Consider the following 60,948-nt stretch of genomic DNA (forward strand, 5'->3'; position numbering starts at 1 on the left):
CTCCAAAGAGCAGGGGTTAATCGTTTGGTTTTTACTACACACTGAAGATATTTGAGGTTAGCTTTAAAGGATGGAAGTTCTTAGTCTGATATCAGCTTTTTACACATTGATGTGTCACTCAGTGCAGGAAATGGTACCAGTTGTATCAGATTAACCAAATTTCAAATGTAAGCACAGAGTTTTAAAGTGAATAAACATAATGTCCGGTTACAAATCCTTTGTTTTGCTACAACTGCATCAAGCCTGTGACTCACTGACATAATTAAGGTGTTTGTTTTGATGTGTGGTTTCAGGTTTTTACTGCAGCCTCCTTTAAGTGTTCGTTTCTCCCTGAAATGCGTGTTGCTGTCTGCTCTTAAAACACCTGGATCATAACACACACGTTAAAGCTCAACCATTAAACCAGCTCAGTGTGTCAGCTCGCAAGGATTTTATACATGCTTTGAGTGAGAACCATTTTTGACAACCCACAGATATTTAATCAATAAACCATTTGAAATGTGAAGAGATTTGAGAAAGATTTGTGAGGCAGAACGAACACACACCCACCCACCCACACACACACACCCACACACACAAACAGCCAACCCATTCATTGCAGCCAAAACCCAGCTCTGGATGGCGGAAGATAAACATCCACCTGGATTCTCTGCTGTCCTACATTCAGCTCCTACTTCCAATTCTACAATCTGAGAGCATAAATAATGCAGAACTCTACATGAATGGAGGAAATCGTGTGAAATCCTGTGAAAAGTGTAGTGAAGGACACTTGTGCCATTGATAGCAGTTTGTTTCTTAGCAGGGAGAGGCACTTCGTTTTCGAGGACTTCTGACTGGCAGCTGAAAACTACCCGGTGATGGGTGTGTTTGAGTTAAACAGATGATTCTGTTTTTGAAAAATGTCAAAAATAATTGGATGGTAATGAGCCTGTGGAGGACCTCTCACCATCTCTGCAGTGGTGCAGCCCTTTAGAGGGGGCCTCACTCAGACTGCCCACACAGACAGTGTGCTCGCATCCAGAGTGTGTTTTTCACCACTGTGGTTTTTGTTTGTCCAAGTGGGAACAATGTGATTTGAACTGTGGCACCAAATAACAGGTCTGAGACACCTGAAAATTGAACCGGGGGACGCCGTTGTCTGGCCATACTTCAAACACGCGAGAATGGACTAACAGCTCAACATGGTCTGTCTTATAAAAGCCTGAGGGTAACTGAGAGATGCTGTTTTCTTTTCCCTGAATTTTGAGGATAAAAATTCCACCCCCTGTGTCCCATAACTCACTGAGTGCCACTTAGATTGGGAAATAATGAATCTGTTCGCTTATTCCAATTCCAGTATCACACCTGGTCTCAGGTACAATACAGTGCTTAATTTCCTGCAGTGATGTTTATCAGATTCCATTTTCAGGCCTGACCACAGCTGGAGCACTGTCTCAATATGACCCTAGAAGCTGTCGAGCTGGACATATTCTGCTGTAGGATCAGAAAGGAACTGTAGATGCAGGACATTCTGAGATTGTTCATGGTTTGATCCCTGGTTCCTCTTGTCTATATTTTAGTGTCATTTGACAAGATGCATGTAATCTCCACCAAAATTGAATTAAAATGATATGCCGGTTTCAGCTCTGGGCCTGGACTGAATAGAGTCTGGGTCTGTGTCTGGACCACAGTCCACCGATTAGTGACCGCTGTCCTATTATATTCCACATTTGGATAAATGACAGACATAGAAGGGCTGGTTTGTTATTGTGCACAACTCCCCCCCGAATAGTCTATTAAAGATTTCAGCCTTTTCTCTCTCCATGCACCAAATACAGTTCTTATTCAACAAAGCGCATATTGTATTCTAAATGTAAAATGGTACACCTATTAAATCAGCAGGAAATTGTGCATGCACTATGATACAAAGATGGCTAACATAAGAGTTTGACTGGGCAGGACAAGAGGAGAGGAGGACCTGGGGACCTGAAAACCATGAATGAGTCAGTCTGCCGAATGTATTCAGAGATCTTACAATAGAAAATCCAACAGTGGCAATCATCACACTGCAGCTAATTATCCTGTATTCTCACACTCTGTTGTGGTGTGGGTTGGATGTGATGTCTTTCATGGATTTTCTGTCTTTTTTAGCCACGGTGGTTTTCACTGCTCACGATTATTACCCACTTCTTCTTTGCATCGTTATTGACAGACAAACCTGAAAAACATCTCAGGCTCAGAATGTCAAATGTTTAGTGAAGGAAATGAGAAAATGAGCAAAATTTTTATTTACGATGTCAAAATCTTTTTCTAGCCAAGTAAGTGTTTTCAATCCGGGCGCTTTTCTTTATATATCTATATATCTCCATCATGAGCAGTCATAATAGTTTACTCACCAGCTTGATTTAGATAAATGTGCAAGCCTCCTCCAGCTTTTCTAAAAACTCAAAATTGAACAAAAAGCTGTGACAAAAAACTCCTGCAAACCTCTGGAGTTGTTTTTTCACACGTCACAGGAAATGGTTTGGATCAGATGCATTAATCTGCAGAAAACAGAGCATGACGCAAACAAAGTAAGCTGCAGAAATTGTGCTTTGTTTATGGCACATGGAAGCAGCGTCAGTCACAATAGGTGTCCTCACCTGGACCACAGCACATTTCAGGTTTTCTGGGGTTAGGCTCAAGAGTAACATGGTTAGGGCTAGTTAAAAAGTAGTTTGGCTTAAAATTACAGTTTCTGTACATAACATCCTTATAATTAGAGTTTCTTTCCTCAAGTCTCCTGTGGGAAAGCCCTTTGCTTTAGATATCAAACTCGCCACCCATGACCTCCCCATAGGTGGGTCAGTGAGTAAATTGGGCAGGGATTCCACTGGGCCTGTCAATGAGTGAGTCCAAAGTCTTTAACCAGGAATTTTCAAATATGGCTACAAAATGCTGGGCCAGGCACAGATGCCCATTCACTGTTAATAGAAAGCCAGCTGTGCTGCTGAGTACCACCTACTGTGTGCATCAGATGCAACAGGAGCCCAACTACATGAAGAGAGCTGAACTTTATGCACATATGCGCTGACACAACTAGACTAGAGCCAATCAGAAGCATTTGGATCCCAACAAAAACTAAAAGAGTTATAATCTACAAAGAGGAAAAGGTGATGTGTGCTTAAAACGTTAAGTAAGCCAAGTTGCTGATGTTATGAAGAGTAAAATGTTATTAAGATGGAACAGTCAGCAAACAGATGTGAGAAGAAAACTTGACTGGACTTCAGAAGGAAGAGGAATAAACTTAACATCTCTGAATAAAATGTTTGCTGGACTCTGCTCACACATTCATGGTCTTGTGTGTGGATAGGAACAGGAAGACCAAGCTGTTCAAACGGCACAAAGGGCCCAGCTGAGAGGGAAGTGTTTGCTAAAAGTGCATCACTGCAGCCTCTCCTTCATTCACAGAACACATGACGGCTCTTCCTTTCTCCCCCTTCTCTGAGACACTTCCTCAGCTGAACGAAGAGGTGCCCTTGCAGATGGATGTGACCTGATTTGAATTGTCACCTTCGTCACCATCGTCACTCAGTCTCATCCTCTTGTCTCATTTATTTTTCGTTCTGTAACTTCTCGGTCATCCGGCTCGTCCGAATAAAATTTTTTCCGCCCCATTCACTCTCTGTGGCTGTCACCCCCCTTCCTCTATTCTACGCTGATTATGATGCTTCCTCCTAATGATGTCTTTGGATTAAAGTCTTTCTGGTGCACATAAGGCGATGTCGTCTGCACTCTGCTGCAAGGAGGATTTCTGGCAGCACAGACGTGACAAAGAAGCAGAAAAGTGTAGAGACCCCCCCCCAGCAGTTTCCATGTTCAGGCCTCTGCTTGATGTCTCAGTCCTAGTTTGATCCTAAACTTTTTCATGACTCTAGTGTTAACAGCTCCAGTTGCAGTGGGACATTGTTCTCCCTCTCCAACCATGGCACGTTTCAACACGTCACTCCCCTTGTTGGTGCCGTCTGAACTCAAACATTTAACATCAAATCTGATGAGACAGGTAGTGATTGTATAGTTTTGCTTCTAATTATGTAATTCCTGAGATCTGGGAACTCATGTTTAGTGTCTCAGTCTGCAGCCTGAATTAGCCTGCTTCTCTGTGCTGTAGACGTCTTGTGACCAATCCCCCAACTTTAACGCCCCTCTAGGTCTTTTGTCAACACTTCTCAAAAGACCCAATAAACCATTGAAATAGTGCCACCATGAGGGAGGCAGCCAAAAATGGCAGCCAGTTTTACAATGTTTTTTTTTTTGCTCTAAACACTTAAACTTATGAGGTTTAAACTGGGCACACACAGCCAACAAAAGTGGTTTCACAATGGCGTTGGAATCCTGTGTTTTGTGACCCACACCCACAACCTACATACAACATGAGATCCAACGTTCATCAGAGGTGCTAGATGCTGCCAAGTGCTAATACGCATCTGTTGGATGTTTTTGCCGGTACAAATGACGACTGTCAAAGTGATAATGAAAACTCAAATCTCAGCCTGTGAACTGTTGAGATTGACAGGCCGAGAAATAAGTGGCGAAAGAATCCAACAGGCTGCACTGAGGAAACTAATGATGCAGAGGATGTGAAAAACAAACACACAAAAGTGAGGAAAGAAGATTGCAGGGCTGAGAAAGGAGAGGAAGAAAAGGAAATTGTGCTCAATTTTGGACACTTGTTTGACCATGAAAGCCTGCTGCTTTTTGGTCTGAATGAAAGCCTGTGTCTGCAGAGCCTTTTCAAAAACACCCACACATAATCTGCCCCCCGTCACCTCCCCGCTGGGTGGAGCAGCGTGAGCTAGTAACACTGTCAGTGTTTGGACAAATGGCCTGAACGTCTCTGACGTCAGAACCGATAAGAACAGGACACCAGCACAATTTTGATGGATGTGAGCTTCTACACTAATTTCTGCAACATTTAACGCTGAATAAATGTCCAGTTTATATACAGGGGTTGTTCTCCAAATAGAACAAATCCTGATTTAACCTGCATCAGTGTGTGTTCTGAGGGAAAAGACAGCATGTCCAGACCATGTAACAGCTCGACTTGTCTTTCCATGAACAGGGAAACAGTTCAGTAATGAAGCTAATTTACTTACTGTGAGGCAGCGCTGATTGTTTGATCTAATTGTCTGAAAATTACAGCCCACACGGAATGAGCCAGTAAAAAAAGGCAGCTTCTGATTCAGAGGACACAAGTTGACCGTTGCTTTGCTTTGCTTCGCTTCAAAAACCTAAAACCATGATGAGCTTTTTATGATATATCTAGTTTGGAGGCATTGAAACCAGACTAAGGTGGGAGACAGATTCAGATCCACAGTGTGGTGCCTCTGGACGGCTGACAATGTGCTGCCATCTATCATTTTCCAGATTGTGTTTTTTCTCTTTTTTTCTTTAGCACAGCATGTGCAAGTCCACAATCATCAGTCCACACCCACGTTTGTGGTCTGCAGAGAATGGGACACATTTTCTTCTAATTTAACCATTGGGTAGCAAAAGTGAACACGCACTTTAAAATTAGATCGTTTATGTACCTTGAAAAGTTTTGCAGCAGGAGCCACATTTTAAAAAATGGACATCGGCCTTTTCCTATACTATTAACCGGTCTTAGCACAATGTGCACATGCCAAGCACACAGTTGTCTACAGGCAGCGTGAATTAAACGATCAGGGAATTAAATATAAGGTGAGACCTGGAATTTTATATTAGGTCAGATGAGGTTAATTTGTCAGTGCTTATTGTTGCCAATGGAATCAAAAGCACAGGTCGAATCTAAATAAACTGAGTAATAGGCCTGTATATATGTAACATTCACACGACCACCTGACTGCATAAAGGCAGTCCGCTCTTCACACTGACAGGTCTAATGAGCAGTGGAGTGGGCTCAATTATCCATATGCTAAATTATGTTAAATCCAATCTGTCAGCTCCATAAGCTGTGTTGTGACCTGTGAAGTTAAAATTCAAATGAATTTCCACTCATAAGCAGACAAAGTGAACGGGGCAATGGCAGCATCACATGTGGGTACTTTTCACGATCTGTCAGTTATTTCTGATATTGTTGAGTGTGGCACAGTACGTCTATACTTCTATATATTAGAAGAATAATGAGGTCTAGCACATAATACCTGTTCTAAAATTTAGTACAGTCATGATAAAAATATTGGCATAACATTTTTTTTATTGTTCTCCATTTTTTAAAAGATGTAAAAAGAAGGACATTGTAATAACGATCTTCAAGTTATTGTTCTCTTTAGAATAAGACCCTTTATGTTTGTGCTGTTTAAGAATGAGGTAATCAGTATTACATTATCTGGACAATTCCATTCCACAATGCATCAATGTTTTTTGTTTTTATTACCAAATGTGGTAATAAAAGATTCTGCTGGCGGTCCTGTACCACTGATGCTTTTAAGAGGAAAATTGGTGTCTGCACAGGCAACTCTTCACATGCCCAAGCGCAGTATAGATTCAAACTGCTTTGATAGCATTGATGGGTTCATGTTTTAGTGAGCATTGTTTTTGACATAACCCAGATTCAGATTTTAAATGAATCACTAGTGGTTTGGCCCCTTTCCCTAACCCCACATCGTGTTTAGAACCAGCCCATAGGGTTTAAGATGCTTTTGAGTTCAGTTGGCATATTTTCAAATGTGATGTGAAACTAACTGCTCTGTGCATTTTCACGTATGTGGTGCAAGACACAAACATGTTTGCAATGCCTTGTGGGAATTTCTTCAAATGCAGGACTCAAGAATGAACTGATTTGATTTTTGAGGTCAAAGGTCACTGACCTCAAATCGGTCCATTCTTATGAACACTTTGAGGGAATTTCTTTCCATTCGAAACAAGCATCCACTTGGTCTAAATGATAAACTACTTGGGCTGCAACTACAGCAATGTTTTGGAGGAATTTCTTCAAATTTGGACTCGTAGACTAGCATTTTAGGGCACTACATGTCAGAAATGCCTTGAGAAATTTGATTGGCTTTGACACAAACATACATTTGAACCTATGGCTAAACTGCTTAGAATTTGATTCTGGATCAATGTAAACTGCAACTTAACTGCTTCTCAAAGCCATACTTTGAGAAGCAGTTCTTCTGCTGTAAATGGCCACTTATATAGCGCTTTTATCCAAAGCGCTTTACAATGTTGATTCCCATTCATACACACACTCACACACCGATGGTGGTGGCTGGCATACAAGGTGCTCACCTGACCCAACTTGGGGTTCAGTGTCTTGCCCAAGGGCACTTCGACACGTAGCCGGGACCAGGGATCGAACCACTGACCGTGGAGGACTGCCTTACCAACGGAGCTACAGCCGCCCTTCTAGTTACATCACTGCTCTTTCACTTTGACACAGAATCAGGTTTTTAAAACGAGGATTTAAAAAAGATTTAGATGTTCAGCAGCTAGAAGGTAATTACTAGTCTCTAAGAACCTAAAAAGGACTTTACACACGATGATGGAACAAGCTTGCAGAACCCAGTCCAGGCTCCTACACATTATGTTTTCTGATGAACCAGACACCAGCCGCCTCTCTGGTAGAGTAGCTTCTCCACACAGTGTTGGCTCTGAAGGACTCTGTTCCACTGGAAGAAAAACATGTAAATGTTGAACAAATTTCCCTGTAGTGTGAGATGGAGACACCTCTGATCAGCTGCCACTTCTTAAGATAATCAACGCTGTGTCACTCACATTTTCCTCCACCAATTTGAAGGAGAGCTAAATTACTTCTTTACTAAAAGAATTTTTCTTTTTGTGCCCACACAACACAGCAACAGTCCACCTCCCACATCAGCCACCCAGGGGGCTCGCTGTCAGCAGCGGCTTTCGTCCTTGTTTCTCCCACCTTTACACAGCGAGTGTCATTACTTGCAAATATCAAAACTGCTTCTCCAAGCTTAAGTGCTTGAAAACAGAGCAATATTCTCATATATAATTCTGTAGGTGATTGATATGTTAATTTTTATACATGAGGTGAAGGATGAGTATTGACTTCAGGCTTTCACAGCTGAGTTACAAATACTTTAAACATACAATTGTGGGTCTTTCACATGTAAATCCACCTGTGTGTAGAATTTTTACTAGCAGTTCCACACTAAATACACACATTAAAAGGTAAATGTTCATCATTTTCAGGCACAATTACTCCAATGTTTAGCATATAAACAAGTCACAATAGTAAGTAGACACAAAGAAAATGTAAATGTTTTAATAAGTAAACAACCGCTATGATCAATAGAACGTGATGGCTTGACAGAAAAGTGCACAATTTCAGAAAATCGTGAAACAATAAACTTTTTAAACTAAGAGCCCTTGACAACATCATGTACAGTAAAAAAAGAACAGTTACATTTCTCTCACCTTTACAGAATACAGTGACGCAGAGTGCACTCTACAAACAATCCTTGGTCAGTCAACCTGTGTGTTTTGTTCTTAAATTTGTTCTTGGAAAGAGATAAAGTGCAGCAGGAGTTTAGTGAGGCTGTTGTGAGAGGCTGAACACAAAGTAACTACAGAGTACTGGACATCCAGAGAAACTGATAATGTTACTAACTGAGAAATGAACAAGAAAGTTAGAGTTTTATTGTAAGATAACAAAAATAACTAAATATTTATTGGTAGTTTAGTTGCAAGAACATATAAAACCAGTAACAAAAACTACCAACCAGACTCCAGCACAACCCAGACTTTTCAATAAAAAAATTGCACATCAATGTATAAAATTTTTGACTGAAATTTAGTGTGTTGAATTGGAGCAGATGATAAATAATGTAACAAAAGAAAAATGCAGGGGATATACTGTCCAAAGCTAAAAATTGGTTAAATTTTTCTAGCAAGTTAGATGAAAAGATTGACACTACTTATGTTTGTGCATTAAGTATAGGTGGGGAGAGAAGGGGAATGAGGAGGCTATTAGCTTATAGTGCCTTTGCTTTACTATAACAGTAAAGCAATTTTAATTATAAAATATTGAATTTGATTAAATAAAATTACTTTACCTTTCTAACCCCTGTCACATAAAATAATGTGCTGTAATCGTGAGCAGCTAAAGGTTCTCTTCATTTGTAAGATAGTGTTAGGCAATAAGACTTGTGTGAAGGTTAATTATTTAGCCATCCTAGAGCGAAGGCGCCTCTTAATGATCTGATGGTCACTCTCTTTTTCCTCCGGCTCTCTGTTGATGATCTGAAAAAAAAAAAAAAACCCAGAATGTTTCTGAATGTGTGTAACTCCAGGGCTCTAATTAGAGGTACACAGGCACACTCTTATTAACCCATCATCAAGGGCCACCTTGGTGCCGGTCCAGAGCCCAGGGGAGGGGTTTGCAGCAGGAAGGACATCCAGCATAAAAACTTATGCCAAATCAATGTGCAGAACACGTTCTGCTGTGGCAAAGTGAAAAGCCAAAAGTTGCGGATTTTAACAATTCAACAATGTCATTTTTAAGTAGTTTTGTGAGCCCCCATTTGCTAGAATGTTGCTAAACACAATTATGTTGAGGGTACTAAATCAATGATGCCTCACTGTGGGGATGCTGTGTGAATGTATAAAGAGCTTTTCTATACTAAATGTGTATGTGTTTGTGTCTAAGACTTACTGGGTGTGATGGCATGTCCATGGGGGAGGAGATTTCAGGCCTGTAGAGTTTCTTTTTGTTCTTCTTGGCTCTTAGACTCAGGGATGAGGAGGACAAAGAAAAAGCTGCTGAATCTGCATCACCTCGACCACTCATCAGACTCATCATCTTCTTGGCTGCAGAGATGGAGACAAAGAGAAACACACTGATTAGATGCTTCAGATTGATCTTTGGCTACATAATTTCATGTTGGGGAACCACCTGATGTTTCTTTGTATATCCTTCGTATTTCACAAAGAATAAATATTTTCATCAATACATCTAAACCATCTTATCAGTGTAAGTATTGTAAATAAAGACCATCACTGGGTAAGCAGTCAGCCTCTACTCTGCATTGTCAATTCACACCCACATTGCTGGTTTTGGTCTTGTTAGGGAACATTGCATGACATTTACCTTTGCATTTGTAAATTTAATGCTAGTGGCTGGAATTTACTATGAAAAAATAAACTGAACAATAAAAAGGGGGCTGCAAGGTATGAAAGAAAGGGAATTAGGATGGGAGGAATATATGCTTGGAGCAGAAGAAAGGGTATGAGTTGGTATCTTGTGACATGGAGGATGGAAAGGATGGAGAAAGAGCAGTGGAGATTGAAAAGAAATTAGTGATGAAGAGAAAACAGATAAAGAAAGGAAGAGGACAAGGTAAAATGATGAAAGTGAAGGTGAAGGTAAAGATAAGAGATAAAGGATTGGAACTGGAGGGAGCAACAGCAAGCAAAAAGAATAAAAATGAGATGGGGGGAGGGATCAGATGGCGGCAGATGACAGACCCTTGTGTTGGAACCTGGGGGTGACAATTAATGTATCGAGTAAACCGCTGGCCCCTGAGGATAAAACACAGATGAGTCCAGCTCGCTCCAATATGTTTCCCATCTTAACTTTCTCCTCTAAGTCATCAGCAGTGGCTCCACTGGATGCCCTTGCTCTATTAGTTTGTCAAACCTAAGTTATCCTTTGCCAAATGACTCCAGAAGGAACTGATGGGTTTGTCCTTGCTTGTCCTCTGTTGGGTTATACACACGGATTTATTTGCTGCAATGCTCACTTTTATTTTTATTTTTGCCAGATGCCTCTAGAAAAACATGCAGCCACTCCCAAATATCAGTAGAATGGCAAGCATCACAGCTGATTTAATGCCACCTCACTTCATCACCATTTGCTTTTCAATCTCCACTGCTTTCAATATCCTTTCATGGTTTATCTTGTTAAAATTTAAAAATTAAAATTAAAATTGTGTTAAAATTAACAGTGACACAATAAAGATTAATTAGGTGATGTCAATAGTCATTTTGCTGTTTCTACCACATCTACTCCCTAATCTCATGCTTTTCTACAACAAACCAGTTTAAATCTCTCCAACTGTAAATAGTCACACACTGACACACTAACCTTTGGAGCCGAGCAGCGTGGGGGAGCTCTGCAGGAAGTCTCCGATCTTCTGCAGGGTTCCTTCCTTTTTGCTGCGGATGCTGCTCTGGGAATCTTGGCGACCCGCTGGGCAAGAGACCTGATCACAGATGACAGTTATCTGCAGTTAGTAACATTTCTAAACACTGGACTTGATGACAGACTAATAGTACAAGCATACAAAAAAACATGACTTAGAGCAGGGTGCAGAAGTTTTCATACCTTTCAAGAAGTAAAGTTTGACATCAACATAATATTTAATGCAAACTAAGACTGTACAATGTTGCCTTGTCACAAATTGAAGTAACTGTTTATTCTATCTGTTTATTCTAATACATTTAAAATTAACATTTATTTCAAATGAAAGGACAACAGTACTAGGTCAATGTGCATATATGTTAAATATAACTGCCCAACTTTAACTGAACAGAATTTAAAAATAAAAACTAAGTGGAAGCTCTTACCCAGTTTTCAGTGGGTGCATTATTAGTTTTGAAAAAATGCAAAGACAATATTCAATATGTCGTGTTCAACCGAGTAGAGCGACTTCTCTCATAAATTAAGAGATGAAATATTAACATGTCAATGGTAACTATAATCATTTCTGAAATCTGAAAACATAATGCATAACATGAACACAATGTGCATTCTTCTCCAATATTAACTTCTGTATTTATTTTTTTAAGGAATGTAGGTGTTTGTTTAATGTCCAAGGTAACCACAACGTACATTCAAATGACAAAACTAAAATCTGCCCCCTCTCAAAAGAAACTAACAATGTTTTGTTCAGATAACAAAATCTCTTATTTCATTAGATGTCTTCATGCATTAAAGTAGGGATTAATATATATGTGTAGAAAATGTCTTTCCCAGTTTTGCTTTAAATGTATTGTTGTGACCCGGAAATTTAAACCTCAGATGTATTTTACATATACATGGAAATCATTTTTTGGACATGCATTTGATTTCGCAATAGTGCAGACCTGTCATGTCTGTGGACAAGACCTGCAGGATTCCTCACTAGAGGAGAAAATTAAGCATATTAATTCCAGATTTCTTTGTATATTTATTAAAATATATACAGTATATAAATATAATGTGTAGTATTTTTTTGTTTTCCCTAATTTAAACGTCTACCCTTTTACCCTCCTGATGCTGGTTTGTCAATTCAGAACATAAATCTCTCAGTCACAAAATACATAAGTTATACATGTCTGGTTGTTACCTCCTCTTGGTTGGGGGTCAGCTTTGGGGTCAACTTTGGGGTCAGCTTGGTTCTTGTGTTTCTTTTCTTCTCTGCATCCACTTCTTCCTATCACCACATACACAGTGTTTGGTAAGAGGCTGCTGAGCAAAGGTTACAAAAAGGCAAGGAGCTAAAAGTGTCCACAAATGTCTCATGATGACAGAATGGTTTGGATGAGATAGAGCTGGTCACTTACTCCAGGTAGACACCGGGAGAAAAGCATTCGCACTTTATGCCACGGCCTCAGCTATCAATCAATTCCACTTTTACCAGCTACAAAAATTGAGAAAACAAGCTCCAATTTAGGGTTATTTACCTGCCAGGGGGGCTTCAAAAAGTGGACAAGCTTAGCTGTGGCCAGTCTAAATAGTTTGCCTTCGTTTCTCACAAACACCCAATTAATTTCACTTTCAAACAAGATTCTGATGTCAGCGATGAGCACTGCTGTCAGCCATGTTTAGAGAACCTTTCATTAAGGCTCAAGAAAGAAAGCAAGTCGGAGTTTCTCTGCTATTTTAATAAGTTCCTGGTCAATAAGGGCCTTTGGCTAAGTAATTAAAATGTTTTTAATATTTAAAACTCTTTTTTAAATAGATTAATACATTTTATTTAATCTCAGACATGCCAAACACCAACATTTTGGCTGCATGTATTTTATTAATTAAAAACGGCTTTTCTCTGGTGTGCAGACTGACACGTAATGAGCTTAATGACATAATGATGATGGCATGAGTAAATGGAAATGGTTCTTTAAAAAAGTACATGTAAATTTTAGTTAGTTTAGTTTAGTTACTTTTAATTTGTCTACTTTTATTCTGATTTCTGGGTTTAATGGCTTTACTTGCTAGATTCAATCCATGATAAATGTATACTATCTATTCTAAACCTTGTGTCTTAAGCTGATTTTAACATAACCTGGCTTCTGCTTGGTTAGAGTGAGGCATGTAATATTAGCAGCTGCTGTACACAGTCTTCTTTGTTTTGCCCCTCAAGCGCTTGCATGGCACAGTGTGACTGAGAATCCACTGCCATCACTTAAATACAGAAAACCATGTTGAGGGCTTTGACACGCTGATATCAAGGTGAGCAAAGCTAAAATGTTTCAGCTAGAAAGCACGGCATTGGACCCAGTACTAGATCATACGCCTGATAAACCACACAGGGAACAGGGTTTTTAGCAGACAAGTTGAAAGCAACAAATGCAGAACCAGGTATTTGTTTAAAAAGGAAAAACACTGTAAAAAGTTGATTTTTTTCCTCCTAAAGGAACATCTTTAAGTCATTTTGTCCATTTTAATTTTTTTATTTTGTATTGTGGATATTTTCATTGTAGCAATATTGGATCATTTTCTAGTTACTGCACGTTTGTTTTCTTTGACCTTTATATTTATGCCTGGGGGTGCAGAGATAACACAGTCCCTCAATAAACATTTTGGCAGTGTCATTTTTAAAAAGGTTTTTAAGCCAATGAGGCTTCATGTTCATGTTGTTACATTAATAATTTGCCTACAATTTGTTTGAGGTATCCGCATGGGGCTTCTTCTATGTCTTACCTAAGCCAACAGTGGGAGTCAGCATTGACAAAGACAAGGGCAAAACTACCCATTTGAAAATGGGAGAGAATCTATCAAAAATATAAAAAACATATAATTTGCCAGTATGTTGCTTCATGGTTGTCAGTACAATAAATTCCTGGAGGAAATATTAGTATTCTAGAAATGAAGCGATTCTGACTCAGAAAGAGCTGCTAGGGATGAGGCTGACCTGAGAGGGCGGCTCACCAGCCAGGCATGGGAGTGGGCGTGGTGGAGTCCATAAACATGCCCCACTTTGAGAAGCAGGAATAAAAAGAAGTCAAAACATGTGGAGTCATCACTGACTCACAGAGCGTCTTTAAAAATAATCTTTGGAAGGAAGGAAGAGGGAATTGGACATGTAAAAGTACAAAAGTAGATATGGCCACAGATTAAAAAAAAAAAAAAACTGAACAAAATATGTAGTTGAGCTGTGCGCGAGTGAGGAAAAAGTGTGAGAAATAAATGGAAAGATGCATATGAGTAGGGATATGAGATAGCAATTAACTGTAACTGAATTGTGTAGAGAAAGTAAACATTATGATATCAAGTGTGTGTCTGCATGAGACGATATTATAGAGAGAACATGTGGAGAAAGTAAATGAGACCAGAGAGGTGCATTGAGGTGAATTGAGAGTGTTGACAAAAAAGGTGCAGAAAACATAAAGAGAGCTGCTTGGGTAGTGTCTTCTTAGGCAAGACAACAATTTCCAATTGTCCAGTGTTACATGTAACTAAATCTTAAGCAAAATACTGTATAAATAAGGGACTGGCCTGGTTTTAGCACTAGCCAAAAGAACACTGGATTTTTGGAACGGAAATGTTTGGCATGCCTGTACTGCAAAATCTGATAACCTATTGGGCAATACCAGATATACCAGATACATCCATATTTATATGCAAGGAGCTAACACTGGATTAGAACAAAGAGCATTAGACTACAGATTGTATCGAGGTAAAGTAACAATTATGCAGTACAGAACAGTACGTCAGTATGTGTGGCAGATTGTTACCACAGTGCACAGTGCTTCTGGTGTCAGGGACACAAAACTAAACATAAACACTAAAACTAACAAAGCTCAAAATCCAGATAAAGATTTTCTTGGGTGGTTGCAATCTCTCTTCTAAAGAAAAGCTGCACCATCATCAATAAGTCATTAGAAACTCATTTACTGGATAGACAGACATAGCTGGCTGGGACAGACAAGGGATCATGAGAGTGGGGGATAGAGAGCTGGAGAAATGAATAAAAGAGGGGAAAGGCCAGAAAGCTAAAAGGTGAGAGAGAGAAATGAGAGAGCAACATGAAGGGAACCAGAAGAGAAAGCTATTATAGGCAGAGAGTAAAAGGTGAAGCAGTTTCGTTTCTGCTGTGGGTTCATGTTGTGCCAGTTTACATGTTCCTGCCTGCCAACACTCCATTATCTGAGGAAAACCGAATGCTGCAGGAGTCCTGATGGCTGATGAAATCGGCCGCTGTATCACTGCTGGGTCACTGCCTACAGATGTCAAACTCATCAGATAAGAGGCCACTTTCCCATGCAACTCACTGCCTTGGTGTCACATGGATGAAATACGAGCACTCTATTTAAGAGGTAGTAATTACATTTAAATTATTCCATTGATTCTGACGACAGAAAAAAAAAAAAGACAACTTTCGAAAAGTTAAAAAGCCTCTACTGTTGTTTTAGAAGCAAAAAAAGAGATGAAATTCTAACTCATGTATCAAGCATTTGAAAATAATTTTGTGAAAGGATAATTAACAATAAATACATTATATAAAGCTTAACTAAAAATGTAGAATACCTTTTTACTAACATCTGCCATGAACTAAAAGTGGCAGTTTGTTCTATGCCAGTGCATCAGGCTCAAAGTGATTTCCAGGAAACAGGTTGCAAAACTTTAGAAAACATAAGCATTTTAAAGACTAAGGCTCATCTCCCCCACTTGAATGTAATTATGCAATATCATAAAGCAGAAGCACAGAATGTTCTTTAAATAATGAGAGCATGAATGCTGCCAGTCTGAACATTTTCAAGATAAGAGCCTTTTTAGATAAACCTGTAATAAGCCAGAGGAGGAACATAATCATCAATCATCATCTTTTGGAATCTTTCTTTTTCAGTACAAAGTAGGATTTGAATATTTAATAGTTTTAAGAGGTTTTTAATTCAGTGTTTCTTCTGAATTCAACTTGGACTTCACAGGGTCATCATTGATCAAAGTGTAATTGGTAAGAACAGTTTTTCTAAGTGCAGTTATACAAGAAAACTCAGTGGGGACCAGAGTGGGGTTGTGGTCATACAAGCGACCCCGTAATAATAACTTCACACCTCAACCCGAGTTACGCGCTCAAGTGTCCTTCGGCAAGGAAGTGAATCTCAGCAATTTTCGGGAGACTTGCTCTGTGGCTCTACTCTGACCTATCTCTAGTACAGAGGTTCAGGCTACAGCTTGATTTTATTCTCCCAAAGCCAACAGACGTCATCTCCAACAAAGCAAACCAAAACTTATATGCTTTTCAAATACTCTCGTCAATAGAAGGTATGTTGGCATTTACAGAAGAAATGCATGTAAGACATAGGACAACATCAGTCCTCTCAGTAACTACTGGATAAAAAAATATATATTTTACTGTGGCAAAAAAACAAGCAACAGAGAGACACTACTTACAGTTGAATAACATAATAATAATAAAAATAATAATGAATAAATGGGCCTCGACTATTGCCTTTACTATCCGCCTGTGAAGAAACTAGGTGTGACAAATACTATTTGGGGGACAAAAATCAGTGTTTTGTGGAAGAAAGTTTTTCCCCATTTCTTTGTGGAAAATTTAGAGCCTCGGGTCAAGAGTGTTGTGGTCAGAAGGACTGCTTAAATGTGTTCACAATGAGTAAACAGCTAGATGCACAGCATTGTTTTTTCTACAAGAGACAACCATGTGATGAATGATGAAAAATTATGACTAATGAGGAATGTCTGATGTTTGGAATGATGATAATCATGCAGATGGAAGGAAAATCAAGGATACCTCGTGTGTTGTTCGACGTTTCCTCCTGAAAATGTGAGACTTTAGGAAAGAAATAACTTTATTAAACACATGCCAATCATGCATACCACCAGTATAAACAGAGAATAGCTTAATTTTAACATTATATACAGTTATATAAATATATATACAAAGCAAACTGAAAAGGTTTGACAAGTACAGGCTTTGTGTTATTTAGCTTTAGCTGACACTTTGGGCAGACATTTAAAAACTCCTTGCATTGATCACTCTTTTTAATTCAGCCTGTCTCACCAAAATGCTGGCCTGTCTGCAGCATTTTGCACATGCAATATTGTAGAAAGCTGATTAGAACTCTGATTGCGTATGAAAATTGAGAAATCTACCTGGGGAAGTAGGGTTTCTCTTATCCTCTACGGCCCTGGAAACATGGTTTCTTATTGACAGTTGACAGAAAAGAAGTCAGGTTTCTCAAGAAACTGCAAAACTTGGTCACTCAAATGCTGCCATTTAAGACTTGTCTTAGTCATATTAACAGTTGTATTTTGTGGACATTTCAATTTGTTATATTTGATCAGCTTCTAAGACAGAGCAGCCAGAAGAGTTAATAATGTTTGGTACCCAGAGGATTTTTGATTTGGCAGAATATTCAGATCATCACACCACTCTGCACTATCCCAAATCACTACTCCACCTGGCAGAAAAATAGAGCATTGTAATAGGCTTTCACTAAGGTTGCTTAAGCTGCATGACTTTACTTCATCACAGGGATCACAGAACAGTCAGGGAAATGTCATGGACGGTCAGGGTCCCCCTCATGGACCTTCTAGCAGTTTTAGGCTGCTGTGTCTTTACATTTGTTTTGTGGTTCCCTCACAAAAGAAACCAAACGATTTCGGTGTCATGAAGAACAAAAAAGAACACACAACACTGTAGATCTAGGACATTATCAGTAACCTGTGTATAACTGAAGGAGGACTTCTACAGTTTTTTCCTTCCTAAATGAGAAGATGGTGATTAAATTGCATGTAAACGTAGATATACAGAACCTGCAGTAGCAGTTCTTTTCACTTTACCTTGCATACATGCAAATGTCAGAATAAAGCATTTAATGAATACTTATTTTTGGACTGTCTTCTAATTGGTATTGCTTCACATATAGATGTTCACCACATATAGCCCCAAATTCGAAGACCCACTCTAATAGTCTATTCTGAATAACTTACACCAGCAATAAAAAAAAACAGAAATCTCAAGGGTAAATGTTTAGTCAAAGGAAGTAAGGAAATACACTTGAGCTACATAACACATTAATTAATGCAGTATATTTTCCTCATTCTTATTCCTCACTTACTTCCACATTGTCGAAGCATCACAACATCATACAGACAAAGAGAAAGTCATGTGCCATTCTTGACCACTATATCCAATTAATGAAGAGCAAAAAAGTATACCTGAGCAAGACTTATGGGTTGTTTTGTCAGTTGACTAATGTGAAAAACTTAACGTTTGCATTTCTGGCTGAATACTCTGAGGACCTCACAGTCGGTATGCCCGTTCTCTGACTCCACCTCTCCCTGACCTCTGCCAGGCTCTATTAAGTGTTGTCCCATTAATCAGTAGTGAACCTGCTCTCTGCCTGTTGTCCGACAGGCTCTCAGTTGGATCAAGGACAGGCCAAGATCCTATTGGCAGACAGACCCGCAGAGAGACAGACTGATGGATGTGATGAAGGATTTGCTCTACAGGTCAATTCCAAAAAATATATATTGTCCCCCTGCTGAACCTATAGTAAGGATCTTACGCTAAACTCATCGATTGTGAGCAGCTTAATGCAATAAACATACAATACCTCAAACACTGCCAGTGGGAATTGGCTAGATTGACACTGGGAATCATTTCTTGTGGTTTCAGTCCATGCCACTTTGGCCACTGAGACAAGGTGGGGGGAATTCTGACTTCTTAGTGATATCATGATTTTCAAATCTTACAGCTGCATGAAAACATTTTTATTGATTAGTGGTCAGAAAGACCTAAAATAGTGGGTAAAAAGTGGGTCAATGGGTGGACCTGCTCTTAACGAGATTTGGGAGAGTATACATTTGGTCACTTTGCATAATGAGATGAATATAGAAGAAATTCAAACATAATAAGTAGCTGTAAACTGCTTTATTTCGATTAAGCATGTTTAGAGGAGATGTTTTCAGGAGTAGGTGTGATGTTCTTGTAACCAGCAGCCCTAAATAACCCCAGAGTAACGGCGAGGCAGAGCATGCCATTCAAACAGTTACAAAACTGATACGGCAAGAGACCCTTATTGTGCCCTATTAGCATACTGAGCAACACCTCTGAATACCGGCTAAAGCCCTACCCAGCTACTGAGGGGATGTTGCCTTTGCACCCCATTGCCTGTTCTTCATGTGGTGTTGCAGCCAGCACTCCCAGACATGCAGTCACTTCAGCATAAACAGAGGGAGAGAAGAAAGACAACTTCAAAATGTTTCAATACCAGGCACAGAGCAAAAGATCTGGATAAACTGGAGACCATGAATGGATCTTTGATGCAAGAGCACAAGGCACAGTAACATTCATGCAACGCACAGTGTTATCTAATCAAGACAGAGGGTACAGTGAGGAGAAACCTGCAACCAAAACCAACCTGAACTTCTTCTAGAAGAGGCACGCCAGTGACAGCAGATTCAGGGACTGTATCACAGTACACATGTCAATATGAGAACAAGTTCCAGTAGAGAAATAGAACCACCACAGATACTTGTGAGACTAAAATGTTATTGTTATGTAAGAAATATGGTTTGGATTATCTGAAGAAAACAACAACAACACTAGAGTCCAAAAGATGTTCAGGTTTGCAAACACCATGCTTTCCACTGGTTTATGAAAGAAGCTTCTAATATACTTCACTTTGAGCTTTCAGTAAGGGGGTGTGGTATTGGGTAAAATGATGTTCAACCTGGCAGTAATGTCATAGGTCAGATTAAATGAGTTCTGGGTTACTGAGTGACCTGAACGTGTGAATGTGTAGGTGCTAAAGATCTTCACGTTAACAGCCTGTAAGTTAATTTAAAGTGGTCTTCATCATCTCAACAAAGAACCCAACACAACAGTTCTGTTGTCTATCAGGTTATGTTCTGTGTTCTGGGTCCCAATCAGAGTTCAACTTAGTTCGAACACTAGGCTATATCAGACTTTTGGACATAAATATATTAACCGGTTTTATATCCTGGGGCTACATGCAGTTTTCATAAACACTATTTTACAAATTCAGAAACATTTAAATGATGATTTTGTTACTAATAATTACTGTTTGTTTTCTCAATGAACATAACTTCCTAGAGAAAACTACTGATGCAAGTAAAGTTTCTTAAATTCAATACCTCTTTGGGTAAAATGTATCACCACTTGTTTCTTGTTTCGCCTGTTCCAGTGCACATTTAATTGTTAATTTCACTAACCTATTTCTCAAATGGGCAGCTGTAGGAGTTTTGTGACGGAACTGAAAAGCCTTTATTAGAGGCTGTATAACTGGTGTGGGAGGAAGGCAGTCCATGCTAGCTGTCTGAATAGGGACAGTATGCTTCAGTAAGTATAGACTGTGTCACCTTATACCATGCAGTTTTGTGTATACGTGTAGTGATGCAAACAGCCATTTCTGCAGACTTTTGCACTTGTAACCTTTCAATGGTGTGTTAACTAAAGGCTATGTCACTTTGTGGAGTAAAAAAGGTAGCATATTAGTTGGGTTTCCACTGGACTGGACAGACATATGTTTTTCCTTTTACTAAATGTTAAGTCACCTAAGACATTTCTCCATGAGTTGATAACTTTATTTGGTTTATTGACAGTAAAATAAGGCAGTGAGTTTGAGGCGGTATGGTACACATCTCTATTTCAAAACATAAAGCGATACTTTGTTAATGAATGTTTACATCTCGTACAGGCTGCACTATTAAATTCTCCTCCGCTCTAAACTCTCTCAGCAGCAACTGTCAGCTCTGTGTCAGCTTCTTTGGTTCTCTTTTTACCCTCCTCCATTGCTTTCTATACTCTCTGCTCCCATACAACCACCCAACACACAATCCCTCTGCTTTCATCTTGGCATCAAACTTCCCTCTACAACACCCCCAACTCTTGCCTCGCTTCCCAATTTTATCCCGTCTGTCCTTGCTGCTTTTCTCCTTATCCCCTCCTCTTCACTTCACAGTTTCAATGTCTTTTTCTCTATACTTCTTACTTTCTTCCTCCCCATTTGGCCTTTCCCTCCTGCAACCCTGAACCAATTTCTCAATTTATTATTTCTGTGCTGCCTCTACCTCCTGCATAATTGTGCGGCCCATTTCTATCTTTTCTTAAATATCATTCTACCCTTTTGTCTCCTCTACACCCCAATCCGGGTTTTTGTTTTTCGTTCCTGCTAAAAAACATCACTTTCCCTTCCGGGCCTGCTGCTCTATGGAAGCTGAAAGGGTCACTAATGTGTTGACACTCCCATGAACTTCAGGCTCTTGATACTTCAAACCACTTCAAACCCAGCAGTGGTTAGAGAACACAGTATACACCAAGGAAACCCATTTAACACTGACAACCTCTATGACCCAGAACAGATTTGGTTTCCTTTAAATTCCACTTTTTGGAGTTTCACTTGAAGCTTTTACATGCAAAGGATTTTTATGGAATCATCCTGTCATTATATGAACAAAAATACCTTTTCACTACACTATGAAAAACGTGTAGCTGTTCATAAATGTTGACTGAATTGTTCTATATCCCCAAAATAAAACCTTATCTAAGGTCTTATCAATTTGGGTGTGCTGGAGAACCCCTCCCTAACACAAACTCCTACACCTTTTTGTGGGCTTTTCTTTACACTTTCCTCCCCGATGTTTCTGTTTTACTTTTCTCTTGATCTCAGTCAACAGAATGGCAGTCATTAGTGGAATTACATTGAGTTAGGGCAGGGCAGAGCCAGAGCTTTCACCCTTGTATAAATACTCCCAGTGTTGGTATCATAAGAAAATGAGAAAAAGAAAATGTCATCATACCAGCAGAGTACAAGAAGACTTAGTCAAAAGAGCCCAGTTACATCAGCAGAGGACTTGTTTGATGAACATGGCCTAACATGTTCCAGTGACATTGCTAACATCCACAGAGTTATTACAAAAGTGGAATAATATTCCTGGAGAGGAAGATTTTACAACATTGGTGTTCTTCTGTGCTTTTAGAAAGCTGGCACAATTCTGAAAGACAATAAAACCAACTACGGAGTGCACTTTTTGCCCTTTTCCTGTTCGGTGTGCAAGTGCAGATCCTTGAACGAAAAATCTAGCTTTATTTCATAGAAATCATAGTTTTGCCAATCTCAGACAAAGTTCTCGAATAACAGGTTTGGTTTAGACAGCATTTAAGATTTCAGATCTTTCGTGTATTTTTTTATGATATTCTTTTTACAGAAGCATACTCCTTCAATAAGGCTATCATATAAAAATATCATATTTGTATTGGAAACTTGTATTGTTATAAGTGGTATTGCAAAATTTCAGTTGATAACCTGCTGCAGTTATTTAAAGACTTATTTCCCCTAATTTTCAAACAAGAACATCTGCATGAGCAGCAACTTTAAAATCGCTGTATCACAAAGTTGATTCATTTTCTAAATAGCTTTCCCTCTTCAGCCACCTCAAAACCATCTTCATCTTTTATTCAGCGAGTTTTGCTTTCTGTAGAATGAAGAAGACAGCAGAGTTAAGATGCATCTGGGAAAACTGGGGCTCAAGAACATTTGCATAAAGGCAGTAATTACACTTTTGGTTATTTTCAGTTACGAAAATACCAAGGCAACATTAGCTGACTGCTGCAATCAAGATCTATTCATACGCTTTAATGTGCAAGTCAGTGTTGTTAATTTATTTTAATGAATGGCTTGTGTAACTACATTTGCTTTTAGGCATTAAATCCATCAGACTTGATGTTGATAGTGACACCAACTATATTTTATAGCAACAACAGTTTAATTGTTGAACAAAGTTGGTAGTTGACGTGAAATGGCATGACTCCTGACATATTTTACCATAGGTAAAAACGAAATGATCATAAACAAAATCTGTGTTTTATGGAAAATGACATTTGTATATGATGTATATGATCAAGTTTCTTCTTCCAGTTTAAAATGAGCTATGCTATGTTTTGTCGGACTATATAAGAAACGAGCTGCTACTGTAGCCATTTAATACGTTGTGATGATGAAACATTAATGTAGTAGGGCTGCTGTGCTATAGGAGCATCTTATGATGCTACAATCATAGAATAAAACAAAACAACCACTAAAACTATTTAGCAAATCACAATGAATGCATTTACATAGACTTAAGGAACCAGGTTACAGTCGGCTTTCTAAATTATGCTGATTTCTTTAGTGTCTTTTAAACAGGGAAGCTGGTTTCCATAATCGGGGTAGGGATCAGGGAAACCTGGTTACCGCAGGGAGCTATGTTTTGTAATGAGGTGATGCAGCCTCACTTTTAAAATGTCTGCCTAAAAGCAACAGTTAGTCAGAGGTGGAGAAAAAATGTGGTTATTCTTGGTTATTCTGTGGTTATGAATGTATATGCAGATTTATAGTAACAAGGTTTCTTGTTACTTTCCATTTGTAGACACCTTTCCCATATTACCCAAGGAAACGAATTTCTCAGAGTAGCCCGATTACTTAACTGCATGTAAATGTAGCCATTGTCCTGATTGTCTTAGTGACATCTTTATATCACTTCTTTATTTTGGTTTATCATGCACAAACCTGGCTACTTTAGTCATGGTTCAAATTGCCAAGATTTTTTTCTGTAATAATCTTAAAACACAGTGTGTGCAAGTTCACATTTTTAGCATCAAGTATTTTTATACCTCACACGCTGCCACAACAAGAGAACTCCTATGTTGACAAGCAGAGCAACAAGCAGCCAACACTGCAAAATTACACTAATGATAGCCTAGATACATAATTATCCACATTGAACTATGGAGTTGAAAATTTACTGATGCTTTACAAGACCTACAATGTAGTGACTGAAAGAGGCAACAGGAAAAGAATGGCTGCTTTAAACAGTATCCTGTACCTCATCTGCTAGTTACCCAAAAGATAATTAGTTCTTCATATTGAAAATGTAAAAAGGCAGTAAGTGGAAGAACTGAGTAGAAATATTTCGAAACATTACTGTGTGATCTTATATACTTTATATGTGACAACATATATTGAAACATGAGTTCTGCAAAAAGAGTTTTAAAAATTTATAACAGACATCGCAAGAAAAAACTACAACCAGCATCACCCTTTGCAGAACAGTGAAAGAGGAATGGTGATGTGACACGTGAAATGTGTCTGACTGTTTCTGTTTGTGGGATGGTCCTTTAACCTCTCATGGAATTGTTTGTGTACTAAAGAGAGAGTATGTGCAGTTCTCCTTGTAAGTGGCATCTATAATTGATGAGGTTGTTCTCTCTAACCCTCCCTAGTCCCTGCTATGTATACACAATGAACACAAAGTTTAAATCTTAAATTAGTGTACAAAAAAAATAAATAAACAAACAAACATATATACACACAAACACACACACACACACACACACACACACACACACACACACACACACACACACTACCTTGACCCCTAATACACACACCCTCCTGCTATCCCTTCAGAACTTTACTAATGTTTACAGATTTGGTTCCTTAAAAAAACTTTTTAGCTTTTTAGTAACTTGAAGAGTGTTCCAATGTTACAGGATGCCGTCACTGTTTTTGAACTTGATTCTTATGATTCTAGTTTGGGTAGTACACATACTACATGTACCCATTCACTTCCCTAAATGAAAATGTATCACTTGGAGGAACCTTCAGTTCAGATTAAGTTATCTTATTGCTCACACTAGGGTGTCAACCTGCCTTTCCAGAGCTCCCCCAGATGATAGCATCTGAATTTTATGTTATCTGGAGGAGTTTCACAGCTAGAATTGGAGAATTATTTTTGATGGGAATGGGCTGCTAAGGGTTCAGTGTCTCTGGGCAAGACACTGACTGAACTACTAACAGCCCATTCCCATCCCCAGCTGTGCAGTGTTGGTCCCAGCCGGTAGAAATTGGGAAGGGTTGCATCAGGTAGGGCATGCGGCGTAAAAACTGTGCCAAAACAACATGCGGACAATGATCCGCTGTGGCGACCGTGAACTTATGGGATAAGCCGAAAGGACAAAAAAAAATTCAAACAAACAAAAATAATAATCATTTTTTTTTTACAAAGGTCAGACATTTGTTTTATGCTACACATGGAGCTCTAACAGTTGTGTATGTACATACACGGGCTTGTGTGTCACATGCCTTTAGGAGAAAAATGTAACAGTAGGCTAATGCCTACTTCACTTACATTGGTTCATGCAAACAAATGAACATATGTACAGCTCTTCTGTTGTATTTAATTAAATGCTAACTAGACTGTGTCCTGATAACAACCTTTACCCAGTTGACCCTCCAGTGCACATTCACTTTTTTTTTTTTTTTTTTTTTAAGTCTGCTCATGTTTCCAGGAGCCTATTTGTTGAGTTGCTTTTCACATCAATGTGCGCAACTGGTTTCATTGAACCAGTTCATGAGATGACAACTACAGAATCCATTTTCACATGGCACAGAGTGGTTGCTTAGTACTGTACATGTTTGCCCTCCTATGGATACATGTTTTATTTATTTATGTAGAAGTGCACAATGAAAGGGAGTATGATTTTAATTCTGGTCTCTACAGTGTTTGCTATCTATCTATCCATCTATCTGAATATTTGCAGTGCCCCTGCAAGGTCGCATCAAAAAACACAATGCCAAGACAACCCGTAACAAAAATTAAAAAAATATCACACACTTTGAACAGCATTAACCCTGGTCAGACTTGAGCATCTGTTAACATTCACAGAATTCACAGAGATCACTAAATGCAATACAACCAATACAACCTCTTACACATGATATTCCCAATGCTTTTCCAAAGCGCTCTGAGCAAAAATTAACAAAGCCATTGGATAAAGGCAGGGCCAAGCTGTTTTAATTTGATATTTCCAGAAGGAAGGAAGGAAAGAATGAAAGAGATCTATGTAGAATTGGTAGGAAAATAACTGTAAAAGGACACAGTTAGAACAGAATAGTTAAATAATTGCCTAGGCATATGTTTTCAACTGTGTGTGAATATTTTATATGATATTCTTTACAAGACTGGTTAACATTTCAAGCTTGTTTGGACTGAATAATTGCAATTGCAATTAAAATATTTAAATATATTTCTTATAGCTGGATTTAAAAAAAAATTAAAAACTGAAACAATTTCCTCATTGTCTTTAATTATTTGCCCCTGTGCTTTGAGCTGTAGATTTCCTAAAACATTAATCCCTCCATGTAAGTTTCTATTATACCAAATAAATCTTCTATTAACTCTCACCTCTTTTATTATGCAAAGATAAAAACAAGATTAAGCTAATCTTATTTCATTCATAACTTTGCCCCTCAGACTTTTATAAAATAGCAAGTCTGTCTTCTGGATTGAAATGCCTTCCTTAATGCAATTTTATTGCGTCTTCCTGAATCCTGACCATAATTTTGTCCTGTATCAAATGTATCCTACCAGTAAAAGTGGTACAGCATCTCATGAGCAGCCTGTTTATCTTTAAATATCCTTTTGCTTTTTTTTTTTTTAATTTTTTAAATAAAAAAAAAAAAGTTTCTTTTCTTGCAACCTAAGTCCAATTTTGGTCAGATAACCCAGTAATCAGATTATACATTTTTATCACTCTTTTTGGTTTATTTGAAAAGATCAGATACAGTAACTGTTTACCTGAGAACTCAAGACTTGTACCTAACTAAAATGTGTCTTTGCCTGTTATTAAACTTTTTTCTTTGACATATCCTCCCACTTCAAATTGAAATCACCCATAAGGATTACATTTTTTCTAAGCTTGCACTGTTTGAGACAACTTGTCATGTTTGTAATGGTGAAGAAACTGTAATTCGCCTGGGAGCTGCATAAACAAGTGTATACTTCTCCACATGACACAATGTGCATAGGCAGTGGGAGGTGTGGCACCAGCGACACTCCAAATTGCCTTAGCTATTGTCTAACAAAAGTGCAGTAGTACAACCATCTGAAACATTAGAAAAAGCTATGATCCTCTAGCTCTGCTGGATTTTTTAAACATTCAGTGATGGATCAGGTCATAACAACAAAACAGAGGATTAATGAGATAGTATTCAGCGTCTTTGATTTTCAGGGTGTCAAAAGGTATAAATAGCTGTTCTTTGTTTGAGAGCAGTTAAGTAAGAAATAGTAGAAAAGCCCCTTTTTTACCAGTATGACTGCCATGAGGATGTTACAGTATATGTTACAAAATAATAAGAAAACCTGATGTTAGCTCTGATGGGGAAAAAAAAAGATCATGACTGCGACTTTGAATCATGCAGCCCTACTTCTACCTCAGTAAATTTCACTAGTAAAGCTGTACATATCAAATATACAAAAACAGGAGGCAAGGAAGACCACGGTAAAAGCAAAGATTTTGTTATTCACATGGTTTGCACATGATGCCAACTCAAATTTTTATAGCAGTTTTTTCAGTTGACCTTCTTAGACTGCTTTTTACCCATAGATCTGGCTGAGCTAAGTTCAACTATTACCTTATCAGAACTCACAACCTGTCCGCTAGACCCTATTGCAAATAGACTGCTCAAGGAAGCTTTACCCTTAATAGCCACGTTTGTATTAGACATAATTTATCTATCCATATATAAAACAGGCTATGTACCACAGGCCTATAAGTTAGCTGTAAAAAAAAAAAAAAAAAAAAAAAAAAAACGCTACTTAAAAAACCCTGTCTTGATCCAGATGATTTAGCCAATTACAGACCAATATCCAATCTCTCCTTTTTTTCTAAAATCTTTGAAAAAGTAGTTGCAAAACAATTATGAGGCCACCTGTACAGGAATAATTTGTATGAAGTCTTTCAGTCAGGATTTAGAGTTCATCATAGTTCAAAAACAACAGCACTGGTAAGAGTCACCAATGATCTTCTCTTGGCCTCAGATAACAGGCTATTCTCTATACTTGTTCTGTTAGATCTTAGTGCTGCATTCAATACAGAACAGAATTTAAAATCTTCTTCTTACATATAAAGCTCTTAACAGTCAAGCATTTAGAACCATATCATCCCAGTAGACCACTTTGATTTCAGAACTTGTGGTTTCCAGATTTTCCAAAGGTAGAAATTTGCGATAGAGCCTTTAGCTATCAAGCTCCTCTCCTGTGTAACCAGCTCCCAAGTTCAGATTCAGGAAGCAGACACCCTCTCTACTTTTAAGTCTAGGCTTAAAACCTTCCTCTGTGAAAAAAGCTTATAATTAGTTATAGCCATGCTGCTATAGGCTTAGACTGCTGGGGGACCCAGAATATGAAGAATATCCAGGAGAAAATTATATAAATCAAATCCCAACCTACTTCTAATTGAATGAATTCAGTTATGCAAATTTTCAATTATGTCTTACTTTGAAAAAAAGCTGGTTTATATGTGTTTTTACCTTTTCCATCTCCCCGCTCTTTCTCTTTCGTGCTGAGCGAGTGATTTTGACGGTGACTGTGTTCTCTTCTCCCTGGCGACGCAGAGCCATGCGGTTTGGCTGCAGAGGGCTGAAGGAGATCTCCAGCTCTGGCTGGGGGAAGCGACTCGTCTTGCCATTTTCTGTGGAAATCTCAGAGGAGTCCAGCACGGATGGAAAGCCAGATGAGCCCTGTGGTAACACACATACTTTAATTTGAAGTTAAGGGGTCACTTCATGGTCACTCAAGACAGAAATGCATCTAGGTCTGAGGATACACGCTGTTCTGTCAGTCACTACAAGGAGTCAGAGTCAGTCAACATAACAGGCAAATCCTCAGCTTTTTAACTGTTAATTCCAAATTCCCCTTATATCTAAAACAAACCTTGCAAAAGTAGCAAAAAAATAAATAAAAAAGCAAGACACAGAACTTATCACATGCTTTGACAAACGATGCCTGCAGGACAACAATGTCAAACAAGTTTATTTAGTTGGTAATAAAAAGGCGTTGGCTATGAAAAAATTTTGGTAGAGGTTTGCCTTCAATGCCCTATTAAGGCAGTATAGTTAAACTGAAGTCAATAAAATGCATATTTCTTGGTAATGACTATTGTCAAAATGGGGGCGTGTGTTTCTGTGTAAAGAACAGAAAGAGGTAAACAAAATCTGAAAAAAAATCTGACCCACAGATGAACAATGAACTACTCTGATGTATTCAGCCCTCAGAAATGACAATCATCACAGGAATCACATTTTATAAATTTGACGTTTTCACCTATAAAGCAGATAATGTGTTGCGAGCCAAGTGCAAGCTCAATGTAAAAAAGTAGAGTGATATCATTCACATGATCATCCACCACTTCTGTAAAGTGACCTAAACACTCACTAACCCTATCAGGGCTTTTGTGATGTTCAACGACAATGTTAAATATATATTAGTTAAAAGGAAAAATTAAAAGTGTAAAGTGGGTTTACTTAAGATTAGTTGTGCATTGAACACGTGTTAACAAACTCAATGTTTTGAGCTGACTGTGCAGTGTAACACAGACCCATCTTTAGCATCTTCACATCATCTCTCAGCTTACCTGACTGCTGACCGAAGCTCTGGTAATCCTCTTTCCTCCTGATTTCCTGTTATTGGTTTCAGTCTGGGATTTCCCAGCCAGTGTTGGGTCCTCAGTGTTCTTAGTCTATTGCATGCAGAATTTAAAAAACAATTTAAATTTCCAAATTATGACAAGTTTAATATCCATAAAATACTAAATTATTTAGTGCTCTATATTTTCCAGTCAGGTGAAAACAAAGTCAAGGCTTTACACATGAACAGTCCTATAAATAAAAATATTAAGTTCCACTACTGTTGGTGGTAGTGATCCAATCATCTCTGACTTTACAAATAAAAGCATGTACAAATGTGTGTAATCTTAGACTTTAGTCAAAGTTACAATATAAAAACATTTCCACATAAAAAGTTGTGAGAGTGGTTTAAGACACTTCCTCTAGTTTGATAAAAATACAGAATTTAAGCTTAGCAATGAAATACATATTTAGAGACAGATATTTAAGATGCCCATTAGTGATAGGTTAGGGCTGAAACCATAATCCTTTTAATAGTTATTTGACACAAAATCTTATTTTGGGTGGAATATACCTTTAAAACTCACCTGTGTTTTGGCTGTCAAGGCCTTGAGCTCTTCCTTCAGTTGCAGGATTTCTGCTTCCTTCTCAGACAAAGCAGACCTGAGCACTGCCACACCAATTTCACCATCACCACCCTGCAGCAGCATTTATGGACAATGAGAATTTTCAATTACATTTACTCCCAACCCCCTTAGATTTTCATGCCTTTCACCAAAACATATTATCCAGTGTTTCAAACCACTAACGCCATATAAAAATAGAGTAAAGCAGCTGTAATTCAGACATTACAAGCAAACAACGGTGAGTAATCCTCAAGGATTATCCAAATATTAGTAGCATTATTAACTATTCAGCAAATCATACTAAGAAAAAAAAGATTACAACACAGTATTTTTAGAAAGGATAGAAACATATTTATACACAGGGAAATATAAAGAAAACATAATAGGGAGAAAGAACAATTCTTTGGGAAAACACAGAAGAAGAAATGTAATATCAAAATGGCAACTCTCCAAAATGGCACTTTTGAAGGGTTTCTAGAAGGTGTCTGAGCACCAAAGATTTCTAAGAAGCACATCAAAAACAATTTGGTCAATTCATAGCAAAGTGCAGAAAATTGCATTTTATGAAGTTCACAATTTTCAGATTTGTCACAGAGCTGTTGGTTAGAGTCAATATCAAGTCAAAACAGAATGTTTTTATCAAAAACTTACTTTGCTAAACATGAATATTTTTAACTCCCCAACAACAGTAGTTGTGTGAAAATGTGGTCTGAAGCAAAAAAACACTAATGATGGTACTTGATGTCATGTTATTATGGACAAAACACATTTGGCTTCTCCAGAAGCATGAAAGGGCAATACCAGAATCTAATGAGTACTGGTGTTTTTGCACTTGTATTTTATTTAAAATGCAATTCTAATATACTGCTCTCCTACAGTGAGAATAAATGTATAGTGTATATGTGAGCTCACTCACACTGTATAGAGAGAACACCTCTCTTTACAATGTTAGTGAGATCACATATTTGAAGTTGGCAATATTTCTAAACAAATTGATTGTTTGATGTCATGGAGTGTGATAAAATACTGTTCTGAACCTTCTTCTTTTCCTTTCAGTTGTTCCCTTTCAGGGGTTGCCACAGCAAATCATGCTTCTTTATCTAACCCTATCCTCTGTATCCTCTTCTCTCACACCAACTAACTTCATGTCCCCTCTCAAAATGCTCTTCTGAACCTGTGGTTGCAAAAAATAATTTTGCATAGGTTTGGTTCAAAATCCCCTAAATTAGGGGTGAGACTATGGCAGCATCCTCTCTGAAATTGTAAAAGTGAATGATTAGCACCACAGCTTGTATGTTTCCCTGCTGTCACTTACCACGTATCCTTCCTTCATTTTTTGCTTTTCCAATACAGAGAAACAAGCCTGCATACATTTTTGCCTGATAGACGCTTTTAAATCAGTACAGTCATATCAGACATTGAGCCCAGCATCAATTTGATTTGATGAGTTATTACAGCCTGCCCTTCACACTTTCTGTTCTGTAGTTATTCTGGGGAAGCTGTCTGGACACAATGAAACAAATTATGTTATTTTGAAAGCTACACAAAGCTCAGCGAGGACAAAATGTGAGAGAGCAAAATGTAAAATACTGAAATGAAAAATATTGGGCACTTAGATATGGCTGCACATTACCAATGCTGATTCACCTGGTATGCCTCTTGGGTTTTTTAAATAGTGCAAGTAAAACCCGAGACAGAACAAGTCAAAGCAGTGAAAGTTCAGAAGGGTATGGAAAAAGTTTTACATAACTTAAAATAATCTTTCCCCCTAAGTACCTCTGCTGCTGTGTACAATTACAAAAACTAAGGGGTAGAGACACCAACTGTAAGGAATTATTTTTCTGTTTTGTTTGTTACAGCTTCGGTTGCAGCTTTCATATTGGTTGCAGCCCTCATATTGTGCAGTGTCCTGCTCTATTCTTTAGGAACCTGATGCAAAGAAAAATTTATCCAAAAGATTTGAGACACTACAAACCAGAAGGTATGGTCCCTGACATTCATTTTTTGAAATCGTTAAAAGCACCTTCTTTCAACATTACCTCAATCTCTTTGGAATGACTGAGGAGATTGGACATTTTAAGATGCTTCACATTGTCATCATCGGTCTTTAATGTAAAAAGCAGCCAGTTCTGGCTGTTCATATTTTCAGTGTGGCCCGGTTTCCGTTATTATCTTTATGTCATACTGACCTCTTGTGGCAGCAGTGATTTATTTTGCCGTAGCTCCTGGATGAGTTTGTCTTTCTCTGCTTGGCTGGAGAGAAGCTTCTTTAACTGGATCTCCAAAGCTGCTACTAGAGTGTCTCTCTCCTGCCTCCACTTCTCCATGGTCTGCCCCTTCTCGGCCAGCTGGGACGACAAGGATTCCTGACAAGAGAGTGATGAACATTCAACATAACTAGAGTTTTAAATCTATAAATATTTTCTCTAACATGAATGAGTGAGAGAAGGCGAAACTATAAAAAAAAAAAATTAAAATTAGACTCCAAAGATTATCTGTCAGGATGGAATCAATAAAACAAGGAGGGAATTAATATCTGGTGAGAAAAAAAAAAAAAGGAAAATTAGTCATTCTTAAACAGTTACTAAAAACTATTCCTTTAGATAATACTGTATAGTAAAGTTTATTTTCCATAGAGTGGCTATTTAGAAATATCAGCTCTATTTCTGACTATTTCTGGCTGAGGTTAACATGGTGACATATCAAACCACTTCTTACCAGCTGGCTCTGCTGTCGATTGTAGCGTTCTCGGTCTTCAGCAAACTTCCTCATTTCCTGATTCCTCTTGTCTTCCGCTTCTTTAGCTTGGCTTATGAGGGACAGCTTCTCCTCCAGCCACTTCTTGCGTTCTGTCTGGTGTTTCTCTGTACACAGCTGTAAAAAGGAATTTCAGTTAAAGTATACATTTTGGTTAAATTGTCTAATGACTAGGGTTGGGTATTGTTTTCTATTTCAATTTTGTCAAATGTGGTTCTTATTGGGGAAAAAGAAACATTCCAAGATCAAAATTTGTTTCTTATTTCACATGCTTTGATGACATACTACATAACAACTGAACTTGCATTAGATCAGTGTAGCAGGTGTTGGCAGATGCATCAGGAATTAATGCATATATTATCGAATCAACGGCCTACATAAATTTGGAACCGGTCTTGTTAACAAACCCAGGATGCCTATATTAACAAAAGCTGTACGAACCTAGATTTGCCTACATCACACAGAAAGACAAAGCAAGCTACCCTGACAAGACTTTAAAAAAAATAACTTAGGCAAGAACAGAAGTACATGGATGTCTTATTCTGTCCTTTTCTGTTGTAGGATCTGTCAAAAATACTGTAAGGGAGGAGTGCAAAGTGAAATACATTTGCACCAACTCTGTTGTTGATAATAAAACTCTAATTACATATTGTCAGTTAAATATTTTTTTTAAATCTATAACATAACCATCAACATTTCAATTAAAATATAATCTTTAAATTGGTTCTCACTCTCAGTTGGATTTGAAAACATTTGATCCACCATCTAAAACAACACTGGGAAAAAATTTCATAATAATTACTCTCAAGCTTTCCTGAGACTGGGAAGCTGCCTCCTTGGCTAGTTTGAGTTCATCTGGTGGGCTGACGACTTGATGGTGCAGGTTGTTTCCCCGATCCTGCAGCAGCAATATGCTTTTCAATTTCTCCACCTCTAAAATATTAATCAAAAATAAAATCACAGAACAGATTATACGATTGATTATATATTTGCACTCAACCTATAAAACTTAGAAATTTCTCTTTACTTATTCAGTCTACAATAAAGTGGGTATAAACTGATGGCAGAACCAAATATAGATTTAATTTCTTTGTTCAAGTATTTTTGTTTGGGGATTGTTTTAACCATGAAAAGCATTACCTGACCAATTAAAAATTTCTAAATAGGTCGTACTCCAATACGACCTGTTTCTCTACAGAAGTAGAGGATTAGACAAAGCAGTCCATGGGCCAAACACCTATTTTATTTAAACAATGAAAACTCTTCTTATAATCCTGTTCACATCCTGTGTCTTACCGCTGGAGAGCTCCTGAATAAGATTGAGTTTCTCCTCCAGGACATGCTCCATCTGCTCCTGGGTCTCTTCCTGCTCCGTCAGAGCCAAACGCATATCCTCCATGGCACGTTCCTTGGCTTCAAGGTCTATAAATAAATTAAAGTGCACCAAGCAACCCACGCACAAAGTTACAGGATTACACACACACACACCACCATCCTAACAGCAATAAATGTACCATCAAATGTTGGTCCTTTTAACTATCCTTCCTCAAAACAAGGTCAGCTGTGAAGAAGGGTCTCTCTTTAATTTAAGCATTTTTCAGCAGAAAGACACTTGGAAGAATCAGTCTAGATACCAAACAGGCTTTATTACAATAAAGCCCCCCTGGTTACACCCAACACTTGTAAAGTAAATAAATTCAAAGACATAGTTGAAAACTTAACTTATAAGGCCTGTGACAATAAAAAGTTAACTAGGCTGTAAAATTTTAGCTGATAAATAATAATTCAATGTCTGTTTTACAGGACTGTAAACGTATATTAAAAGCAGCTCTCTGCAAACACAACAGCTCACATACGGTCGGGTACAAAGGTTTGCATCCTCTTATTTTTAAATGTCAAAAAGACATAATATTTCATGTACATTCATCTAGCTCAAAGGGGGACCCAAACTTACGCAGTAATGTAATTTCCATACGATAACCTTTTGTTATACGTGTCATGACCATTTACTTTTGATGAGGAAAGCATATTTGTACTAGCTAAATGTGCATTATGATGATTTTGGGTATAGGGTTTGCATCCCCTTCAATGCAATTTTAAAAAATAATTTAAAGAAAGTAAGATAATACAAAAACACATTGGTGCAAAAGTTGGCATTACCTTTCAAAAAAACAATAAGAACTTACCTGAATGTCTAAGTAATGAAAATTTGTACTAGCTGAGTGTGCACTACATACTACATGCATTACATATTAGATTTATAAAAAATAAATCTTTCTTCTTCATTTTTAGACATTTCAAATTACGGGGATGTAAACTTTTGCACCAAAATGTAAAAACAAACTGTTTACCTTTACAGGTCTTCTGGTAGAGCTGAAGTGTCTGGTCAGGCACAGTGTCAGGTGTTTGTTCCTACAGGAGGAGATGAGGAGTTGAGAAGAGCACGGGAAAAGGCTTATACACAATAATACAATATACCCGTATTGAGGTAATTGAAGGGAATCAGTTGGATTGCTTGTTGCAGTTTCGGAGTCTGTAAAACTAGAGGGAAGGAAAGACAGATCATTTACCATTTTAAGTTGCTGGACGGTCCTATCCTTGTTGGCGAGGTCTAACTGAAGCTGCTTCTTAGCTTTCTCTATGTCTGCCAGCTTCTGCCTCAAAGTCTTTTCCTCTTCTCTCATGGCCGAGATCTTCAGTAAAAAAAGACAATGTTTGTTTACAACAATGTTGTAATCCTATGTTTACACATGATAAATAGACATTATCAACCACTTTGCTGTTTGAGTGGTAAATAAAGATAATCTTTTTCTTGTTTTGAAGGTTCTGTTTAGATTTTCAATTAAAAAATAAAGCTACCTCTTTCTGGACCTGCTGAATCTGCTTCTTGTAGTCAGCCATTTTCTCTCTGAGGTCTGAACACTCCTCCTCTTTCCTCTGAAGATCGAGGCTAAGGCTCTTGACTTTCTCAGCATCCTGATTGACATTTTCTTTCAGTCTAGGAGAGTGACACAAAATAAAACTGCTGTCTGTGTTTTAATGGAATGCATTGTTGTGAGGATGGCACCATTGCCATTCTTTAATAGAATGGATAAATTGATAATTACAACTCTCTCTGGGTACTGTGGTACTAATAAAATGAATATACTTCACAATGTCAAAATAAACAGTCTGCACAGTCTATTTATTTATAAAAACATAACATACCTGAATTTAATAAGACGGCTTTAAAACTGTTGCAATGATGGCAGCTATTATAACAGTATTGGACTTTAGGATCTTAAGATCTAGCAGTCAGACATATCTTATTAATGTATATGCCATGACAAACTGATGTTTTTTTTAATTTTAGTCAGTTTTGGGACCAGTTGTTAAACATTTCATTTTTTCAGTTGTGAGGAACAATGTCTCATAGCACTTCTCCATCTTCAGTACATTATTATTGTCTCATATTGAAATGGCAGTCAAGGGGATGCAAACTTAACCCTAATGCTAACATGATAACAATGCAAATCCAATTAGTACCAATGGACTGAGTACAAGTAAACAAAAATGAGAAATGGTAAAAATTGTCAAGAAATGTATACTAAAACGTTTATAGAAAAATGGGAGTGGGGTGACACATTGACCTAATCGATTAAGAAACCGTCAATTTACTTATTCTGTGTCGATGCATTGTTTCTTCTTCTTCTTTGGGCTGTTCCCTTTCAGGAGTCGCCACAGTGAATCATGTGCCTCCATCTAACCCTGTCCTCTGCATCCTCTTCTCTCACACCAACTAACTTCATGTCCTCTCACTACATCCATAAATCTCGTCTTTGCTCTTCCTCTAGACCTCCTGCCTGGCAGTTCCAACCTCAGCATCCTTCTACCGGCACCCTGTGGGTCAACAGCATGGTTGCGGTCATTGTTAACCCGGGCCCCGACCGATCTGGTATGGAAGTCAGATTTGGTGTGGAAGTCGGGATTGGCATGTTTAATTTGGCGTTCATTTTAATTTTAATTTTTACGTTGGATGCTCTTCCTGATGCAACTCTTTGCATTTATCCAGACTTGGGACTGGCACAAAAAGACACTGGCTTGTACTCCCCTTTGGTTGCATTGCATCAAGGCATTGCAAGGGCTCCAAGATCATGAAAATTACAATAGTGCAAAAGTTTGCATTACACTTAATAAATTAAAATGTTCTTTAAATAATTTCTGATTACTGAACAAATGTATTATTTGCTATTGGTATTAACTGTGTCACTTGTTTCCTAATGGAACTTGGAGAGAGAGAGAGAGAGAACAGGTAATAATAAAGCTATTGAATATTTAGGTATATCAGACTGCACTTTGCATTGCTTTATAAACTATTAAAATCCTAAAACTGAGATGGGAATAAAACCTAAAAATATAAAATATTTAATATTGATTTAATATATCTAATTGTGCAGAATAAGATCAGGACAGTAAGAAACACAAACCGGGGGGGGAGGGGGCTTAAGTATCATTCAAGACAATCTAGAATTAAACTGTTACCATTGACTGTTATTAGTGTTCAAAATAAATTTAATTCACAAAGCTGCATTAAAAACAGATGCCATTCCTAAAAAGCAATTGGTGAGAGCTAAACCTGACAAAAGATGCTTATTAATATTCTTTCAGAATTCTGCTATGAGCTCTAACAATTAGCAGGCATTTTTGAAAGTAATTTGCCTGAAAATGTTTAATATCCCAACCTGACTGGTAAACGTGATAATCAATTACCTGCTGATCTCCTCAGCTTTCTTCTCCAGCTCTTCATCCTTCTGAGCAATGGCCTCGTGAGCAACAGCCAGCAGCTCCCTGCGTCTCTCCACCTCTTTCCGCCGGGCCTCCTGGACCGCCTGGCTCTCCTCCTCCTCCCGCCGCTCCTGTGTCTCCTGCAGGCTCTTCTGCAACAAGGTCACCAATGCTTCTTTTTCCAGCAGTTTCTTCTGCAGTTCTGCCTCCCTCTCTGCTGATGCTTTTTCAAACTCTGCTACCTTCTCCTCTATGTTATTGTCCTTTTCCTTTAGTGCTCTCTCCATCTCTAAAGACACGAGCTGAGTTGTAGTTTTGCAATGAGACTCCACAATTTGTTCCGAAGTGGCAGCAGAAGTAAGGAATCTTGATTCTTCTAGCTCAGCCTTCAGCAGCTCTGTAGTTTTCTCCTGCTCACCAAGCTTTTGCATCACATCATCTAATAGTTTGTCAGATGTTTCTTTTTGTTCCCTCAGTTTGTGCTTTAACTCCCCCACTTGCTGCTGTGATATCACTTCTTGTTCTTGCAGCTTTTCACTGAGCTCCTTTATCTGCTTTTCAGAGAACTGGGTTTGTTCCACAAGTTTTGTTCTTAGCTGTTCTACTTCTTTAGACGCCTGCTTTTGGCATTCAAGCTCATTCAGTGGTTGCTGTAAAATGTCTTCTTGCTCTCGAAGCTTCTTTCTCAGCTCTTCAACTTGCTTGTCTGAAGCCAGTTCTTGTTGACTGAGCTTCTTATTAAGCTGTTCCAGGTTCTGGTTGAATGCCAGCTGTTTGTCTGTCAGCTGTTTTTTAGCATGTTCTAGCTCATGCTGCAGTTCCAGCATTTGTATTTGCTTGCTCTCACATTTCTCCTTTTCATCAGCCAGATTCTTTCTAAGTTCTGACACTGTCTCTTTCAGTTCATCATAAATTTTGTCAGAGGATGCTGCAGAGGTCTGCAGTTCCAGTTTTAGGCTTTGTACTTCCTGCTTTAGGGTGTGGATCTCAGATGTTTTCTCCTGAATCTCCTTTAAGTAATTGTTGAGTTGTGTCTCAGTAGATTTTTGTTGAGCTAGAGCTTGTTGAGCTCTTTCATTCCCGCTGGTCACCTGTAGTAATTTACAGAAATACCAATGTTTTTTTATCTTGTAAGAAAACCCAAAAAACAAAATCTAATATCTTTCACAAAATGATATATTAATAATGTCATCACTTTATCATCATTGAATATATTTTTCAGATATACTTTACTATATCCCATCCACTAGAACATGTTCCCCAACCAGTAGAATTGTAAATTCATTTGTCATTGGTGTATAAGCCAATCTAAAGGCAGCCCTTGGCAATTTCCACAGCAGTTTTCCTATTTTGTTGAGTAGTGGACACTTTAATTTGAGCCAAAGTTTAAGTAACACTGCGACCTACCTGACACTCTGTGGCTTTTACTTTGGCAGTCAGCTCTCGGACTTCCTGCTGAAGTGCATTAACCTCCTCTTGTCTCTTTTCTCTCTCTTCAACAAGCCTCTTAATCTCCTTCATTTCCACTGCCAAAAGAGACTGAGCCTCCTCTTTCCTTCTCCTCTCTTCACCAAGAGCAGCAAGTGCCTCATCCCTGTTTCGGTTCACTTCTGCAAGAGCTGCAATTGCACCCTCCTTGGCTCTCCTTTCAGAGACAAGGGCAGCCACATCTTTCTCTTTGCGTTTTCTCTCATCTTTGAGCGATGCTAGTAACTCCTCTTTGCTTCGCTTCAGCTCTTCTAGTGTGGCAAGAGCCTCTTCCCTTGCTTTCTTCTCCTCCTCTAAGGATGCCAGTGCCTCTTCTTTTCCCATAGTCTGATAGTCCAAAAAAGCAAGGGCATCTTCTCTGGCTTTCTTCTCCTTTTCAAAGGCAGCTAACGCTCCCTGGATGAAGAAGAGTAGTGATTAATTATTTTTTTAATTTTTAAAGCAAATTTACTTAAAGCTGGGGACAGTCTCACGGCAAAACTAAATTGCTAACTCTTGCTGATAAAAAGTGGTTTTGCATATTTTAATTTATTTACTGCAGCTTAACTAAATAATAATATATGAATAGGCTTTTGCACTTTCTAGTCATACATTTCCTTTCTTTAACCACCAATACTATGGCAATCTGGTTTTGAAAATGGGAATGAGAGAATTGTTTTTAATTGATAATTTGAGTCTGGCAATTTCTTGTTCTCCTGGTGAAACCACTGATTGACTTATTCCTATGGGGTCTGGGAAGATGAGCAAAGTTGACATTAGAGAGTAAAATGTACATTTTGCTGAGGTATTAATGAAAACAAGTTATATTACACTAGTGCTGTGCAATGTGACCTACAAGTCTTATTCCAACATAGTTAATTTCATACCCCAATAACATTATGTTCTTATATTATTCCTGCAAATTTAACATACAGGAAGGCAGGTTTCTTATTACAATTTTAATTATACAATTACGATATACAATACTCTTTAGAACCTTTATGCAACTTTTTAATTAACCAAGTCAAAAAATCTGCAGCACCCTCTTGTGTCTTCAGTATTATCTCTGTACCATTTCTTGAAAAAGTGGGACTGGGGTTCCTCTGTTGTGGGCAAAGTAACCTACAGACTGCAGACTCTGTTACTTTCCATTCTGTTGTTTAAAGTTCCTAAGGATCCAGTCATCAGTAAAGCATTTGCCTAGTAGCAATAAAAACAAATTGAATGGTCAAAGTTGTTATGTTCAAATTAACAATTATGTTTTGTTTCTATCCTCTAGGCTTAAGGTCGGCACAGCCCATCATTGGTGTTTTCGTTGATTCGGAACATTTTTAAGCCAAATGCCCTTCCTGATGCAACCCTCCCCAATTTACAAAGCTTGGGATCAGCGCTCAGATATACACTGCACAGCTGGGGTTGCGCAAATCTCATGCATTGAGTAACAGGTAAGAAAACATTCAGCATGCAGCATTAAACTTCCTCAGAAGGATTTTTCTGGCATCATCACACAACTCTACATTACACTGTGCATAAGCTTCAAATGATCTTATGGAGTTATTCATTTCTCAACATCAACAACCTTTAGTATCTAATGTATACATTAACAAAGCTGAAAAATCGTCAATAGAATTTGTTTTCCTTTCTCCAGATGAAATAACAAAAAACCTGATATTGTAAAAGAAAAGATGATGCTACTTGTCTTCTTTATGTGATTCTTTTTCTCTTTAGCTGTTAATTGTTTTTGTCTGTAATCTTTATTGTTATATTGTCTGTATGGTTTACTTTTTGAACATGTCCTTGAGAGCGACCAAGAACCAAAAGCAAATTCCTAGCATGTGTTAGCATGCTTGGCCAATAAAGCGGATTCTAAATGCGGTTCTGATTAAGCTCGACTAGCCCTCCAGTGACAACTGGTTCTGCTCAGAGTTGTCAGGATACTGATCACACCACTTCATTATTAGTACATTCAGCACTTCTTTCTGGCCGGTTCCCCTTTCCCCTGGGTTCTGACCTGTCGTTCTCTCTCGCATGATCTTACTGGCTCAACCTGTAAGGAATGGTCCAGGGAGCCCAACTCTGACATCCTCTGGAGGTCTGCCACTTGTTTCTCCAAGCGGGCAATCTTTGATGACTTCTCCTGGAGCTGAAAGAGAAGCTTCCCCTTTTCTCCATCATCTGCTCCACTGGTTCCACCTATAAGATAAAAGGAAAATTTCATCCAGATGTAAAGGCAGGCCAGAGATGACACACTAATCAACCATTTTTTACAGTAATTCTTAAAAAAATATTTTTGAACTATAATACTATTATGAAGATTGTTCACTTACTCAGTTCTTATAATAAAAAAAGAGATTTCCATAACATGTGTTATGGTGAAAAAAACAACAAACAAAACAAAACAGCAACCAGCTATGTCACCCATTATTATTCACTATGCCCATACAAGGCACTTTACAAACCCCGTTTTCAAGTCATGGAAACAGTACAGATTGTAACGGTTGAAACTTAAGATCTATATGGTGTAGATTTGGGTAAAGTGATCCTTTTGTGCTGGGTATTATAAAAACAAAAGTAAGAGTTGGTGAATGCTTGTTGTTGGATTCTGGGGATTTTACAATCTGAATGTTTCTCCTTCAACATTTGCATATTGAAAGATTAAGGCCCCCATGGATTCATTACCATTGTGTTTGTGACCCAACTCTTCCAGGACTTTTTGCTGGTGCTCACTCAGTACTTTTCTCTCCAGCTCCTCATGAGCAGCCTCAGCAGCGTCCTTTAGATGTGCCAAATCAGAAGAATAGGAGTCTAGAGATTTGTTCTGCAGAAGAATGGACACACCAGAAAATTAGTTGAATTTGCTAGGGAGATCAGTGGGCATATTCCCACAATCACAACATCTACTGTATGTTTGATGCCCTGGGGTGGTTTGACTACCTTTTTGGTGTATCCCAGAACAATATCTTATACCTGTTAACATACAGACCTAAATGTGCTTTAAGGTAATTAAAATAGAATGCCAAAAATACATAATATATTTTTATGATAGTATGAAATTAAAACATTCTCTTCACACTCTCAGGAAATAAAGTCATTACAACAAGCCTCATTATTTTTTCAACTGTAAGCATAAGACAAAAGCAGGTCAAAGGCAAGTCAAACAACATGCAAGCCAACTAAGAACTACATTTATGAAGTACAGACTCTGCATTTCTTCTGTGTTTTAGCATTGTTACCATGGCTCCCTTGTCTTCACTGGGTTGAGCTTTGGCCATTTTGTTTATAAGGTTCTTGAAGATCTCCAGCCTCCTTTCTGCTCGCTCCTCCAAGATTTCTCTCTCTCTCGCCAAGCGCTCACTAAACCAAGTGCACATTACTTCATAGTAAAATTGAGTAAAAATTATATGACTAATATTATATCATATTATATAATACTAGTATTATGACTAGTATAGATGAAATTTATGTTAATGAAATTTAGCAAATTGTCATCTTACAAACTTCCTATTGCAAGACTAGGAAATCCCAAGTACTTGTATGGAGCAGTGCACTAAAATAAGATAACGAATCACTGTATATGCTTTCCTGAACATATGTATAAAGTAGGAAAAAAAAACCTTACTTATAGTCATTTTGCATCTCAGAGAAAAGCTCTGAGAACTCCCTGCTAATTTCGTCTCTGACTCGTGCCTCCATGAGCAGACTGTCTGCTCTCTCCTTCTTCAGCTGTACCTGCAGCTGTTCCAACAGAACCACTTGTGTCTAAAGAAGAGCACACAAAACAGGAACAAATATATATACACACTACTCACAAAAACTTAGGGCTATTCAACTTTCGAGTGAAATTTATAAATAATGTCAAAACTTCATGCTACAGTGATATTATATCATGAAAGTAGGACTTAAAGTAGAAGCACGCAATGGTAATTTCTTCATCTGAAACAATTTATGGAAAACAAAAGCTAACAGTGGTGGCCAGCAAAGGAAGCGAGATGAGCCTACTATAAGGTGTTTCAGTGCCAAGTCCAGTGGGAATGCAAAGGCAGAAACAGGCCACTGTGGTTCCCAAGTAAGTGCTGTTAGCCAGCTTCCGAAAGCCAGTTTCAGAAAGTCAGCATCTCTCACGGTAATACCGCGCCAGAATGACATTACCAAATTTCTGGTTAAACACCAAAAGTTTGTCTACTCTACCTCCTCAACTTTAGTGGAGATCCTTTGGACTAGAGACTCTTCATAAAAGCATTTGACGGGGTGGGGAGTAAATCAGGATGACAGTGATTGGCTCTGTTTTTTTAGAGCCGTATACAAGTGGGCAACCTAGAGAGTTGTTGTGTTCACATGGAACTGGACAAAGGATACAAAAAAATCCAAGAGACTTTTAAAGGAGCATTTTGGCAATGGGTATCTCTGTAGAGCTCTGTAACCTACATGGCTAAGGCCTTAATTCAACAAACAATTAAAGCTGATGATCTTGAATAAAGTAGTGAAGGAAAACACAACTATTAAGGAAAGGCAGTCTGTGCATGGTGAACACTAGACATAATCAACATTTGGATAAGGGCCCAGGAACAGAGAGAGCATTCTTGCCGTAGTTCCTGTTCAAGTAAAGGCAAAAAAGGGCAACAAAGTAATTACTTCATAGGCATTCTTTGATCCTGGCAGCACGGCCAAATTTTGCACAGATAAACTTCTTGATGAGCCAAATCTACATGTGAAAGGGGTTACCCTTCTCTTACAAATATGGGGGAAATGACTAGTAACAGGTTAACAGAGTAGGAAGTAAGCCACTTGGAAACTAATAACATCATAGAGTTAAATGAGTGGTATTCCAGTAGGCAAAGACAACATCCTATGACAAAAGGTTCATCTTTCAATGGGACAGTGACCCTAAGTACACAGCCCAGATAGCAAAAGAGAGGCTATGGGACAACCCCTGAATTACCTTGAGTAGCCCAGACAGAGCCCAGACTTTAAACCGATTGAACATTTTCTGAAAGTATTTTCTGTCCTTACTGATTAACATAGTACATAAAGATTACTGGAAACAGAAGACCTACTGAAATAGCACTGACTGAGGTAATTTTGTAATTTCTTTCTTAAATGTGTTCTTTGCTTCCAATTTTTAACTAAGGATCTGACACTCTTGTTAGTTACATAATCTACTTATGTATCCGCTTTAATGACAAGCAACTAGCGACAACTTCTTTATTTAGTACATTTAAAAAAAAAGGAAAATGTAAGGGACTGACCTCGTGCATCTTTTTACTAATGACAATTTTAGCGTCATTTTCATCACCATCTTCCTCATTGCCAGTCTGATCCATTGTGTCTTCCATCAGACTATTTTCTTCTTCATACTCATCATTGTAATTCTCCTGGAGAAAATATTTTTAATATCAAGAATATGCTGATTATCAAATGACAATACCAGAAAAGGTAAGTAAGGTTTAAACTCCTCTACCTTACCTGTACATCCTCCAGGCTACTCTCCCAGCCAATCAGTGAGCTCCTCCTGCTGCCACGCAGTGTCTTCCTCTCAGCATTATTGATGATAAAGGAAACTTCACTGGAAGATGTCTGGGGGATAATGGGAAGGGGCCTGGTAAACAGAACGAAAACCTAGAACAGAGGAAAAAAGAGGCCAATTAATAAAATATTCATCAACAGAATGTTTTTGAAATTTGGCCGGTTCCTTAAAACACCTGCTGACTCAAGTCAGCTCAGAGATCTCGTGTACATACCTTCTGTGCAACAGCAGAGAATTTGAGTACATTGACAGTCTCATCATACATGGAGGCACACTGGTTGATGTTGACAATCATACAGGCCTTTCCTCGACCACAGAAAAAGCCCTGCAGGTAGTGGGTCAGCTTGCTTTCTCTGAAGGGAACATGCTGAAGAAGTCTGAATGAAAGAGCAGAAAAACAGCTTAATTGGTCTTGACAATCTGAACACTGCTGCTACATTCCTTTTTATATGTGTATTACTCAATTTTGACCAATGGGGGGAAAAAAAAACCAAACTGAGGCACCGGACATCAAAGACCTATTTAAACATTCAATAGACCCAGGGCTACTATAGAAATGTATTGAGTTTAGGTGTGTCCCCACTTGATGAATTAAAGTTAAAAATCACATTTTCACTCTGGGTAAGGTTTAATCAACATCTAAAAAATTTATTTAAAATTAAATTTGTAGCTTTAGCTGCGAGAAGTTATTATTTTGAGTTGCCCCTTTATATTATATAATTTCTGTGGTTTTAACATCACTTGAAAACTAAATATAAAGCAGGGAATGGTCTCACTTTGCCTGCTGATTATGTCGTAGTGCGTTGATGCATTTTCCCAGGATAAGCAGAGAGGTGTTGATGTTTCCAGCTTCCTTCAGACGCTCGCCTTTATTGTGAGTCTTGGCGCATCGCTCTGACCCAGCCAGGTCACACAGACACAACCTGATTTAACACATTTATCCACATACACAACATTAGGACTCTTGCCCCACAAAGAATGATGTATATTCATGTTCCATTATTTATGTGTTAATTAAGTTTCATAAGATCTGATTTATAGGATAGTTACATTTAAATTAAATGCTCACTCACTCGCTGACTGTGTGAACCCTTGGAGTTCCTGTATCTTCAATCTTCAAAATGCGAATTGAGAATATACTGTGACTGCACACGGACAACAAAGAAAGTGGCAAATCCATTTTAGTAACATTGTATTAACATAACGTAAATACGGTACACTTAGGATAAAAACGATAAAATATAGATTAGACCAAATGTAAGGCTTTTCAGAATTTGGTCCACAGTTTGTGCTTTGCTTTGGACTCAGTTTTCTAAATTTGATATCTGAATATGTTAGAGTGTAGAGGTAGCCAACCCTGGTCCTCAAGAGACGTTGTCCAGTAAGTTTTCCAACTATTGCTGTCCTACTCACTGTCGATTACCTGTATCAGGTGTGTTCCTGGAACACACCTGATCCAGGTAATCAGCAGTGATTATTGCAGGGATATCTAAAAACCAAACAAGGCAGTGGCACTCGAGGACAAGGTTTGGCTATCTCTAGTGCCGATGCTGCTGACCGTCATCCTCACCTTCTGCTGGAGAGTTGGTTAAGTCGGGTGGAGGAAAAGCTCTGGTTCTTTTTTCCCAGCTTCATCACCTTGTAAGCTTCTTCTGCACTATTTACCTGAACCCAATGAAGATCTAAATGCAAAGCACAAAGACAGGATATGACTTTGGTATTTAGGATTTAAAGCTACAAACTGGTAAAACCAAAATCTAACCTTATAGCCCTTGAGACTTGATTAGTAAAAGCATTTGCAAAAATATCTGTAAATGTTTTACAGTAATAATAGGCAAATGTAATAATGTGTTTGCATATTAAAAAAAAACAAAATAAAAGTAAAATAAGAACTATTCAAGCTACTGCCAAGCATTGTGGTAATTGCACATGCCCCCCAACCCTTCAAACCTTTGACAAAAGCGTTGCCCTTGACATCCTGTGACAGGCGCAGTGCGGTCCTCCTCAGGACCCCGGTGGGTACCACCTCCAGGAGGTCATGAATGTTTTCATTGTAAATTTCACAGAAAGAAACCCAAACAGAAAACTGAATGTGTGGTTCCAATTCCAGGCTGATTTTGTCCTCTGCTGCTACAGTCATCCCCAGCATAGAAGGGCCTGCAGCAAAGACAAACACTGAAACCATCACATAAACACTATAACACACAATATAAAACATTCAGTAACAGTAGTCATTTTGTTTTTCCACTTAAATGGAGAACAAAATGCCTTGAATATTGAAGGGAAATACTGAAAACATATTGTATTACTACATCTTTTATTATCAAAGTGCATAGGTGAATGTAGTGTCACATTTGTAAATTCCGTGCAAAAAAACTGCAGAAAGCTAAACAACAAATCAACAGATAATAGTTTTTAAAAACAAAACTCTTGCCTTCAAAGAAAGTCTTATTGGTGGAGTTCAACAGGCTGGCATTGCTCTTCTCATTCTACAGGGCAAAAGGTAAAAATGTTACAAGCTTGGCAGACATGTTCATTAGGTGGATACTGATAAGAAACCAAAGCTGCTGCTGCTCTGCTGAACTACCGTAACAGCCTCAGATGGACAGATTACCTCCTTAAGTTGTCTGAAGAGGTTGCTTCTGAATGCCACTTCTTCTGCCTGCTGCTCTCTGGTGAGTCTAATAAATTCTCGGCTGCGGTGAGGTTTGACGGCCATCCCATTGAAAAGCCGTTCATCAATAGAACTGAAGATTACGTCAAGAGACCTTGGTAGAATACCAGCGTCAGCGTCTGGACCTGGAGTAACAAGAACCTATTGCTGAAATTACCCATGTTTTATCCAAGAAAATTACCACTTCTTGCACCAATCAGCCACATTAATAACACCTGGTGGTTTTAATGTTCAGTAGTCCGAATGGACACACTGACCGGTCTTCAGCAACAGTCACTAGCACTTGCTTATAAGTAACTAAGTAGAGCAACCTGCACAGAACATGTTTGATATAATAGTTAGTTCCATCAGCTCACTATTTCAATTTCTAGTGTTTTTTTATTGTTAAGACTGCACTTGAACTGACAGCCAGCTGGTAACTTGACAGCCAGCTGGTAACTTGGATAATCTAGCTATGTGGTATGAACAGATCCACCATAGCAGAAACTACAATAACAATGTTACTACACTTATATACCTTGAATTATTAACATATACCTTATTCATTATCTACAATTTAAGAACACAGCACTGAATAACACAGCATCAGATATAAAAGCACATGCTCGCCCCAAACAATGTCCCAAACTGAATCGATTATTTTTAATTTAGGTGTGCAGTGCTCGGTAAACATATGATAGAATGAAACAAACCTAAAAACGTGTGGGTCTTCCCTGCGTTGGTGACTCCATAAGTGAAAACCAGAGAGTTTCCTCCTTCAAGAACATCTTTCACTAAATCTTTCACTGTGCCTTCAAAAAGCTCTCTCTGTGTTGTTTCTGGACCATACACCTATTGGAGAATGCAAAAAAGCTTATGAGTAATAAGTCAAAATACTAAAAATAATAACATTAGATATGAAAAAACAACTTAACTACTTAACTTAGCTACTTATTTAATTGCAGAAGCAAATATCACTTGGAAAGACAATTAATGTTTTGTGGCCTAAATAACTTAACTTTTTTAGCATATTTATTTGTTATTTATTTGGAAAAACCAACCTGAGAGAACTGGAAGCGCTGTCCGCTCTGCAAAAGTGATCTGTCACTGCTCAGCCTTGCTGAGATGGACAAACTGGGGGGCTTCAAAAGAACAGTGTCAGGGGGCTCAATGGTAACACAGTCCTTTGTTTAAAAAAAAAAAAAAGAGAGAGAGGGAGTAACACAAAAAACAACAACTAACAAAGCATTATTTTATTTGTGTTTATGCCCAATCAAATGATCTGTAGAAGGATTCACTAAGTTATCAGAGGAATTCAGTCAGGTTTTACTTGTAGAAAGAGTGAACTGTAAAGCAGCCTGTTTTGGGGAAAGGCGTGACATTCTTTAAGAAGTACTTTCTGAGTAAGTGAGACAACTAATCATCAACCTTATAATCGGCTAACTTTTCAACGGCTTCCTTCACATTTGAAGAACTGCTGAATTAATGTTTTCTTTTCTGTATTTTTACCTGTGACTCTCCATTGTCCCTCTCTGCTGACGTGAAGGGTCTGACACGAAGGTACACCTGAAGGTGTTCTCTCTCCTCAGTGTTGGAAGTCTGCACAACACATCGAGGTTCAAACAAAAATACAAGAGGAAACGCAATGATTAACGTATTTGGCCTTATGCTGAAGCTCATATCTGGATTAATAATTTAGACAACAGCGTGCGACATGAATTAAACATATATTTTTGTGCAATAACACACAAATTGGAAAAAACAACCTGTAGGAATGAGACAGAATGCTTAAGGGTGATCCTTGACTTTTCAGTTCTTAATTGAAAAGAAAGAGATTATCAGGGATCTAAGTGAGGGAATACCTTTTATTGAGTGCACGTTTAGAGAAGTGTGAGGCTAGTGTGGCCAAAAATAGTACGTCTTATAGCTTAACGAGGAAATCATATAGAAAATGTGTTCAGTCTTACAAATAAAAAACAATGCTTCAATATAAGGCAATTTGTGAATTCCTGTTTTATAACGCATTTTAAAAAATAAAGCCAAACAAAAAGAAGTCGGATGTAAAACCAAATCAGCTATGAATCATCAGACAGCCCCTTCAAAAATATATAATCAACTAACATTGCAATATTCTGTAAATGTAAAAATGTAAATGCAAATATTCTTCTCCAAAACTGGAGGACTGGGACACAAAGGGGGAAGGGATTTTCTGCCTTATGACACTTGTGTAACCTTGACCTTAATAGCCAAGTTGAATCCTTTTCATGATTGCAAGCAAATGCACTGGGAATGTTAGTAGTGAATTACGCTCTCATTACCATGTTTAGCTGCGAGTCTGGCAAAGTGGCAAATGCTGATGAGAGGTCTCCTTTCATATCGTTATCCTTCGACTGTTCCCGTCTGTCAGTCCTGATATTGAGGGATGACTCCATCACCCTGCAACAAATGAACACAAAACAATTGTTAGAGACAGAACACACCCTTACCACAATAAGGGTCAATGTGTAGACCCTCAAAAAGCCAGGCACAGTGTAACTATGACTCCACAGTCTTAGAGGATTTTCAACATTCAAGTTTGTATCTGATTTGCAATTCAACAGTTAGTTCACACGTTACCGCAGTCAATAAAAAAAACTTAAACCTAAGTTTGAGGACAAAGTATGTTACCGCTATGACAAGGAGGTCCAAGTGTTATGAAGAGCTCACCGTTCCCTTTTTTAATATCACGTATTTTGTACGTGCTCCCTTACTATGGGCTAATGTCGATTCAACGCAGACTCGGATTCAAGTTATGTTCATTAGTTGCAGCAACTGAGCACTGGAAGTTTCTTGGTGAAGCTAACGTTAGCATTAGTTAACGCGACAGACAGCTAAGCTAGTTAGCTGGAAATTTTCCGCTAGCTAGCAGCCGCACCTGTCAACTAATTATTACAATACAGTTTAACAAATGTCCGTTTGCTTCCTTAAAGAAAATCGACATTGCGCTTCTACTGTAATATCACTCAAATATACTTACGTGGCAGTTATGTTTAGGACATCTGGTACAAAAACAGAACAATATTAATGTTATTTAGTGCGCTAAGGTGCTAACCAAAGTTTAGCTAAACACAACAACACAGTCTCGCGGTCTGAGTTTAAAACAGACCAATCGGGTTCGAGCACTAACTGGACATGCGTCATTTTAGTGTTGCGTTCTGTGTTCAATAATTGCTCGGAAATTATTAAATCTCGTGCCTAGATCCAAAGGGGACCAAGCTGTAACGGTGTGTTTAAGTGAGCGATTTAGTTTAGTATGGGAATGGAACAAAAGTGTTACTGTAACATCAACAAGGTTGTCGAAGTTTGAAAATGCTAAGAAAACTAGAAAAAAAAGCTCTAATAATAACCATATCTATTGTACCGTGCTATCAAAGTAATGATAAATGAGATGAACAATACACAATTTGTATTTTTCTGTTGGTTTACTGAGGCAAACAATGTGACAAATACTAACTGCAATAAAATAATGAATTCATTACAAAGTATAAAAATCCTACCATAGAAGCCCAATAAAAAAGTATAAGCTAAGAGTTTGGTCTACGGTAGATTCATTGTTCTACTCTATTAAAAGTCTGTCTATCACTTTTAAACTCGCAGGGTCAGGGTTTAGAAGAGGACAACTTACCACAGAAAACATAAAACGAGTCAGTGGATAGACTTGGCCTATTTGGGAAAGCAACACATCAGCTGCATAATGGAAATGTTCACAGTGACAGATGAGAACTTTTCAAATATCAACAGCAGGCAAAATGACCAGACAAAATATGTTGAGCAAAACAATCTGTAAAGATAAATCTCAATGTTTGTGTGAAACAATTCTGCACTAAGCTGCAGCTGCATGCATTAAGATGAACTACTGGAGATACGTTTCATTCAAACATCTCAAATATGTCTCATTACGATGCATATGGTTGCTGGGCATTCGCAGGATTGAATGCGAAAAATGTGAAAACACTGTTACTTTTCAGGTTGTGCAGTGTTCCAAACAAAGACAGACCAAACCCAAGAATAGCAGAAACTAAAGGGTTTTCACAAATGATGGGTTCTTCCCTAATTAGTATTATTTTTTTAGTTCATGTGGACAAGATTTAAATGGCCCTAAAGCATTGTCACAGTGTACTCTATTACCTTCCAGTTTCTGGCAGCTTTTTGTATCAATAAATATTAAGAGATACTATATTGTCGAATGCAAATCTACGTTTAACTTAATTCTTTAACTTGTAAGTTGTGTTCGTGTCTTCCGTCTTTTTATCTTGTGGTTTTGTTTTGGTATAAACCAGTTGCCCTGTTTGAACAATTAAAGTGACTGACTGCATTTTTTGCTATTGGATCATTGGTTGACTTATTTTTTTTTTTTAAGCCATATGATTATTTGTTTCATATCCTTTTTAATTTATTTTATTCTGGCGCTCATGGAATTCTGTACCAGTGAACTAAAGAACCTCAGTCAGCCATAATTATTTGTTGTCTATCTAAGAAGCTTATTCCCCTCTCCTGAAATGTGGGCAGCTTGAGGCGTGTCGACTCTGAGATAGTTCACACATTAAAGTTACCTGTGAGTCTTTGTGGTGACATGCGATTCTTTAGGTCCTCTGTGAGCTAAATAGTTGGAATAAGCCATCACTTTATGACAGAGTGAGAATCAATGGAAAGCTGTTGATCGAAGGTGCATCAATCAGCCACAACATTAATACCACCTGGTGGTTTTAGTATAAAATTACTACATGGTTTCATTAAAGAATTATGAACTAATACATAATCTCATGGATCATTGTGGTTTAACCACCTGTCAGTGAGTTCAGAGGTTAAAATCAGCTCCACCTTTACCAACAGTGATTTTACAATGACCCTATTCATTTTATATTAATTAGCTGTGCAGTGTCGGTCCAAGCCCGGTAGAAATTTGGGAGGTTGCGTCAGGAAGAGCATCCGGCGTAAAAACTGCTAAATCCACATGCAGACAATGATCTGCTGTGGCAACATATATACATATTTTGCTGTTATTACCATAATCAGTATTGTTCAAACTACATAGTTTTCTTAGTGGAGTACTTATGTAATTTAAGTAGAATGTGGATAATCTGCTTAGTACTTTTACTTGAGTGCAAGATTTAAAGTAGAGAATATTTTAGGCCAATAATAAAAATTTTACTTGAGTTGTGAGTTTGTGTATTTGTACCACCGCTGTACACAGTGTATTACATGTTGCTGACTATGGGGTTGTGTAGCTGCAGACAGCTCCGAGTGGCCATGCTGACCCTGGTCCTCCATGACATTATTAAGACCACCATACTAATGTTAAGGCTGATGGTGTATCTCACAATAGCAAAGACAGTGAGTAAACATTGCTGCCATTCCGCCTCCACAGTTGTGAAACTATCTTGTAATCAAGACTGGGTGATCCAGAGTACAAGACAGCCTCCTGTCCCAGGGCCTCAGACCCTTAGGGGATGTGTGTTGTGAAACCAACCTGGTCTCTGGCAGGTTTTCTTGTTATTAATGAAGGACTTTCCAGAGAACATTACTTTGCAGAAGTAGCTGCTATGAAACCAATTATGTTAAAAAAATCTTCTTTTTTGTTTGAAGTTGGCTTCTGAACCAATGGGACAAAGAAACCGTGGGACAATGTTGGACCATATTCACGCCAAGTACGGAAAAGGTGTCATTTTTGCTTAATTTCCTCTGGGTTTCCACAAGATTAATTACAGTAGATTAGGTGCAGTTTACATGTTAGTAGTTTACTGTGTAACATAATTTGGAAAATGTGTATGGCAGGAGGAACCATGAGTGTGGTCCATTATTTGTCCTCCATTTTGAGCATCTGACTGTCTGCTGCTGTCTCCATCACCAACAGTGTTTGGAGGTTTCTGTTCTCTGTCCTTCACAGACACTAGCTCAGCCTAATCTTCATGGTTTGGTGACCTTAGTGTAAAGGAGTTGGGCTTTGACTGGGCATGAATGTTTTTGCACGTATCATTAACATTTCTGTTTGCTCCCACAGTGGATCTGTGTTCCTTTTATTTCGTGTGTGCTTATGATAACACATCTGATTCCTGTTTAAGTTTGATATGTATCCTTACTGTCTATTTTTGTTCATTTTAAAACCATTGGTATTCATTTTTTGATCTATTTGTGGTTGTCGCAGGACTCATATTGGTCGCTTGGTGTTTCCCAACAAAGCTCAGTCATTTCAGTCAAAGAAAGAATATTAACATTTAGGGCCCCCCCTGTCCTGCTGGGCCGCAGGGTCTGTGCCAAGTAGTGCATGGTCTATATCAGGTCGCTCTCATTAAAAAACTGCTAAAATTCAAAATCATTTTTATTCAAACAATCAATAAATATATTTACATACATCAACAATGACAATAAATCTGGTTACCATTCACTTAAAATATGATTTATCCACATCAACTCTTGTCAAACGTCCTCTGAACCAACTGTAATTGACAGCAGCCTCTCCCTCACACACAGAACATACTCTTTAAAAAATAGTAACAAGTGACGAAATGTGAACAAAATTAAATTTGTCTTTTTTTTTTTTAAAGTATAAATTCAAAAACAATAAATGACCTGTCAATGCTCAGTGGATGATTCTTTATACAGCTTCCATTTAGTAATCTGCTCTGTACATCTGTAAATGATGACTCCTCTCAAACCGATACAAGAACTTACGTTGTCCTGTCTCATCCCTCAGTCTTAAAACACATAAGACCAAAGTCATTGTTTAAACTTCTCTGAATACCAGCAGAAAGAGGCACAGCTGCTCTCTTTTTAACGTTTCACACTGATCTGGATTAATTTTATACATATAATTAACTTATACTTAGCTACAGAATAACACCAGGCAGCCACTCAGACATTAAGTGTGTAGTATTGAAATAAATCAAGCAAAACCCAATAAATCCATTGTTGACAGTCGTCATTAATCAATAAACAAGTCATCTTCTTGATGCAATAACGCTGACTTTAACTCAGCTTAAGAAAAAAAAACATCCTCAAGTTGCCAGTTGAGACATTGTCCAGCAATAATTGGCGTTTGATGAACCTATCAGGGCTAATGATCACGTTATTTCACATTGTTGATCGACTCCTTACTGCCTCCTGGGACAGTCCACAAAACCTATGTGTAGTTAACTCAACAGCCTGCAGAGGAGGCTGCCTCTACAAATCCCTGAACTTAATGACAAATGCTCTCTTGGTTGAAGGCTCCAGCTGAGCTAACCGTAGGCCGTTTTTTCCTGATGAGCCAGCAGACTGTCTGCCTGAACCTCATGCTGAATTCCTGCTTCTAATGGGCTTTGATGGGTTTTACTGGTTGGCCTGCTCGTCGCTGAAGTTACACAGGAGGCTCTTAGCTCCATTCTGCCATGAGTACAGTGTCTCCAGAGGGGTTTTTCCATCCTGCACAGAACAAAAGAAGCACACATGAATCATGACTGTTTTCATGCTGCATGTAGAGTACACTTTTAGTTTATATGTTTCAGAGAAATCAAATCAAATGATCTGGAACATAAAACACACACACTACTGTGAACATTTCAGGAAAAGATTTTTAACTGTCTGGGAATGTCCAAAAAGTCGAGACCGATCCATGGCAAGGTGACCTGAAAACTGTGGCTTACACAACAAAAAGGCTGGATGTTCACTGACGTTCAGACGCCACCTGAAGGTCTGTTGTGCACATTTTACTGTTCCACTTAGTATTAGTCAAATACTGACAATACTCATACACTTTCACAGAAATAGATCTCTGCAGGGTCACATTTTTCTGTACTTACGCAGTTCTTGGTGTGGAGACTGGCCCCGTACATCATCAACAGCTTGATCATCTTGAATCTGTTTATCCTCACAGCGTCATGCATGGGTGTGTCTCCATCCTTCAGTGAGGTGGACAAACAAATTGTTTATTTGAATTACTTGTGTTATGAATATCATAATATTTAAACTGTTTGTATGCAGCTTAATAATGAAACTCCATCGTCACCTGCAGACTTAACCATCAGGACTTAAGGAGAAAGTTTAACAAGTCTAGTGTAGTACCACATTTTGCTGGTTCTGCAGTTGTTTGTGTCGTTTTGTATCCTGCTGCAGTTGATTTACTGTATCTGTAAGAAGTTCTCTGCACTGTATTGCCTGCATTGTCCTTACTCTGTCTTTGGCGTTGACGTCTGCTCCGCAGTGAATGAGATGCTCAGCACACTCACAGTGTCCTGTCCTCACAGCAACATGCAGAGGAGTGCTGTGCAACTGAAGGGAAAGAGAGTGTCCATGACTGATGTGAAACAAAGATCCAAAAATGTCATCAAATCTTTGAATAACCAGTATTTATGTTGTGGGGACACGAGTTATTTTCCACTGGTCTGTTTTTTAAAAACGCCACCAGGTGGTGCCAATATGAGGCACACTAAGAACTGAAAGCAGCTTCAAGCCTTTTTCAGTGACAGTGCAGGTGATCTACAGTAAGGCCTCATCCAAGCTCAGCCTGTGGACCAACCTTGTCTCTGGAGGTGAACTTGGCTCCCTGGTCAAGGAGAAGCTGCAGGGCTGGCAGACTGCCTCCTCTGCAGGCCCAGTGGACTGCTGTTGCCTCCAGCTAAAACAAACATAGATACACACACTGAAATGTTACAATGGTGTGTGTGAGAAGAAGAGACACAAAGAAAGAAATCTTTTAAAACTCTCACCTTGTCTTTTTTCTCCATGTCAGCTCCAGCCTCCAGGAGCTTTTTCATGACCTCCACGTGTCCTTTGAATGAGGCTTTGTGCAGAGCTGTTCTCTGGAACTTTATATAATTTGGAAAAGTTATTATCTCAGCAAGTTTTAATGAGACTTGTTGCATGTTTCCACCCACAGAGGCAGACACTCACATGGTCAGCGGCATCTGGGTTTCCTCCATCGCTCAGGTACTTCTCCAGCACAGGTAGTTTGTTCTCCATGGCTGCTGTTAGAAACAGCTGCTCATCCACAGTCTCTGGCTGGAGGGTACATTCAAAAACTTTGTTAACCTTTGTGTAAGGGAAAACAGTCCTGGGTCACTTAAAGATGAGAGTTATACTTTCTACTTTGAAACTTTGAAGGTTCACGCGGGTTTACTGAACATGCAGTGCAGTTATTTGGCTCAGAAACATTTTAGCATGTTGGACACACCGATTCCATGTAATCAGTCACTGTCTCTGTAACATCATGGGCATCAAAATAAATCTTTTTGTGTTTATATTATGAAAAGCAAAGTTAATTGTATGTATGTGTAGTCAGGACACCAAACATCTATCATTAGGAAGCTAATCTTACTGTGTCCTCAAGCTCTGGCTGTTGTTTCTTGTAGATGGGAACCTTCTTCTCCCTCCTCCTCTTCCTCAGCTGCAGGATGTTGAACAAGTCGTCCACTGTCTCCAACTTCAGCCGGCCACTTTTATCCATCTGAATGGGCAGAGAGAGGACAGAGGACTTCAACAAACAACAGCAAAAAGCTTAATTAGAATTTACAGTGAAATAACCAATATCCAATATTTATGAGCTTGTAAGTAAAATAAAAATAATCATCAGCAAATGAGTTTTTTAGTAAAAAAATATTTTCCAATTTCAATAAAGTCACCAAACAGCAAAAAGTCTCATAGAATGATAAAACCCCACCACTGTACTTCAAAATCCGTGACACCATCATGACCGTCACATGATCGTCACATGCCTACACACAAATTGTAAAACACCTGTACAGCTGGACACTGAATATCCACCTGAAACCTCTCAGATTACATTTTCAGCCTTTACATTGCTGGTGTCTGTCCTTAAAAACATGTGCTGTGTGAAACAAAGTTACGAAAAAATGTATAACATTGACACCTAATGAATATGGTATTTTGGATGTTTAACATGTCAAATAATGTCACATCATTGAAATGTATGAATCACTTTATTTCAGAGTAGATCACTGACCACCAGGAAGGAGGCCTCAGACTCACACATGCCTTCAGAGGGCAGCACAGACTAAGAGACACCCTCATGGACTAATGGTATGAGATCATTTACTGCATTTACTGTGTCCATCTCTTCCGACATACAGTTTTTTGTGCAGTGTTATCTACTGATGTACTTTCATCTCTCTGGTGCTTGCATTAGACTGACTGTTTGCTGATGTTCATGCTATTATATTTTATGTTTTCGTACTTGTTACACAGTGATGTCAGGGAAACACACAACAATTTTAGTTTTTTAATGGCAGGTAATGATTTAAGTATTAAAATCTTAGATTAAGTTCAGTATATTGTCAGTGTGTTTTCTGGTCTTGCACTGTAACTATGTTTTTGGTGTCACAAGGGTTGTACATTTAAATGTGCTTGACACTATACACAATGTAGGTAACTGCTAGTGTTCAAATGAAACTTCTGATGTACTCGTGCTCCTCAAACTGAGGTTCATTCTTCATTTTATGTTCATTTGTACTTGACTACAATTTAGAGACAAATATTGAACTTTTATAGCCACAGTGTCGTATTACTACTATTATGTGCAGTAAAATGATCCAAATATGCAATTTACCATTTGTACTGTTAGTACTAATACTGTTATTGCTTTTAGTATAGTTACTCAGTAAATCCATTAACCGAGTATTTTAATAATGGCTTTCACTCTGGTGACTACAGTAGCACATCATTCGTGTTTTCTTACATTAAGAGCAAAGACGCTGACTTCCTCCTGCTCACCACCACTGTCGCCCTCCTCTGACAGACCTCTGTCCACCGGCTCCACATTTGACCGCCGATCATCCACCTTCTCCTGACTGACTGCCGCCTCATACACGCCCCCATGGAAGTCGCCTGCCTCTTTGCCCTCTGACCTCTTACTGGTCACCTGAATGAAAGAAGAATAGGTGGAGATATTGTTCGCTCTGAATTATTGCTCTGGTGCACAGAGAAAATAAAGTAAGAGGTCTATGAGCAGCTCTCAGCCTTCAGAGTTAACAGAGCAAACACACTGCAGCTTCAGCATAAAACACACATGCTTCACCATCTGTTTGTACTGTATGTACAGAATCTTCATGTAATATCTTAAACAGATTATAGTATAGAGTCCTTCACTGGGGGACAGAGCAGAACAATGTGCAGCAACAATGATCCTCAGTAATGGGCATTTAATTAGCTCAATGCTAAATGACTTTAACCAAATTTGTAATTAAGCAGCTGGTCCCCGAAGACTGTAATGTTAAGGATAGTTAAGCAAATCGGTTAGGTGATTTATGCCTGAGTTTAGGTGAAGGTATGAGTGGGGTTATTGTAACTTTTTCCTGTTTTTCAGGTGGTGTGTGTACTTTTGTTTTTTTTTTCCTCTTTTTTAGTGTATCTATTCGTGTCCATAGGTCAAATATGAAGTATGAAGGCAGTAAGTAATTGAATACATTTACTCAAGCACCGCACTTGAAACAGTTCAATATTCTTTTATCACCTCACTACAGTTTTGCATTTTTACTTGTAAACTATTTTTGCCTTTTTTCTGTAAAGACTCATTTATCTATGAGGAAAGTTTCCATACATACAAATAGAAAATGTTTCAGTTCTGTTTAGGTTCTTTCCTCTTGGCTCCTCCTTACTCTTCACTATCATTCACACTTTCACACATCAACAGATCTTACCAGGTCCTCAACACTGTGCAGTCCCATTCTTCCACTTGATGTGAAGCAGTGGAGCTGGTGGTAAAGTTAAGTCCACTGGTTGTCTGCTGTGAGGGTCAGTGTGACTCTGTGTGTCCCTTCTGTCTGCAGCTGCAGCTTCTTATATGGGCCTGTCCAACCTCTGCAGAAAAAATAGTGGTTCTGTCATTCAAGTCAGATCATATTACTGTCCTCATGTGCTCATTTGGCATGCTCACTGCTACCAACATCACATCCCCCATCTTCACACCCAGCCCCTCCCACCCAGTTTGGGCTGCTACTGGTTTCTCAGTGTGTCACTGTGCAAACAAAAATGCCAGCGAATTATAACGAACCAGATGCAAAAAAATGAAGTGACTGCCTCATAAAACAAAGGTTTACTAAAGTCCCTTAAAAAAGACATTGTTGGTTTTACCACAGCACCAACACCCAGGGGAGAGAGCTGCACACTTTACTGAAACCAAATGAAAGGACTCATTTTGAACACATATAATTAACCCACATGGGGGAAATAATGCAGCACAACACTGTTCCACTGAAACTTGCCCCTAGAGCTAAAAAGTAAATATGTGATGTTTTTTAAGCTTTCCAGACAGAAACAAATGAGCATGCATTCCGAAATAAATGATTTATGAAACATTTATTTAACTTTGGAGAAATGAAAACATCACAGTTGATTTGAGGTAAAGGGAAGCACACACACATTACGGTTAACGCCCATTTCTATTATCTATGGAGTGATTCATCTTCCAAGACATAGACCATCTCTGGCAGTCTCCTCACTCTAGGCGTGTAGCCGAAGAAACACAGTGACATGACTGTGAGGAGACAGGAATAAATAGTCAGACTTCCAAACATCATCTCACTGCCTTCCATCCAATCAAAGATCAAGGTCAAATGTCAGCAGGCTGGCTCTGGCTGACGTGGTGTCAGGTGCTGTTTCTCCTGCTGGTAAATGTGTTCTCATTGCATATTACACATCTCAGAGTGATGTACAGTACATAGTCCGACACTGATGACAGCTCATGGTATGTGATGGTCAAAAGCCGCATGAGCTCATCGTCCACCAATCAGAAGAGCTCATGTTACCCTCAGAGCTTCCTATCATTTTTGTAACAAACAGGTGGATGATGGATGTAAAAAGTGCAGGACCGAGTTTGACTCCAGTTTCCAGTGTAGTTAAGTTTAGGAAAGAAAAGCCCTTTGGTTGAGGTTAGAGGAAGAGTGGATTTTTTTTTGGAACTTTTAATTTTTCATTATTAAACCAGATCACAACATTTTTCCAAAGACCAGCTTAAAAATATTTAATAATTATACTTTTGTCACAGAAATGGTTGTTCTGCAACATTGCAGAGTTATGTAGAAAATGTAGTTTGGTTCCACTGACCTTTCCTACAAAAATGTATGTGTGGTGCTGGAAACAATGTTGCATAAAATACCTGTTTTTGCATTTTATCTGACTCACATGTTCATAAGACAATGTTAAGCACTTCATTAATATTGTTTTTGTTTTCAACATAAAATGATAATCAGAAATAAGACAGATGAAGCAGCATAAACAGCTTTAGTATAATAGTGATTGCACTGTGTGATGAAAATGTAAAGAAGAATATGAAAACTTTGGCCTTTGACATCAAAACAGAACTGAATGTTTTAGATGTTTGCAGCTGGGTTGTCCATTTCTGACCCTTGAATTCCTCTGAAAGTGAACCTAGAGCTGGGAGTTATTTTTGAAACTGACCTTGTGTCTGAAATAGATGGTAGAAGGTGCAAACTGGATTGGAAGTGACCACTGGAGATGCTCCCACAGCTCAGTGAAGGTCAGTGTCTTGCTCAAGTGCACAAAAGCAGGAAGGGTGG

General features: G+C 38.4%; 2 protein-coding genes across 6 annotated transcripts; both read right to left on the reverse strand.

Annotated features, from left to right (window-relative positions):
- Positions 1 to 8,220: 8,220 nt before the first annotated feature.
- Positions 8,221 to 50,536, reverse strand: kif20ba (kinesin family member 20Ba). Of its 5 annotated transcripts, XM_067511898.1 has the most exons (35): positions 50,418 to 50,536; positions 49,720 to 49,837; positions 48,911 to 49,000; positions 48,463 to 48,585; positions 48,115 to 48,253; positions 47,363 to 47,547; positions 47,183 to 47,237; positions 46,699 to 46,905; positions 46,319 to 46,430; positions 45,822 to 45,893; positions 45,525 to 45,671; positions 44,963 to 45,125; positions 44,688 to 44,840; positions 44,471 to 44,596; positions 42,844 to 42,983; positions 42,458 to 42,578; positions 41,904 to 42,042; positions 41,236 to 41,417; positions 39,165 to 39,641; positions 37,743 to 38,848; positions 35,853 to 35,991; positions 35,564 to 35,686; positions 35,345 to 35,405; positions 34,290 to 34,415; positions 33,796 to 33,926; positions 32,955 to 33,110; positions 32,426 to 32,602; positions 30,198 to 30,308; positions 29,619 to 29,723; positions 28,516 to 28,725; positions 16,929 to 16,967; positions 12,300 to 12,386; positions 11,057 to 11,174; positions 9,626 to 9,780; positions 8,221 to 9,213 (listed from the first exon to the last, which is right to left on the reverse strand). In XM_067511898.1, the coding sequence occupies exons 2-35, from the start codon at positions 49,831 to 49,833 to the stop codon at positions 9,133 to 9,135; spliced, it is 5,670 nt and encodes a 1,889-aa protein (XP_067367999.1). In that variant the 5' UTR covers positions 49,834 to 49,837; positions 50,418 to 50,536; the 3' UTR covers positions 8,221 to 9,132. The 5 variants fall into 5 exon arrangements, 4 of the variants coding, with proteins under 4 accessions (XP_067367999.1, XP_067368007.1, XP_067368029.1 ...); XM_067511906.1 differs by lacking the exon at positions 16,929 to 16,967; XR_010914942.1 differs by lacking the exons at positions 8,221 to 9,213; positions 9,626 to 9,780; positions 11,057 to 11,174 and adding an exon at positions 17,291 to 19,360 and having other exon boundaries at positions 12,298 to 12,386.
- Positions 50,537 to 53,735: 3,199 nt separating this feature from the next.
- ankrd1a (ankyrin repeat domain 1a (cardiac muscle)) lies at positions 53,736 to 59,220 on the reverse strand. Its single transcript, XM_067511939.1, has 9 exons — positions 59,071 to 59,220; positions 58,110 to 58,292; positions 56,733 to 56,861; positions 56,309 to 56,416; positions 56,125 to 56,223; positions 55,935 to 56,033; positions 55,589 to 55,687; positions 55,219 to 55,317; positions 53,736 to 54,841 (listed from the first exon to the last, which is right to left on the reverse strand). The coding sequence occupies exons 1-9, from the start codon at positions 59,095 to 59,097 to the stop codon at positions 54,749 to 54,751; spliced, it is 936 nt and encodes a 311-aa protein (XP_067368040.1). The 5' UTR covers positions 59,098 to 59,220; the 3' UTR covers positions 53,736 to 54,748.
- Positions 59,221 to 60,948: the final 1,728 nt, after the last annotated feature.

Source organism: Channa argus, chromosome 1 (genome assembly GCF_033026475.1).
Source record: "Channa argus isolate prfri chromosome 1, Channa argus male v1.0, whole genome shotgun sequence".
In the NCBI taxonomy this organism is placed as follows: domain Eukaryota; kingdom Metazoa; phylum Chordata; class Actinopteri; order Anabantiformes; family Channidae; genus Channa; species Channa argus.

Coding starts and splice junctions, on each gene's coding strand:
- kif20ba (XM_067511898.1), bottom strand. CDS start 49,833: ATGGAGTCATCCCTCAATATCAGGACTGACAGACGGGAACAGTCGAAG. Junction 32,603..32,954: donor ATCGACAGCAGAGCCAGCTG/GTAAGAAGTGGT, acceptor CTCTCTTGTCAG/GAATCCTTGTCGTCCCAGCT. Junction 11,175..12,299: donor TGACCCCCAACCAAGAGGAG/GTAACAACCAGA, acceptor ATCTGTGATCAG/GTCTCTTGCCCAGCGGGTCG.
- ankrd1a (XM_067511939.1), bottom strand. CDS start 59,097: ATGGGACTGCACAGTGTTGAGGACCTG. Junction 58,293..59,070: donor TGCACAGTGTTGAGGACCTG/GTAAGATCTGTT, acceptor TCTTTCATTCAG/GTGACCAGTAAGAGGTCAGA. Junction 55,688..55,934: donor AGTTCACCTCCAGAGACAAG/GTTGGTCCACAG, acceptor CTTTCCCTTCAG/TTGCACAGCACTCCTCTGCA.